This window comes from Limanda limanda, chromosome 18 (assembly GCF_963576545.1).
Source record: "Limanda limanda chromosome 18, fLimLim1.1, whole genome shotgun sequence".
Lineage (NCBI taxonomy): Eukaryota > Metazoa > Chordata > Actinopteri > Pleuronectiformes > Pleuronectidae > Limanda > Limanda limanda.
The window spans coordinates 13,984,003-14,056,091 of record NC_083653.1 but is presented as its reverse complement, the minus strand read 5'-3'; the positions used below and the strand labels follow the sequence as shown (position 1 = coordinate 14,056,091).

The window sequence follows — 72,089 nt, the reverse complement described above, 5'->3', positions numbered from 1 at the left end:
TGGGTTTCAATGAGGAGTGAGGAAGTGCTAAGTTGGGTTCAAAAGAGAAATCTTGGCTCTTGGTATGAAACAGGAAACAAGAAGCAGTCTTTTAAGTGAATCCATTCTATCACCCCCACCTCCTCCTGAGGACATTTTAATGTGATAATAATGACTTCACATTACTTCTAACTTTATTCCTGAAAGACTAAATCTAAATATAGGCCTTTTCGAATCTTGTTTTCAACCTGATCCCCATCGGCAGCAAGGCTTAGGCAAAGAAAGAGTTCTGCTAATAGCTGGGAAAAGATTGTGGTTTCATATAAATTTTAATGAACTAAACATGCAAAAAAAGGAAATCACAGGTACGTCGGATAACATCAACAAAGCTTTTGTTCAGTTCAAGTGTCCCAGTGTGACAGTATGACAATGAGCCATCCTGTTAAATACCAGTACCCTGAAACTGAACCATCTGAATGGAATTGAAACACTTTTTATTTTATCTTTAACACTGGTGCTGTTCCTGCTGCGACATGTCAGAGCGTCTGCACTGAAGAAGGCCCTTATTAAACCATAAAGTTACTTAGCGGTAATTTTGTTAGTGCTTGTTGCAGATTTGTATTTTTGTAGTCGTTTCGCATCTATTTGTGACAATGAACTACAACCGGGGAACTTTTTCCATGGGGCTTGGTGGCGTGTTAAACTGCCCACCCCACTTTGCCAAGAAACAAATAATTCACAATAGACAGACCAGTCTTTCAACCGAACCTCTAAAATGACAAAGCCATTGGCTGAAAGATAATGGCATTTGACCTAATTAGGGGATCTATGACAATCGAGTCTTTACAGTCTCCTCATCAAATTTAATGGAGCTTTCACAAATTGACTGTTGCTGTGGATCAGCCAGGAGTAATTGCCTGCTTTGCCTACCCTGTTGCAATGTCCCTGTGAATGTGTGTGTGTGGGTGTGTGTGTGTGTGTGTGAAAACCTTCAGAATTAAAAGTCTCACATAAAAAGAGGGTGTGAAAGCTTTATACAAAAACACATTTTTGGCTATTTTCACTTGCTCCCACGATGTCATTGCAAAGAAATCTGTCTTAAATATGGCAACTTGCGTTTTTTCGATCTTAGTCTCCTCCGTTCTGAATGCTGAAGTGACCTTGGGCAATATACTAAGCCCCACATGGGCCCTGAAAGCTATGTCGACAGTGTATAAGTGTATGTGTGTGTGGTAGAAAAGGTGCTGCACATAGATGCACTGTAAAGAGCTTTGAGTGGCCATCAGGTCTAGACTAGACAAGCTGCTGTATAAATACAGATAATTTTCCCTTTGAACACCTCTTGGGGACCATTTTGTGGCCGTTTGATTTACTTCCAAGGAGAACACTTGAGCAGTCACATGTACAGATAGGATATATATAGATATATATAGGTTCTGGAACAGGGGCTCCATAATACCGACTTGTTCCGTTATCCATCTGTGACAAAAAGAAATGCATTGCCAGAGAGTGTTTGGCTGAAACATTCAGCATCAACGTATTGTGACTTTGCAGATGTGTTCATCTCACATAGTCCCACATTATGTTCATAACAAAACGTGGTTATTATGTCTCAATTCATATTCGCTAATGCACATCTGTAGAATGTAAAGACGGGATCACAGTATTTGTTTAACATCCGTCTGGGCTTCACACTCTTAAAATTCAAATTGAAGTTTTTTATTAATTAGATGGAAATGGAAAAAAACATAATGTCTTCATTCTTTACATACTGTTTTCGTTTGCTCATTATGCATTTGTGTTTCTTAATGAGTCCCACATAACAAGACAGGAACCAGCTCTGTTATACTTTAAACTCCACCACACTGAGTTTGAAATGCTGATGCCAGAAGATGTAATAACTCCATCATCTTATAAAGTGTTTGTTTGCTTTTGAATGTCCCAACTAACTACGCTAAACATGGAATGTATTTACGGCCGCTTTCTGGTCTGAACACATGGTTTGAATAGTTTGGGTTTCCTTCCTCTTGGTCTTGCTTGCCAAAGTCGTCAGAGTCAAGAATCTCCTGACCCGACCTGGAGTGAACCCTTCAGCACAGCTGCCAGAGCGAGTGGGCGATCAGGGACACCTAAACCAAGGCTGCTTCTGTCGCTCGCCCCCGGCGCTGCGTGACGGGCTCCTTCCATTCACCTCTGTTACACTCTTATATCTGGTATTTCTGTTTCCCATATCACCCCCCCCCCCCCCCCCAATCTCCCCCAGTGTGTCCTTGCCTGCTGCTGTGTTTTTCTCTGTATGGGGGAACACAAATGAAATTGAGGCTACATTCGGTTTCAATGTGAATTTGAAGATATGTTCCTAAAGGTTTCTTTTTTATATAATTTACATAATACGGTCTTCCTAAAATACATATTTGGAATAAGTAGTAAAATCATTTGAAGCTGGAAGGGTTGAAATTCCATATTGATAGATAGACAGATAGATAGATAGATAGATAGATAGATAGATAGATAGATAGATAGATAGATAGATAGATAGATAGATAGATAGATAGATAGATAGATAGATAGATAGATAGATAGATAGATAGATAGATAGATAGATAGATAGATAGAAAGATAGACAGACAGACAGATAGATAGATATATAGATAGATAGATAGATACAGCTGTGGCCAAAAGTTTTGAGAATGGCGCAAATATTCATTTTCACAAAGTCTGCTGCCTCCGTTTTTAGGAGGGCAAATTGCATATACTCGAGAATGTTATGAAGAGTGATCAGATGAATTGAAATTAATTGCAAAGTCCCTCTTTGCCACAAAAATGAACTTAATACCCCCAAAACCATTTCCACTGCATTTCAGCCCTGCCAAATAGGGACCAGCTGACATCATGTCAGTGATTCTCTTGTAAACACGGGTGAGAGTGTCAACAAGGACAAGGCTGGAGATCACTCTGTCATCCTGATTGAGACAAAATAGCAGACTGGAAGCTTTAAAAGGAGGTGGGTGCTTGAAATCATTGTTCTTCCTCTGTTAACCATGGTTACCTGCAAAGAAACATGTGCAGTCATCATTGTTTTGCACAAAAAGGGCTTCAGAGGCCAGGATATTGCTGCTAGTAAAATTGCACCTAAATCTACCATTTATCTGATCATCAAGAACTTCAAGGAGAGAGATGCAATTGTTGGAAGAAGGCTTCAGGGCACCCAAGAAGGTCCAGCAAGCGCCAGGACCGTCTCCTAAAGTTGATTCAGCTGAAGGATTGGGGCACCACTAGTGCAGAGGTTGGTCAGGAATGGCAGCAGGCAGGTGTGAGTGCATCTGCACGCACAGTGAGGCGAAGACTTTTGGATAATGGCTTGGTGTCAAGAAGGGCAGCAAAGAAGCCACTTCTCTCCAGGAAAAGCATCAGGGACAGACTGATATTCTGCCAAAGGTACAGGGATTGGACTGCTGAGGACTGGGGTAAAGTCATTTTCTCTGACGAATCCCCTTACCGATTGTTTAGGGCATCTGGTAAAAAGCTTATCCGGAGAAGAATAGGTGAGCGCAACCATCAGTCCTGTGTCATGCAAACAGTAAAGCAACCTGAGACCAATTATCTGTGGGGTTGCTTCTCAGCCAAGGGGGTGGGCTCACTAACAATTTTGCCTAAGAACACAGCCATGAATAAAGAATGGTACAAAAACATCCTCCAAGAGCAACTTCTCCCAACCATCCAAGAACAGCTGGTGACGAAAAATGCCTTTTCCAGCATAAAGGAGCACCTTGCCATCAAGCGAAAGTGATAACTAAGTGGCTCGGGGAACAAAACATCGAAATTTTGGGTCCATAACCAAGAAATTCCCCAGACCTTAATCCCATTCAGAACTTGTGGTCAATCCTCAAGAGGCGGGTGGACAAACAAAAAACCACAAATTCTGACGAACTCCAAGCATTGATTATGCAAGAATGAGCTGCCATCAGTCAGGATGTGGAACAGAAGTTAATTGAAAGCATGCCAGAGCGAATTACAGAGGTCTTGAAAAAGAAGGGTCAACACTGCAAATATTGACTCTTTGCTGAAACTTAATGTAATTGTCAATAAAATCCTTTGACACTTATGAAATGCTTGTAATTATACTTCAGTATACCATAGTTACATCTGACAAAAATATCTAAAAACACTGAAGCAACACACTTTGTGAAAACCAATACTTGTGTCATTCTCAAAACTTTTGGCCACGGCTGTAGATAGACAGACAGACAGACAGACAGATAGATAGATAGATAGATAGATAGATAGATAGATAGATAGATAGATAGATAGATAGATAGATAGATAGATAGATAGATAGATAGATAGATAGATAGATAGATAGATAGATAGATAGATAGATAGATAGATAGATAGATAGATAGATAGATAGATAGATAGATAGATAGATAGATAGATAGATAGATAGATAGATAGATAGATAGATAGATAGATAGATAGATAGATAGATAGATAGACAGACAGATAGATAGATAGATAGCAAGGTAGAAAGATAAATAGATAGATAGATAGATAGATAGATAGATAGATAGATAGATAGATAGATAGATAGATAGATAGATAGATAGATAGATAGATAGATAGATAGATAGATAGATAGATAGATAGATAGATAGATAGATAGATAGATAGATAGATAGATAGATAGATAGATAGAGAGATAGATAGATAGACCGATAGATAGAAAGATAGACCGATAGATATATAGATAGAAAGATGGGTTAGGGTTCCATTCACCTCTCTTATACTCTTATATCTGGTATTTCTGTGTTTCTTATCCCGCCGTCTCTCCCCCAGTGTGTCCTTGCCTGCTGGTGTGTTTTTCTCTGTATGCCTGCTCATTATCTTCCCTTGCAAATGCTTCTTCTCTCTCTCCCTCATCTTCGTCACACACTCAGCCGACCCTCGCTCGGTTCAGTTCAGTTCATCGTCCTTTCAAACAACTTATCTCCCGTGCTTTTAAACACAGGCTGGCAGGTAATGACGTTGCGGCAGCTGCTTCTACTTAAACTTCGAATCAGTATTGCTGGTGTTCAAACACGTGTAAACACTAACATCAACAGTGGCTCCATTCCATTAAGTGTCAGCAGACAGTGTTCGGGAGTGAGCATGCTCAACACCAGCGCCCTGGAACTGGCCCACCTAAATTCTTAATGTTATAAAGTCCATGTGTGCTTTCGCTCCTTGACAGCTCAATATGTCTGCTGTGAACAACAGCTGTATTAGAGGTCTGGAGCAGCCCTCACCCTCTGCGTGCTGCGGTTGGTGGTCGGGCCTTCTGGTTCCGAAGCCAGTGCAGAGCCGATAAGAACAAAATGTAAATGCTGAAGTCTTTGGGGCCTCGAGCCAAATTAAGAAGCTTTCATTCCAGGCCTCCATTGCTCTCGATTCCCCCGATTAACGGACTGTATTGTTTCTAGCTGAACTCACCGTAATGATCGATTTAATTCTGAACCTTGATCCATGTGTGATATGTTCTTTTTGCCACTAATCAAGATTCCATTTGGCACCTTTTTCATGCTCACTCCAATTCAGTCTTCTTTTACTTTTTTTATTTGACTCTTGTTAACTAAAGCCTTATTGATCTGGAACCCCTGATTGGATATATTCACATTATGATGTTTCACCTAGTTTTGTAGCATCAAATGACGAGTTAAAACCTACCGTAATAAAAACATAAACATGAACATAGTTTGAAAAAAACTGCCTAAAATGACAGAAACCATCAAAAAAACGTTTTGACTTGTACTTTGACTTTTCTGTTTGATCCATGTCCCATCTACTAACATGGGAGAGACAGGGTTTGTGACCTATAAGAATACTTTGGCTTATCTTTTGGGGCGCTGACATACATCTTTATATACAATCTATGGATGCAACAATCCCAAAACCTTAAATAGAATTATATGTTTATGCTTCACACAGTCTTTAAATTCGAAGTGTTCCTTCACCAGTTCCCTGCAGATGTGACAGAATAAATTGTTGTTGCTGATTCTGCTGTTTGCTGGACTTTGCAGCATCTCAGCTGTGTGGACAGACCCTTCAATTCCTACCGTTCACAGCATTGTACAACTGCCCCGGCACTTTTACTGTACATAGGCTGACAACTCATTAATCTCATTCCGACATCAGAGAGGTGCGAGCGAGGAGGGTATCAGATGTCATGCGTTGATCCAAGAAGCACTTTGTCTCTGCTTTGGGTTAAACATGATAATGTAAGCATATCCTGTCATATGCTCAAGATTACAATCTTCTCCCAAACTTTACCATGTGCTCTGAGTGTCTAAACATAACATATACATAAAATAAAATATCGATTGTTTTTCAGCTGTTACACAAGAGGGAACACTGAAGAAACAAAAATGAAATATGAACATTTTGAGGATACATTCTGTGTCAATGTGAATTTGCAGATGTGTTCCTAAATGTTATAATTCACATAATACGAAGCTAGCAGGGTCGAAATTCCATATAGATAGAGTGACTTTTAGTCTTCTGACAAGACGGGAAAGAGAGAGGAGGAAGTGGTCGGCTGTTTTCATTACTAAACTCGCTGGCACATCACTTCTCATGGGTGTTTACTGCCTGACGTCTGCAATTAAGGAAGCTCTGGAGAAGATTAGAAATTTATGGTCAACTCATGGATCCTCTGAGCTGCTTATTATGGGTGAACTTAACCTCATCCGGTGATTCCGGCCACTGAGAAGAGCAATGCAATTAACAATTTCGCAGTTTTGATGGATGTCATTCGAAGAAACAAACCCCCCTGGAGTTTTTGTGCTGGATTTCAGAGCCCCCGCAGTTTGTGTGTCAAACTAAAGTAATAGGCAACACTGCCACATGCATTATGAATATGGATCAACTATTAATAACAGCAATGTAGTCTTATTCAGCTTCTCAAAACTATGTGTTACCTATTCGTCACCTTCACCTCGAATCCACTCGGGCCTGTTGCATGAGAACTTTTTCAAATCACCTCAGATCTGTGATTGTTCTCTGAACAAGCTTCTACCAGTGATTTCACCGGGTCCTTTGTGTGGTTTTTCCTGTGTCACCCAATAAGTATCGAGGCTGAATAACATATCTAACTTACTTTCTTTCTTTATTATAATACTTTTGTAATTGTCAACATTTCCCACATTGACAAACAGAAACCCACAACCATGCATTCAACAGAATATGAGGACAAAACAAAGCAAGAATGTCGCCGCCGAGGCCCAAAAGTCCCCTTATAAAAAGCATTGGGTCTGCACCAAATTGCAGACTCGTAAATATCACTCCCCTTAACTTGTCTGATATTTCATCAAGGTCCATAAATTATTTTAAGAGAAATACACAAAACTGCCCTATCTCAGTTAGTGAAAAGCACAACAACAACAAATAAGCACAGTTACCCCACCCATTCAACAAACGAGCTCAACCTCACATCTGATTAAGTTAAATAAAATCTGTTGAATAGAAAATTAAAACAACACCCCTCCCTCTATAGGAATAAGTTTCTACATTTGTGTAAGTTTGTGTTGAGCTGTATCTGAGCCGGTGACTAAATAGCCTTTTCCTCTTGTTCACAGTTGATTTAATTTTAGTCTAATTTACTCATTGACATTTATTTCTCAACAAGTCTCTCCTGCCTGACGTGATAAAATGGATTCACTCACCACTGGTGGCATAACTCCATGTAACCTGACCCCCTATGTCCTACTAATATTTATTAAAATCAGTAAAGAAAAGTATAATGTCTGGTTGTTGATTGACAGAATATGTATTTCCCTAAACCTTGGCCTCAGTTTGACAGTAGTCACGTCTCTTAAAATAGGAATGAATCTTAAGTCTTTTACCACTCAAATCATCTGAACGGTTTCTTTTCTATATGACTCATCATATGTCTATTGAAATGGCCCCTATGGATAAATGTTTTACCACACTCAGAGCAACTAAAGGGTTTATCTCCTGTATGAATCCTCATATGTGTATTTAGACTGCCCTTTTGGGTAAATCTTTTACCACACTCAGAGCAGCTAAATGGTTTCTCTCCTGTATGAATCCTCATATGTTTATTTAGACTGCCCTTTTGGGTAAATCTTTTACCACACTCAGAGCAACTAAACGGTTTCTCTCCTGTATGAATCCTCATATGTGAAGTTAGGCTTTGGCTATGGCTAAATCTTTGACCACACTCAGAGCAACTAAACGGTTTCTCTCCTGTATGAATCCTCATATGTGTATTTAGACAGTGCATACGGATAAATGTTTTCTCAGAGCTACTAAACGATTTTTTTTCTGTCTTACATCCCATATCACTTCGAGGCTGTTTGTTATTTCTTGTATTTGAACCAGTCTGAAGTTCCCTTGTCTCCATCCAATCATCCTTACTGTCTTCAGTCTCAGAAGAGTCTTCAATCTTGTCCTCAGGACCTGGTTGTGAACGTTCATCAGGACCTGAGTTCCTGGCAGGTTCTGGTTCTCCACAGTCTGCTCTGTTCTCCTTCATCTCACTCAGATGAAGCTTTGACAAATTAGGTTTCTCTTCATCTTCTTCACTCTTCTCAGCGACAGGAGTCAATGTGAACTTGATATCAGCCTCCTCCAGTCCTTGAAGCTGCTGTCCATCCCGATTGGTCCACGAATCCTCCTGTTCCTCTTTAATGTGGGGGGGCTCTGGGTCCTTCTGGTACACAAGGGGGCTCCACTGCTGCTGCTCAGGGGGAACCTCTTCTTTAATCACCATCAGTTGCTGGACGTCTGCAGGACACACTGAAACACAAATACACACAAGTGTTTTGAAAAACTGTTGTTTAATGTCGACTGTTGTGATTTTTTAACGATCACATTCAGGAAGAAGAGATGTTGGGATGTTTACAGTTGGTGTAACGACACAGCTCGTCAAGGAAGCAGCATAAAACAAAAGGGTTTCTGGTAAATAACGTTTTTATTTTAAGGCCAAATTAACCAATTAGGTCATTACCTTTTTATTAGACCTTTATTCTTGGAAACACATTCAATGCATGAAGGAGAACACACACTGTCATTGAATCTCACGAACCAAGAAATCATTGTTTTAAAACAAACATATTTAATCATACGAACTAGTTAACACACATTCGTACTGTGCAAGGAACACACTTTAACCCTAAAATGACATGAAGGACATTATGAAAAATAGATCAATTATGTAGAAATAAGTAGAAACAAGATATAAACAAATCTTTCGTTTTGTTCAATGAGTTACATTTTCTTGGGACATACAACTGTTAGTCTATTGAAAACAGTGAACTATGAATATGTATAATATGAATATCTACTAATAAATCCTAATAAATCTTTTTGTGCAAATGATTGATTTCTCTCCTTTATGAATCCTCACGTCTCATTAAATAGGAATGAATCTTAAATCTAGTGCCACACTCAAATCAACTGAACGGATTCTCTCCTGTATGAATCCTTATATGTGTTTTGAGATTGCTCCCATGGATACATGTTTTACCACACTCAGAGCAACTAAATGATTTTTTTCTGTCTTACGTCCCATATCACTTCGAGGCTGTTTGTTATTTCTTGTATTTGAAACAGTCTGAGGTTCCCTGGTCTCCATCCAATCATCCTCACTGTCTTCAGTCTCAGAAGAGTATTCAATCTTGTCCTCAGGACCTGGTTGTGAACGTCCATCAGGACCTGAGTTCCTGGCAGGTTCTGGTTCTCCACAGTCCGCTCTGTTCTCCTTCGTCTCACTCAGATGAAGCTTTGACGAATTAGGTTTCTCTTCATCTTCTTCACGCTTCACAACGACAGGAGTCAATGTGAACTTGATATCAGCCTCCTCCAGTCCTTAAAGCTGCTGTCCATCCCGATTGGTCCACGAATCCCCCTGTTCCTCTTTAATGTGGGGAGGCTCTGGATCCTCCAGGTCCACAAGGGGGCTTTACTGCACTTCTCTGAAGTGTTTTGAATAACATGTGTTGTGTCGTTTAATGTTGACTGTTGTGATTTTTTAACGATCACATTCAGGAAGTAGAGATGTTGATAAACCAATTAGGTCACTCACAGAGGATAACAGGCCAGGGGCAGTTAGTTAGTTGGTTAAGCTACTTTCAGACAAGACCTGTGGGTCAAACTTAGTGTCCAGACTTTCTGTTTCACACATGAGCAACACAGCAGCAGGTTTTCTGCACAGACTTGTTCACAACAGCATCAAATCCTCTTCATTAGGGGGGCGCTAGTGAGCAGGAAATGGAGTGAGACGCTAATTTCATTGCTCCTGCAGAAGCTACACTATTTTCATAAAAAAACAGCTACAATTCCAAAACCATCAGCCACAAAGCTCACTGAGGACAACACAAGCTCATCGTGGCCTACAAGAATCACGAGACAGAGACCACCAGGTGATCCGGACCAACCTTCCCCCACCCGAAGTGAAAGCCCAGGTATGACCACTGAAAGAATGAAAGCGGATATCTTATCTTCCCTAAAAGGAGAGATTTACAAAATTATAAGAGAGGAAATTAAAAGTGCGTTAGCGGAAGATTTCCGTGCCCTGAAGTCCGAGCTACAAGCGGTGCGGTCCGAAATCGCTAGCAACACGACCGCCATCCAGGCAGAAGTTGACCACATGAAAACCGAAATAAAAGACATTAAGGGCGGCTTATCAACATGGTCCGACGAGGTGGCGACACAACAAACTACGGTAACCAGCCTCCAAAGACAGGTGACAACTCTAACAGACCGATGCGAGGACATGGAGGGGAGAATGAGACGCTGCAACATTCGTATAGCTGGCATTAAAGAGCAACCGGACTCCAGCTCCACCAAAACAGTTGCTAAAGTTATCAGAGAAGTCCTGCAGATGGACCGGGATATAAAGATTGACCGATCGCACCGCACATTCGCCTCCAGGAAACCGGGAGACCGGGACAAACCACGAGTGATCATCGCTAAACTACACAATGACGGGGATGCTGTAGAGGTCCTGAGGAGAGCCCGCGACAGAGCGCCGCTGGAGTACAACGGGAACCGGATCGCTATCTTTCCAGACTACACACCCAGCGTCGCCAAAGCCAGAGCCGCATTCACAGACATACGGAAGGCCCTACGAGGAAGGAAGGGAGTCCGCTACGGTCTACTGTATCCAGCCAGGCTCCGGATTTCACACAACAATGAAGACGAGGAGTTTCTGGATTCCAGCAGAGCCATGGAGTATGTCCAGAAGAAAGTTATTCCATCTACTGAGGCTGCTGACTAGATTTACCCCCACCAACACTGTTAATTACAGTAAGGACTGCCCAGTGAGTTTTGCACATATTGGCACATCATATCTATTTTGTATTTAAATATATATTTGTTCTAATATTACTCAAAGCCCACTTGAAAACACAATTCCTTATAGTCTATATTGTGCCTATTATTTCTATTAATATTATTTGTATCATTCCTTTACTTGCTCACAGTCAGCTACCTTAAGAGGTTGTTTTTTTGTTTTTTTTAGCTCTACACGCAACTCAGTTACTATTTTACCATAAGGAGCTGTTTGATTTTACAGACCTATATCAGGTACTGCAGGGGCCTGAATGGCCATTACTCGACACTGTCCCCTTTCTGTGTCTACTTTACTTTCTCTTTATTCTTTCTTTATTCCTTATCTTAGCACACCTTAAGCATAGTTGATTTTATCTCAACTGTGCACCGTTGCTGCTTGCCCTAAGTGGCTAGGGACTAGGTCCCACTGGACTGTTGTTGATTTTACTTAACAACAGTCACAACTGTTGTGCTCCCCTTGTTCTGATCCCACTGTTCCCATGGGATCCTATGTTGGATATAAGTGCAACAAGGTCATTATCTACTTTTCTTAAATATCCCTGTTTAACCCACCCCTGTTGTTTTCATTATGTAGTCCAAGTCCCCACACTCCACATAACAGGATACATAGCCCAGGTGCTCACTGCTTACTTCCGCTTCCCATTTCCCTACACAAACTCTCAAAATATCCAAATTAAATATAATACGTTATGTACCCGCTAAAAGTGATAAGTTATAATGTCAAAGGTCTCCATATTCCTGTTAAGAGAAAGAAAATTCTGCATCAGATGAAACAAGCAAACTGTCACATTGCATTCCTACAGGAAACCCATTTATCTGATGCGGAACATGAAAAGTTGAAAAGATCCTGGGCAGATATAGTATATTATTCTTCGTACCAGTCAGGGAGAAAAAAGGGAGTATCCATACTGATACACAGACAAATTAATTTCACACAAACACTGGTACATAAAGATACAGAAGGGAGATATATTATAGTTAATGGTTTAATTGATGGCATAGAAGTGTCCCTCATAAATGTGTATGCACCTAATGAAGACGAGCCCGGCTTTATCAGGACATTGTTCAATAAGATTTTAAAATATAGTTCAGGACTGCTACTGATGGGAGGAGACCTGAATTGCGTAATGTCAAAATCAATCGACCGACAACCTGCCTCTAAAGCTCCACTCTCCAGAATGAGCAGAATGCTCAAATACCAATCCTTTGAGGCAGGCCTAGTAGATGTATGGAGAAGCAGGTTTCCGAGAAACAGGGATTTCACCTTCTATTCAAGCAGACATGCATCCTACTCAAGGATTGATTACTTCTTTACCACTAAAGCAGAGCTACATAGGATAGTAGACATTGAGATCCTTCCAATAACTATATCTGATCACGCACCTGTGGCATTAAAATGGGACATAGGCAAAAGACAAACATCTAAACAATGGAGACTTAATGCATCTCTCCTTAATGATAAAGAATTCACCTCCTTTGTCACAGCAGAACTCAAGGAATACTCAGATAATAATATCTCGGCTGAAACGAATCCTCTTATATTGTGGGACTGTGCCAAAGCATACATCAGAGGCCGTATTATTTCATTTACATGTGCGAGGAGAAGAGGTAAGGAGGCTAAACAGAGAGAATTGGAAGATAAAATAAAAGATTTGGAGAATAAACATAAACAATCAGCATCGAGCAGTCTCCTAAATGACCTAAACGCAACGATAAAATAGCAGAATCCTTTGCTGAGTTCTATGAATCTTTATACAAAAATACAGATACCTGCTCTGATGATGCAAAACTTACAGAGTTCCTAAACCCTATAAAATTAACTGTACTTACAGAACCAGCAGCCAAAGAATTAGATGAGCCTATTGAGGAATGGGAGATCAAGCAAGTGATCTCAACGCTCAAAAATAATAAAAGCCCAGGACCAGACAGATATATTAATGAATTTTATAAATCCTTTAAAGATATTTTATCACCACTGTTGCTAAAAGCATACCACCATGCATTAGAATCTAAAACTATGGCACCATCTTGGAAAGAGGTCACTAAAGTGGTAATTCATAAAGAAGGCAAGAATCCCACAGAGTGCCAATCCTATAGACCGATATCGCTGCTGAATGGGGACCTGCACATCCTAACAGCAATCCTAGCAAGAAGAGTCAATCATATAATCACTGAAATTATCCACCCAGATCAGACGGGATTCATCACTGGAAGATGCTATGGCGATAACTTAAGACGCTTATTAAACATTATATCCCATCAAAAAGACGAGCAATCAGAATCAATGATTTTGTCCGTAGATGCTCAAAAAGCATTTGATAGAGAATCATGGCAATATTTATTCCAAACACTAAAACGATTAAAATTTGGCCCCAACTTTCTAAATTGGATACATACATTATATTCATCACCACAGGCAGCTGTTAAAGTTAATGGATATAGATCACAAAGATTCACTCTGGAAACGCGGCTTCAAAAGACAGTATAAAATACCTTGGCATACACATCCCCCCATCCTTACAGAATTTGTACGAGGCCAATTATAGTAAAATAATTCGATGCATTAATAGTGACCTGGAACGATGGTCTGCGCTCCCTTTATCCCTACTCGGTCGTGTTGAAAGTATTCGCATGAATTTTTTGCCCAGAATTCTCTACTTATTTCAGATGCTACCTATAGAAATTCCAAAATCGGTAATATGATAATCTAGATAAAATCATTTCCAAATTTATCTGGCAAAAAAGCGCCCTAGAATTAGACTTAAAACCTTACAACTATCTAAGGTAAACGAGGGCCTTAAACTTCCAAACTTAAAATATTACTTCTGGGCAGCACAAATGAAACCCTTGATAGCGTGGATTCAGAATAGCACGTACACTCGCTGGCTTAATATTGAGAAAAACCTATGCCCAGAGCCCTCACAAAACTTGCCATTTTTAGATACACCCATAACAGAACTAGCAGAGTGGACTAAGATCACTCTTAAAATCTGGAACAAAATACAGACTGTTTTTGGGCTTCCAAAGTTAATTTCACCACTCACAAGTATTGGATCTATGAAGACCTTCACACCTAGCAATCTAGACACTGGCTTTAGAAAGTGGTCAGATACGGGATTGGTCTACCTGCATCAACTTTTTAATGAGGACAACCTCAAGACATTTGAGCAGCTGAAAAGGGATTTTGATCTCCCCAAAACAGATTTCTTCAGATATCTACAATTGAGAACTTTTCTAACATCACACAAAGAGTGGGGAAAGCTTTTAAAACGAACCCCTCTAGAGGAGTATTTAATAGAAATACAGATGGGGAACGAAGATAAGAAGATCTATGGACCTACATAATTCCCTACAGATAAAGCAGAGATGGGAAGCGGAAATGAACGTGGTCATACCACAGAATACCTGGGAGGGGATGTGCACAGAGGCACACCTAGCTACAAATTCAAACACCTGGAGGGAATTTAAATGGAAAATAATTACCAGATTCTTCAGAACACCAGAAATATTAGCCAAGATAGGCCCGACTCATTCCAACTTGTGCTGGCGGAACTGTGGAACACTTTCTGCCAATCACACACATATATTCTGGCTCTGCCCTAAGTTAAACACATATTGGAGAGAAGTCTTTGATGCCCTCAAAGAGATATTCCGACAGGACATCCCGCAAGACCCCACAGTAGCACTACTGGGAGCAATGCCTGAAGGCCTGAATGGGAGGGCCAAAGAATACCTGCTAAACATACTACTCACAGCAGCATTGAAATGTATAACCATCAAATGGTTAAAACCAGACCCACCCACATATAATATAACAAAAAGTATGGGACATCTACCAAATGGTGCAAATCACATATTCATTAAGGCTCCAAAAGTCTATCTTTACTAAATGATGGGGTCCTGTCTCTGCGTTTTTAGTACAATGAGGGTAACTAATTAATATCGCTCTGGGCCTCTGATTGTGCGGCTATCTGTCAACTCTCCCTACTTACGTACACCATACACCATCCTCTCGGAAAAGCATATATAGCACCTATGATACTACATTCTGGAGTGGACAATAACTATTTCTTTATCCCTGGTTTTGTTTTCATTTACTTGTTTTGCTTTTTTCTTTCCTCGTTTAATTTAATATATTATGTATGCAATCAATCATCTATTTGTATTCTTATCCCCCCTCTTTTTTTCTTGGAGTGATCACTGTTTGATGTTTGTTGTTTCTTCTATGCATTGCACGCTATACTTGAATGCCATGTATAACAATATTGTATACAATTGAAAAAGGGACAAAGAAAGTAACTGTCTGGACATGCATATTGTTTTGTTGAAAACCAAATAAAACATAAGTAAAAAAAAAAAAAATCCTCTTCATTATTCAGGTGAGCGGTGTAGCCATAGATATCTATAAAGGCCAGATGTCTCGTCCGCGTTGCTGGCCAACGGAGTCGAATGTCCGCACATGGCGGCCACCTTGCCACAGGCGGCTCCCTCACCCATAACATTGTTTTGGTAGTGGTACGTACTTTTTAAATAATCATAACTTGCTCAATTTTCAGGTAAAATCAAATCAAATAATTCTTAAAGTATATTTGTAAAGGGAAATATTGTACCTATTTTAAAACATAATTCTATTTTTTAGAAAACACAATTATTCATAAGTATGCAGTATCATAACTACATCTCTGAAGTTTATAACAAACCAAACCGTTTAAAAATCGGTTGAAAATTGAGCAAGTTATGGTTATTTAAAAAGTAGGAACCACCATCAACACTGTGTTATGGGTGAGCGAGCTGCCTCTAGCAAGATGGCCGCCATGTGCGGACGTTGGTCTCCGTTGGCCGGCAACGCAGACGAGACATCTAGTCTTTATAGTTCAGTAAAGTTGGCATGACATTCACAGATTCGGACTTCCCGGATCAATAAGTCATAAGCGAAACGTTGTTAAAGCACAAACACTGCATAATCAGTGTTGGGGAGTAACGGAATACATGTAACGGCGTTACGTATTTAGAATACAAATTATGAGTAACTGTATTCCGTTACAGTTACAAATTAAATAGATGGTATTCAGAATACAGTTACATTGTTGAAATCAGTGGATTACATGACGGTACTTCTCTGTTTCACGAGTTTAATCACTGTCTCGTAAATCCACCGGAGGCAAAGCCCCCAGGAAGCAGCTGGAGACCAGGGCTGCCGTAAGATCGCCCGGGCCCCCGGCGGCGTGAAGGAGCCTCACCGCGACCGGCTCGGGACCGTTACAGGCCCGGGACCGTGGCTCTGAGAGAGTTCCGTCGCTACCAGAAATCTACGGAGCTGCTGATCCGCAAGCTGCCCTTCCAGCGCCTGGTGAGAGAAGACCGACCTGCGCTTCCAGAGCTCCGCTGTCATGGCTCTGCAGGAGACCAGCGAGGCACGCAGGGTTCACACCGGACGCTGAAGCGACGCTAAAATAATATCACCCGTTGACCCAGTAGTATAAAAGCATATGGTCACTTGTTGCTCCAACATTAACTGCAACAGCGTCCCAATTTAATGTCATCTATCTTCAAGAACTTCTCCGCTGTTTGCTCCGTTCAATGTCGGGTGTCGAGGGTAAATGACGTATTCTCCGCCCCCCCCCCCCTCTCTTTTTATCTTTATGACTGCTTGTGTGTCTGTATGGAGGGGGGCATTTAATAATGTGATCGGTCAAATTGGTAAATTTAAAACTCCAGGACAACAGAAGGGGAATACAAACTATGGGATGCATGCTTTATCATTTATATCATATAAAATATGTCATCAATATCGTTCATTTTTCAGTGTGTTTCCTGGAGCGATACGCTCGCGTCAAGCGCAAAAAATAGACTCGACGCCGAAACGATCGCTGCACGGCGCGAGGCAGCCTTGGCGCAGGGCGGGGCTTCAGCCTCCGGTGGGACCGGCACAGAGGTGGGAGTGGATGGGAGCCGGACATCCAGCTGGCCCGACGCATCGGCGGAGAGAGATTTTAAACTGCTGCTGCTCCACTGACTATAACAACGCCGCAATCATACACTTAAAAAATGCAATACAAACCGGAAGTATTCCAAGTATTCAGAATACGTTACTCAGATTAGTTAATGTAATGGAATACGTTACAGATTACATTTTTGTGCATGTATTCTGTATTCTGTAACGGAATACGTTTTGAAAGTATCCTTCCCAACACTGTGCATAATTCCCACCATAGTAATGTGGACAACGGGCTACAGGTGAGTTTTCATCAATATGAGTCGTCCTCCGTGATGGACACATAACATGGGTGTCTACGTACAGCTTGCCTAGAAACGAGTGCGCAGTGACAGTCTACAAAGTGCACTGAAAATTCATATTTAATACTTCACAATTTTACAAAACACAATTTTTCCAAACTTATTACTGTAGAATAGCCATCAGGAGACGCTGGAGCTGTGTCGTGATTTTGGTGAGAATATACAGTATTACAGTGAAGTTATTGAAAAGTTTTCATGAGAAATATTCTCCAAAATTATACAAAATAACTTTTCCCCGAACTAAGTACTGTAGCATAGCCAGCAGGAGACTCTGGATCTATGACATGAGTATGGTGAAAAAATACAGTATTAGACTGAAGTTATTGGATAATATTTATTATAAATATTTCCTAAAATTTTACAAAATACAATTTTTCCAAACTTAGTGCTGAAGCATAGCCAACAGGACTCACTGAACCTGTAAAGTGATTTTGGTGAAAATGTACAGTATTACAGTGAAGCTATTGAATAATCTTCATTAAAATATTTCGAAAAATTATGATAAATGACATTTTTTTAAACTTTGTAGTGTACTATAGTCAGCAGGACTCGCTGGACCTGTGACATGATTTTGGTGAGAATATACAGTATTACAATGAGGTTATTGAATATTTTTGTAATATCCCTTTTCGGTGTTGCACTTTGTAGACGGTCCCTGCGCATTCGTTTCTCAGCAAGCTGTAAGTAGACACCCATGTTATGTGTCCATCACGGAGGACGACTCATATTGATGAAAACTCGCCTGTAGCCCGTTGTGCACATTGCTATTGTGGGAATTATGCAGCGTTTGTGCTTTAACAACGTTTCGCTTAAGACTTATTGATCCGGGAAGTCCGAATCTGTTGCCAACTTTACTGAACTAGTCTTTATATATATCAATGGGTGTAGCAGCCGGGTGCAGCAGACAGAGACAGGAAGTGGCGTATTAACTCCGCTGCTCGAGCTGATCTTAGCTAACGTTAGCCTGTTAGCGGTTCCTCTGGGGACTGACCTGCTCTGTGCAGCCGGACTACGGGCTGCATCACGGCATCAAGAAGCCTCCTCTGGCGGCAGATCTCCCGCTCGGACTGCTCCACTCGGTCTTCGTACTCCGCCAAGGTTTCCTCAAGCCCCGCGAGGATCTCCCCCACCGCCGCCATTAGCCGCTCGGTGAGCATCGCTCTCAGCTCCGGGACTCGAGCCTTTCCTCCTCCGTTCTCCACCTGCAGCAGGAAGTCTTCAGCGGCAGCGCTGATCCGCTCATGAACCGACACCCGCAGCAGCTGCACGGCGGCCATGTTCCTCCTCTCTGCGCACATCGAGTCTCTGAGAGGACAATTTAAGGAGCCAGCGGCAGGAAACAGAGACTCCGAGCTCCGAGCCAGCAGCGACCCCTGTTGGACTGGAGGATGAAGAGGAAACGGAGGTACCAATACTGCACAGTAGAAATACTCTGTTACAAGTACTAAAGTATAAGCAACAAAATAAACTGAACCAGTGGTGGAAGAAAAATTCGGATCATTCACTGAGGTAAAAGTACCAAGACAGTAACTTTATATTCCATTACAAGTAAAAGTACTAAGACAGTGAAGTAGAAATACTCAATAATTAAATTAAACAAACTCCAACAGTTAAACCAAAAACAACGATTTCTAGGACTAAAAAGCAGCACTGAACGGGCCCCAGCACATGCAATTTGAAGCGTTACATGCGTTGTGCGCACTGCGGAGAGGATAAAAGCTGCCCTGCGTCCGTCATGTGATGTCGACTCTTGCCTGCTCATTGCTCATTACGGTCAACACTATCAATTGCGCATCACACTGTGAAAACTTTATGTAAATTGAATGATAGTTGGAAAACAAAGCTCATTTCCTGTTGCCAGTAGGTGGCGCAGTCAGTTACATTCCATAGAGACTAATAGATCTGTTGAAGTAGGGGCTCTAATGTAGCGTGAGCAATTTTGTGTCAATTGGACAATGTTACAACAACTTCATTTTCACACTAATCAGTAGGTGGCGCTATGACACTGAGGAAATATTGACACATAGAGCTGTTCTGGCTTGGAGTCTGATCATGAGACTGAAAAAAAAAGAACCCTTACATTTCAATAGGGCCTTCCTGTCTCCCACTTTTTGGTGCTCGGGCTCTAATAACTCAAGGACTTAATCAATAGTTTTTTTCCTGTATTAATGCCAATTTCTTATATTACAGTCAATTGCTTATTTAAAAAAAATGATTTATCACAATTTCTGTGACATTAGTTCCTTCCTAAGAGAGAGTGACAGACAGCAATATTTCTTTTTCTTTTTTTGTATTTAAATAGTGAAATAATTCCCACTGAAAGCCTCTTTTGCTGCATCAATACACAGCAAACATAACAAGCGTTCACAGCATTCTACAACTGCCCGGCACCTTTACTGTACATAGGCTGACAACTCATTCATCTAATTCCGACATCAATGAGGTGCGAGCGAGGAGGGTATCGGATGCCATGCGTTGATCCAAGAAGCACTTTGTCTCTGCTTTGGGTTAAACATGATCATGTAAGCATATCCTGTCATATGCTCATGATTACAATCTTCTCCCAAACTTTACCATGTGCTCTGAATGTCTAAACATAACATATACATAAAATAAAACATCCATTGTTCTTCAGCTGTTACACAAGAGGGAACACAGAAGAAACAAAAATGAAAAATGAAGCTCAGACAGGCGGGCATCAAGTATGGCATGTTCCACCCAACCCAGATTGTGAGACGGCGTCTCACACTCCTTCAAGATACCCGCAGAGGTGGAAGTTTTTCTCGCCAAACGGAACCATCCCTCCTCGGAGACATAGGTAAACTTTACCGGTGCCTCGTGCTATAAGCGGATCTCTACTACCGGTACTGTAAACTTTCTTCATGTATATTTTTGCTTCCTTGAGCTGATTTAAGTTGATCCTAGGTTCAGCTAAGGTACAGTACCGGTAATATGCTAATTTGTTTACATTTTGATATACAGCTCATAAACTCATAATATCCTCATTTCCAGGAGACCACAATATTTTATTTGGGTAGCTTATTAAGTCCCCTTTATTATGATGAGTGGTTCTGTATGTTTATACCTGGATATTTAAGGCAGGGATTTTTGTTTTTCCTTAGCTGTGACTACTGAAACATATAACACTCTAAGGAGCAGTGTGTTTTTTTTGTTGTTATTTCTCTGCGTATGAAAGCGCAATGGAAGAGTACCAAGTGTGTATGGGGCTTCCTACCTCTCGTTTGGAGAGATGTAATTTGGGGAAGGGGACATAACGTTTTTTCTATCTGTATGTATAACTTATTATTTTGTATTAATGGATGTGTGGCAGTGTCAGCGATATCCTGTGGATGCTTTAAAAGCAGTCAAATTCTTGTCTCTACCTCTGATTATGGTTAATTCAGTGCTGACCAGGAGTAATGATGATATTACTGTGAACTGTATTAGTTGGAACACCAAGGGAGTTAATCAAATTATCAAACGTAATAGAGTTTTATCCCATTTGAGAAGTCTTGATGTTAATATCGCTTTCCTTCAAGAAACCCATCTCACGTCCTCTGATCATAACAGATTATGTAAAGGGTGGGTGGGGCAATTATATCACTCCAATTATCAAAGCAAGTATAGGGGAGCTGCAATTCTTGTTAATAAGAATACTCCTTTTATTGTGCAGACTGTCACTGCAGACCACAGAGGGAGATATGTTGTGGTCACAGGCACCCTGTATAATATACCTATAATTTTGGCTAATATATATGCACCAAATGGAGATGATGCACAATTCCTGAAGACTTTTTTATCCTCATTACCCAATTTAAACACACACAGGCTTATTCTAGGGGGTGACTTCAATTGTATATTACATCCAGTCTTAGACCGCTCCTCTAGCTCTCCCTACAATATAACAAGAACAGCGAAGATTATTACTTCCTTCCTTCAAGTATACAATATGATTGACCCCTGGCGTTTCCTGTACCCTGATCTAAGATGTTATTCATTTTTCTCACCTGTGCATCACTCTTACTCTCGCATTGATTATTTTTTAATTGATAGCCAGCTGCTGACCTCAGTCAGAGATTGCAGATATGAAAGTATCGTGGTTTCTGATCATGGGCCTGTAGTTTTGCAAATATCCTTCCCTAAGAAAGTAACTCGGCGCCCATGGCGCTTCAGCAATACTTCACTCACTAATGAAGAGTTTGTTAACCATATAAACTCACAAATAGATTTTTTCTTATCCATGAATGATACACCAGATGTTAGCAAGTGCACTCTTTGGGAATCGCTTAAAGCTTTTTTGAGAGGAGAGATTATTTCATACACCACCTGGGAGGGCAGGAATAGAAAACAGCGCCTTAAAGATCTTACAGATCAAATTCATCAGCTGGACTGTAAATATTCAACTGCTCCCACCCCTGAACTTTTTAAGGAGAGATCAGCTCTGCAGACAGAGTTTGACTTGATGACCACCCATTATATAGAGCAACTACTGCTTCAATCTCGCTCTAATGTGTATGAACACTCAGATAAGGCAGGCAAGACTCTTGCTCAACAGATTAGGCAGTTCACAGCCTCTACCCTGATCACAAATATTCGTAAACATGACGGTCAGATCTCTAATGACGAGCAGGAGATAAATAATGAGTTCAAAGCATTTTATTCCTCCCTTTACACATCTGAGGTGATCCACAACCCTTCTAGGCTAGAGTCGTTTTTTCAGAGCATGGATTTGCCTCAAATAAATGAATAATTTATGGAGCAATTGGAAGAACCTCTGTCTTTGGAGGAAACTAGATCAGCTCTTTAAAGTATGCAGAATGCTAAAGCTCCAGGACCTGATGGTTTCACAGTCGAATTCTTTAAAAAATTTGGAGATAAACTGCTGCCAATTTTACTCACTCTTTTTGAGGAATCCTTTGTCGAGGGCCAACTTCCACCCACACTCTCTCAGGCTTCTATCTCAGTTATATTGAAAAAAGGTAAGGATCCCCTTAGTTGTGGGTCTTATCGTCCAATATCACTCCTGAACGTGGACTGCAAATTGTTAGCCAAGGTCTTGGCCCACCGCCTAGAAGCTACCCTACCTTTGATTATCTCTCCGGATCAAACTGGTTTTATAAAAAACCGCCTCTCTTTTTTTAATATTCGTCGCCTTTTAAATATCATGCAGAACGCAGATCCCAATCAGCCATTACCCGAAGTAATTATCTCTCTGGATGCTGAAAAAGCGTTCGATAGGATCGAATGGGGCTACCTTTTTCAGTGTCTAGAGAGATTTAAATATGGTCCAAAATTCATATTATGGTTAAAATTGTTATACAAATCCCCAATGTCGTCAGTACGCACCAATAATATGAACTCCCAATATTTTCCGTTGCAACGTGGCACGAGACAAGGATGCCCATTGTCCCCCCTCCTATTCGCGATAACTATCGAACCTCTCGCGGCATCGCTACGCTCCTCGCCTGAAATTCGCGGCATATTAAGGAATGGAAAAGAACATAAGTTATCATTATATGCTGATGATTTATTATTATATATTAGCGATCCCCAGAATACTTTATCGCACATTATGACTACACTGGATCGTTTTACCGAGCTTTCTGGGTATAAGATTAATGCTTCAAAAAGTGAGCTTTTTCCTGTCAACTCTGCTGCACAATCATTTTCTTTTAATTCCTATCATTTTAAGGTGACTACTGATAAATTCACATACTTGGGTATAGTTGCACCTCGGAAAATCTCAGATCTCTTTAAACTTAATTTTACTCCTCTTTTAGAACGCACCAAGATGACCCTCGACAAATGGTCTTCTCTTCCTGTCTCATTAGCTGGCAGAATTAACCTAATAAAAATGAACATATTACCCAAATTCTTATACCTGTTCCAAACTATACCAATCTTTATCAACAAATCTTTTTTTTCCCATCTCAATAAGATCATCTCTGATTTAATTTGGAATAAGAAACCACCTCGTATCCGTAAGGAATTTTTACAAAGACCCAAATCGGTGGGGGGGATGGCTTTACCTCATTTCCAACTATACTATTGGGCAAGTAACCTAAGAGCCTTGGCTTACTGGCTTCAAACCTATGCTAACAACGAAGCCCCTGTCTGGGTCCAAATGGAGGCTGATGCGAGCCTCCCATTATCCCTCCCAGCCTTGTTGTATTCAGCAATGCCTATCACACCACGCCGTGTCTCTAGTGCCCCCCTTGTCTATCATTCTCTGCGTATATGGGCTCAGGTGCGAAAACACTTCGGTTGGCAGACTAGCTCGCTTTGTGCCCCAATTGTGGCAAATCATCAGTTTCCCCCCTCACTTGAGCATGACTCTTTCATAGTCTGGCGTGAGAAAGGTATTGTCTCATTTAAAGATCTGTACATAGCAGGTATTTTTGCTTCATTTGACCAGCTCAGAGCTAAATTTGATTTACCAAAATCACATTTTTTAAGATTTCTACAGGTCCGAGACTGGACTCGTAAACAAACTAGATCATTTCCTGCAATCCCTGAACAACAGCCCATGGATACTCTGTTCCCAACAGCTCCATCTAATAAAGGCATAATATCCATCATTTATATGAAACTCTCATCTTTACAGACGACATCTCTTGATGCACTGAGAGAAGCATGGCAGGCTGATCTGAATTTACAAATCACAGATACTGAATGGTCAAATATATTTACAAGGATACACTCCTCATCAATTTGTGCCAGACATGGCCTACTCCAATTCAAAGTAGCACACAGACTGCACTTGTCTAGGGCTAGAGTCGCGAAGATGTATCCGACAATTGATGATTCGTGTAATAGATGCAATTTTTCACCTGCAACATTAGCACATACGTTCTGGTCTTGTCCGAGACTCTCGGGCTACTGGTCCTCTATATTTGATGCCCTATCCAAGATAGTTAAAAGGCCAATAGAGCTGAACCCGCTCACGGCTATATTTGGTATCCAATGTGAGGATGACCACCTTCCTAGGGCACAATCTGATCGCATTGCTTTTGTCACCCTCCTAGCGAGAAGAATAATTTTACTTAATTGGAAACAGGCTGCCCCGCCCTCCTATAAACATTGGGTTTGAGATACGCTGCAACTCTTGAAGCTAGAAAAGATCAGACTTGCTCTGCGACGTCCTACTGATAACTTTAGCAGGATATGGCAACCTTTTATTACATACCTGCTTGAACAAGTGTGAAGTTTTGTCCTATATGTCATGTACAGTATATATTGTCATTTATCATTACTGAAAACCACATGAATGATCTCTCACACACACCTTATGTTTTGTCTGTGTTTTTTTTTTTTTTTTGTTTTTGTTTTTGTTCTGTTTTGTTTTATTGACGACAATGATGGGTATATATATATATATATATTTTTTTTTTTTTCTTTTTAAATTATTATTATTTAATTCTTTGTCCCCTGGGGTGAGGGGGGGGGGAATGTTTTCATATACGTCCGTATGTATGAGATTTCATCTTCAATTGTGAAAACCAATAAAAAAAAAAAAAAAAAAATGAAATATGAACATTTTGAGGATACATTGTGTCAATGTGAATTTGCAGATGTGTTTCTAAATGTTATAATTCACATAATACGAAGCTAGCAGGGTCGAAATTCCGCATAGATAGATAGATAGATAGATAGATAGATAGATAGATAGATAGATAGATAGATAGATAGATAGATAGATAGATAGATAGATAGATAGATAGATAGATAGATAGATAGATAGATAGATAGATAGATAGATAGACTTTTAGTCTTCTGACAAGACGGAAAAGAGAGAGGAGGAAGTGGTGTGCTGTTTTCATTACTAAACTCGCTCGCACATCACTTCTCATGGGTGTTTAGTGCCTGACGACTGCAATCAAGGAAACTCTGGAGAAGATTAGGTATTTATGGTCAACTCATGGATCCTCTGAGCTGCTTATTATGGGTGATCTTAACCTCATCCGGTGATTCCGGCCACTCAGAAGAGCAATGCAATTAACAATTTCGCAGTTTTGATGGATGTCATTCGAAGAAACAAACCCCCCTGGAGTTTTTATGCTGGATTTCAGAGCCCCAGAAGTTTGTGTCTCAAACTAAAGTAAAAGGCAACACTGCCACATGCATTTAATTATGAATATGGATCAACTATTAATAACAGCAATGTAGTCTTATTCAGCTTCTCAAAACTATGTGTTACCTATTCGTCACCTTCACCTCGAATCCACTCGGGCCTGTTGCATGAGAACTTTTTCAAATATTCCCTTTGAACAAGCTTCTACCAGTATTTCACCAGGTCCTTTGTGTTATTTTTCCTGTATCACCCAATAAGTATTGAAGCTGAATAATATACCTTACGTACTTTCTTTCTTTATTATAATACTTTTGTAATTGTCAACATTTCCCACATTGACAAACAGAAAAATAAGAATATAACCTTTTCTTATAGCTTGTAGCAGAACATTTTTAATATTTTCATATAACATCTCGAAAATGCAGTAGAAGGTGCAGAAATGTGAAATCACCCATAGTTAATCTAGTCTCCAATTATGAGCTCTTCAATCTCCAGTCTGAAATTGGATTGGTACAAAATATACCACAAACATTACGAGTTGTCACACATGCCCACAGGATGAATGATGCATTGTTGTTACCTGCATTCGTTTTCTGAATTATTTTTTAATCAGAAATATTTAATTTCACAGTTTAGTAAGTGCACCTCATTATCGGAACAACGAGATCGAAGTGAAAGAAACGTATATTTTGTGATCATGTGCTTGTGTGTGTGTTGATCTCACTTATCAAATACACAAAGCCGCGTTGGATGAATATAGAGAGCTGAGGACTGACCATGCAAACCACAAGTTTCAACGAAACAGTAATAAAAAAAAACATTGTTAATTATACATTTATTTACGAATTAATTAATCTTTACACAATTAGACTAAAAAGTAATCAATCAATAAATTCTTCAAATTAAAAAGGGATTTACAAAAACTACAAAATCGTCTCAGGTTTTGAATGACATTATACGATTATCCCAAACCCCGGTTATCTGAGAGCTTCTTAGATTTCGTGGCTAATTTGCTTTGTTTTACCTTGTTTTACCAGCACAAGGCCCAAAGTGTCACGGAATGGAGAGGTTGAATGGCGAAGCGAAATGACTCAGCAGGTTGAATAGCAAATAGGAAAAAGGGAAAGGGATTCATTAATACATTCAGTTACTTATTTCTCTTATTAAGATGCATTTTCAAATGAATTTTTAGATCACTCACTAGACGGCACCAAGTTAATACTTATTTCAAACTTTTGTGAACAAAAATCAAATACAACGAGACCCCTGGAACGCGTTCACATAGACCGATCTATAATGACCAGAAAAACAAAGAAGTCTCAAGGGGCATTATGAAAAACGCAACAGGAAGCCCGCCATTTTGCATTTAGTGACCATTTTGGCCATATTCCACATTTTTACTTTGAGGTACTTGTACCAGGGCTTACATCAGATCAACTTCAAATTGAGATGAAAACATAAACAATTAAACATTAAAATTACAATTTCTAGGACTGCAAAGCAGCACTGAAAGGGCCTGAGCACTAGCATTTTGAAGCACGGGATGCGTTTTGCGCACTGCGGCAAGGCTAAACGCTTCCCTTCCTGCGTCCGTCACGTGATGTTGACCCTTGCCTGCTAATTGCTCATTAGATTAAATATGTTTGTTTTGAATCATTGCCCTATGATCTATGTTGTTTTATATAGATCTGTGATCTACTGAGTCCAGTGTCATACAGATTGACCGACAGAACCGAACCATCACAGTACAAACACAAGCATATACAAATAATTATAATTAAATTTGATAGATTGGGGACATCACTGCTGTCTCTAAATTTAACAATCCTGCTGTTTGACATTTACCGTCTTTCACCTCAACGAGGGCTCCTCCTTCATCGCTGCTTCACTGTTCGTGTGTGTGAGTGTAATGCTGCGTTCCAAAAAGACTTGTATGTCAGATATTCTGACCTGAAATTGCTCAGCTCCGACTTCACGTCAAACGTAAACAAACATGTCTGACTGTGAGAAGCTGATTACTTTGTCTCTTGATGAGACAATTCAACTGTAGCCAGCGCAGCCTCCGTTCATACAGAAACAAAGAGGAGGGCGACGACACCATTACCTTTTCATTAGACTTTTATTCTTGGAAATAATGCATAAAGGAGAACACACACTGTCATTGAATCTCACGAACCAGGAAACAGTTGTCTTAAAACAAACATATTTAATCATATGAACTAGTTAAGAATTCATACTTATTCATACTGTGCAAGGTATGAATGTGTGTTCTAATCCTAAAATGACATGGACATTATGAAAAATAGATAAATTATGTAGAAATCAGTAGAAACAAGATCTATAAACAAATCTTTCATTTCATTCAATGAGTTATATTTTCTAGGGACATAAAACTGTGAATAGTCTATTTAAAACAGTGAACTATGAATATGTATAATCTCCTTTATGAATCCTCACGTCTCGTAAAATAGGAATGAATCTTAAAGGGCACTTATTATGAAAATTCCACTTTTGTATTGCTTCAACACGTTAATTTGGGTATCTGGCATGTCTACCGTCCCAAAAACTCTGGAAAAAACCACTCCTGTGATTTTTTGTGGTTCCTCTATGTCAGAAACGATACGCTAGAGTGCGTCAAATGGGATTACGACCGGAATAAACGTCTCCGGGGTGAGCTCCGTCACCCAGGAGCTTGTGAGCTAACGCTAGCTCCGGGGGGAGCGCCCGTGAGCTGATGCTAGCTCCGGGGCTCCGGCGTTAGCTCGCGAGCCGGTGAGATGATGGTGATGATGGCGATCAGTATGTTTATCGGCCACTTAGATGTCTGACGGGTCGCGAGCTAGCGTTAGCTCGCGAGCTAACTGCGCCAGCTCCAGCTCCCACTGCTCCCACTGCGGGGCTGAGCTAGGGCTCTTGCAGCCAGGCTTCGGCCCACCTGACTCTGGTTCAAAACGATATGGTTGCAAGATTGTATCTTCATCTCCAGTAGCCCTATTTCTACAGAGGTAATGGATAGCTAAATATCTGGGCGCTTGTATCTCGTGAAGGAGGGAGGAGGGGGGTGAGGGGGCACTCAAAACGGGTCAATCAGTGGAGGGCTGTTTTAGACAGAGTAAAAAGGGTGCTGTTTTAAATGATCCTTGTGGTATTTTGACCAAAATATGTTACAGACATTTCATTAGGACCCCAAGGAACCATATCAACTGTGGTAAAATGGGCATACGATGGGATCTTTAAATCTTTTACCACACTCAAATCAACTAAACGGTTTCTCTCCTGTATGAATCCTCATATGTGTATTTAGATTGCTCCTTTGGTTAAATCTTTTACCACACTCAGAGCAACTCAACGGTTTCTGTCCTGTATGAAGCCTCATATGTGTCTTTAGACCCTCCTTTCCGGTAAATCTTTGAACACACTCAGAGCAACTAAATGGTTTCTCTCCGGTATGACGCCTCATATGTGTATTTAGACGGCTCCTACTGTTAAATCTTTTACCACACTCAGGACAACTAAACAGCTTCTCTCCTGTATGAAGCCTCATATGTTTATTAAGACCCTCCTTTCGGGTAAATATTTGAACACACTCAGAGCAACTAAATGGTTTCTCTCCTGTATGACTCCTCATATGTGTATTTAGATTGCTCCTTTGGTTAAATCTTTTACCACACTCAGAGCAACTGAATGGTTTATCTCCTGTATGATGCCTCATATGTGTATTTAGATTGCTCCTTTGGTTAAATCTTTTACCACACTCAGAGCAACTGAATGGTTTATCTCCTGTATGACGCCTCATATGTGTATTTAGATTGCTCCTTAGGTGAAATCTTTTACCACACTCAGAGCAACTAAACAGCTTCTCTTCTGTATGAAGCCTCATATGTTTATTTAAACCCTCCTTTCGGGTAAATCTTTGAACACACTCAGAGCAACTAAATGGTTTCTCTCCTGTATGACTCCTCATATGTATGTTTAGATTGCCCTTTTGGGTAAATCTTTTACCACACTCAGAGCAACTAAGCGATTTTTTTTCTGTCTTACGTCCCATATCACTTCGAGGCTGTTTGTTATTTCTAGTATTTAAACCAGTCTGAGGTTCCCTGGTCTCCATCCAATCATCCTTACTGTCTTCAGTCTCAGAAGAGTCTTCAATCTTGTCCTGAGGACCTGGTTGTGAACGTGCATCAGGACCTGAGTTCCTGGCAGGTTCTGGTTCTCCACAGCCCACTCTGTTCTCCTTCGTCTCACTCGGATGAAGCTTTGACGATTTAAGTTTCTCTTCATCTTCTTCACTCTTCACAGCGACAGGAGTCAATGTGAACTTGATATCAGCCTCCTCCTGTCCTTGAAGCTGCTGTCCATCCCGATTGGTCCACCAATCCTCCTGTTCCTCTTTAATGTGGGGGGGCTCTGGGTCCTCCTGGTACACAAGGGGGCTCCACTGCTGCTGCTCAGGGGGAACCTCTTCTTTAATCACCATCAGTTGCTGGACGTCTGCAGGACACACTGAAACACAAATACACACAACATAATTTCAGAGTTTCCAGAAGTGTTTTGAAAAACTGTCGTTTAATGTCGACTGTTGTGATTTTTGAACGGTCACATTCAGGAAGTAGAGATGTTGAGGTCGTTTACAGTTGGTGTAACAACGCAGCTCGTAAAGGAAGCAGCATAAAACAAAAGGGTTTCTGGTAAATAACGTTTTTCATTTTGGACCAAATAAACCAATTAGGTCATTACCTTTTTATTAGACCTTTATTCTTGGAAACACATTCAATGCATAAAGGAGAACACACACTGTCATTGAATCTCACGAACCAAGAAACCACTGTCTTAATACAAACATATTTAATCATATGAACTAGTTAAGAACAGAAATTCGTACTGTGCAAGGAAAAAACTTTAACCCTAAAATGACAAGAAGGACATTATGAATAATAGATATATTATGTAGAAATAAGTAGAAACAAGATATATAAACAAATCTTTAGTTTTGGCCAATGAGTTAAATTTTCTAGGGACATAAAACTGTTAGTCTATTTAAAACAGTTAACTATGAATATGTATAATATGAATATCTACTGATAAATCCTAATAAAACTTTTTGAGCAAACAATTCATTTCTCTCCTTTATGAATTGTCACGTCTCATAAAATAGGAATGAATCTTAAATCTTTTACCACACTCAAATCAACTGAACAGTTTATTTCCTATATGACTCCTCATATGTCTATTTAGATTGCCCCTATGGTTAAATGTTTTACCACACTCAGAGCAACTAAACGCTTTCTCTCCAGTATGAATCCTCATATGTGTACTTAGATCGCGCCTATGGGTAAATGTTTTACCACACTCAGAGCAACTAAACAGTTTCTCTCCTGTATGAATCCTCATATGTGTAAGTAGGTGGCTCTTATGGCTAAATATGTAACCACACTCAGAGCAACTAAACGGTTTCTCTCCAGGATGACGCCTCATATGTTTAAGTAGATGGCTCTTATGGCTAAATATGTAACCACACTCAGAGCAACTAAACGATTTTTTTCCTGTCTTACATCCCATATCACTTTGAGGCTGTTTGTTATTTCTTGTATTTGAACCAGTCTGAGGTTCCCTGGTCTCCATCCAATCATCCTTACTTTCTTCAGTCTCAGAAGAGTCTTCAATCTTGTCCTGAGGACCTGGTTGTGAACGTGCATCAGGACCTGAGTTCCTGGTTGGTTCTGGTCCTCCACAGTCTGCTCTGTTCTCCTTCATCTCACTCAGATGAAGCTTTGACGATTTAAGTTTCTCTTCATCTTCTTCACTCTTCACAGCGACAGGAGTCAATGTGAACTTGATATCAGCCTCCTCCAGTCCTTGAAGCTGCTGTCCATCCCGATTGGTCCACCAATCCTCCTGTTCCTCTTTAATGTGGGGGGGCTCTGGGTCCTCCTGGTACACAAGGGGGCTCCACTGCTGCTGCTCAGGGGGAACCTCTTCTTTAATCACCATCAGTTGCTGGACGTCTGCAGGACACACTGAAACACAAATACACATGTTTATCATTTCAGAGTTTCCTGAAGTGTTTTGAAAAACTGTTGTTTAATGTCGACTGTTATGATTTTTGAACGATCACATTCAGGAAGTAGAGATGTTGAGGTTGTTTACAGTTGGTGTAACGACGCAGCTCGTAAAGGAAGCAGCATAAAACAAAGGGTTTCGGGTAAATAAAGGTTTTCATTTGAGGCCAAAAAAAAGTCCCATATCACTTCGAGGCTGTTTGTTATTTCTTGTATTTAAACCAGTCTGAGGTTCCCTGTTCTCCAAATAAACGAATTAGGGCACTAACAGAGGATAACAGGGGGGGGGCAGTTAATTAGTTGGTTAAGCTACTTTCAGACAAGACCTGTGGGTCAAACTTAGTGTCCAGACTTTCTGTTTCACACATGAGCAACACAGCAGCAGGTTTTCTGCACAGACTTGTTGACAACAGCATCAAATCCTCTTCATTATTCAGGTGAGCGGTGAAATAGATATATATAAAGGCTAGATGTCTCGTCCGCGTTGCCGGCCAAGAGAGTCGAACGTCCGCACATGGCGGCCATCTTGCCACAGGCGACTCCCTCAGCCATTACATTGTGTTGGTAGTGGTACATACTTTTTAAAATAATCATAACATGCTAAATTTTCAGATAAAATCAAATCAAATAATTCCTGATGTATATTTGTAAAGGGAAATATTGTACCTATTTTAGAACATTATTCTATTTTTTAGAAAATAACATAATTATTCATAAGTATGCAGTATCATAACTATATCTCTGACGTTTATAACAAACCAAACCGTTTAAAAATCGGTTGAAAATTTAGCAAGTGATAGTTATTTAAAAAGTACGTACCACCACCAACACAATGTTTTGGGTGAGCGAGCTGACCGTGGCAAGATGGCCGCAATGTGTGGACGTTCGACTCCGTTGGCCGCGACATCGAGCCATATATCTATGGGTGTAGCCATAGATACATATAAAGACTAGATGTCGCGTTTGACGGAGCCGGATGTCTGCACATGGCGGCCATCTTGCTAGAGTCAGCTCACTCACCCATAATATTGTGTTGTAGAGGTACGTACTTTTTAAATAACTATCACTTGCTAAATTTTCAACAATTTTTAAACGGTTTGGTTTGTTATAAACGTCAAAAATGTAGTTATGACAATGTATAAATTATTAAATTTTTTTGAAAATAACATAATTATTCACAAGTATGCAGTGTCATATCTACATCTCTGACGTTTTTAACAAACCAAACTGTTGAAAAATCGGTTGAAAATTGAGCAAGTTATGGTTATTTACCACTACCATCACAATGTTATGGGTGAGCGAGCTGCCTCTAGCAAGATGGCCGCCATGTGCGGACGTTCATCTCCGCTTGCCGGCAACGCAGATGAGACATCTAGTCTTTATAGTTCAGTAAAGTTGGCAAGACATTCACAGATTCGGACTTCCCGGATCAATAAGTCATAAGCGAAACGTTGTTAAAGCACAAACGCTGCATAATTCCCACCATAGTAATGTGGACAACGGGCTACAGGCGAGTTTTCATCAAAAGGAGTCGTCCTCCGTGATGGACACACAACATGGGTGTCTACGTACAGCTTGCTGTGAAACAAGTGCACAGGGACCATCTAAAAGTGCACAGAAAATTCATATTTAATATTTCCCAAAATTATACAAAACATAATTTTTCCAAACGTATTGCTGTAGCATAGCCAACAGGAGACCCTGGATCTATGACGTGATTTTGGTGAAAACATACAGTAGTAGAACGAAGTTATTGAATAATATTCATATCTAATATTTCCCAAAATTAAACAAAAACACTTTTTCAAAAACGTATTGCTGTAGCATAGCCAACAGGAGACCTTGAATCTGTGACGTGATTTTGGTGACAATATACAGTATGAGACCGAAGTTATTGAATAATATTCATAATTAATATTTCCCAAAATTATACAAAACTCAATTTTTCAAAACTTATTGCTGTAGCATAGCCAGCAGGAGACCCTGGATCTGTGACATGATTTTGGTGACAATATACAGTATGAGACCAAAGTTGTTGAATAATATTCATATTTAATATTTCCCAAAATTATACAAAACACAATTTTTCCAAACTTAGTGCTGTATCATTGCCATCAGGAGACGCTGGACCGGTGTCGTGATTTTGGTGAGAATAGACAGTATTAGCCCGAAGTTATTGAATATTTTATATAAAAAATATTTCCCAAAATTATGCGAAATCACTTTTTCCCAAAATTAGTACTGTAGCATAGCCAACCAGACTCACTGAACCTGTGAAGTGATTTTGGTGAAAATGTACAGTATTACAGTGAAGCTATTGAATAATCTTCATTAAAATATTTCCAAAAATTATGATAAATTACATTTTTTAAAACTTTGTAGTGTACTATAGTCAGCAGGACTCGCTGGACCTGTGACATGATTTTAGTGAGAATATACACTATTACAATGAGGTTATTGAATATTTATGTAATATCCCTTTTCGGTGTTGCACTTTGTAGACGGTCCCTGCGCACTCGTTTCTCAGCAGGCTGTACGTAGACACCCATGTTATGTGTCCATCACGGAGGACGACTCATATTGATGAAAACTCGCCTGTAGCCCGTTGTCCACATTACTACGGTGGGAATTATGCAACGTTTCGCTTAAGACTTATTGATCCGGGAAGTCCGAATCTGTTGCCAACTTTACTTAACTAGTCTTTATATATATCAATGGGCGTAGCAGCCGGGTGCAGCAGACAGAGACAGGAAGTGGCGTATTAACTCCGCTGCTCGAGCTGATGCTAGCTAACGTTAGCCTGTTAGCGGTTCCTCTGGGGACTGACCTGCTCTGTGCAGCCGGACTACGGGCTGCATCGCGGCATCAAGCAGCCTCCTCTGGCGGCAGATCTCCCGCTCGGACTGCTCCACTCGGTCTTCGTACTCCGCCAAGGTTTCCTCAAGCCCCGCGAGGATCTCCCCCACCGCCGCCATTAGCCTCTCGGTGAGCATCGCTCTCAGCTCCGGGACTTGAGCCTTTCCTCCTCCGTTCTCCACCTGCAGCAGGAAGTCTTCAGCGGCAGCGCTGATCCGCTCATGAACCGACTACCGCAGCAGCTGCACGGCGGCCATGTTCCTCCTCTCTGTGCACATCGAGTCTCTGAGGGGACAAAAGGAGCCAGCGGCAGGAAACAGATACTCCGGGCTCCGAGCCAGCAGCGACCCCTGTTGGACTGGAGGATGAAGAGGAAACGGAAGTACCAATACTGCACAGTAGAAATACTCTGTAACAAGTACTTGTTAAACAAGTACTAAAGTTTAAGCAACAAAATAAACTGAACCAGTGCTGGAAGAAGAATTCAGTTCATTCAATGAGGTAAAAGTACCAAGACAGAAACGTAATATTCCATTACAAGTAAAAGTACTAAGACAGTCAAGTATAAATACTCAATAATTAAATTAAACAAACTCCGACAGTAAAACCAAAAATAAACAACGATTTCTAGGACTGAAAAGCAGCACTGAACGGGCCCCAGCACATGCATTTTGAAGCGTTGCATGCGTGTTGCTCACTGCGGAGAGGATAAACGCTGCCCTGCGTCCGTCATCTGATGTCGACTCTTGCCTGCTCTTTGCTCATTACGGTCAACACTATCAATTGCGCATCACACTGTGAAAACTTTATGTAAATTGAATGATAGTTGGAAAACAAAGCTAATTTCCTTTAGCCAGTAGGTGGCGCCATCAGTATTATTCCATACAGACTAATAGATCTGTTCAAGCAGGGGCTCTGATGTAGCGTGAGCAATTTTGTGTCAATTGGACAATGTTACAGCAACATCATTAATTCATTTTCACACCAATCAGTAGGTGGCGCTATGACCCTGAGGAAATATTGACACATAGAGCTGTTCAGGCTTAGACTCTGATCATGAGACTGAAAAAAAAATAATCCTTACAATTTCAATAGGGCTTCACTGTCTCCCACTGTTCGGTGCTCGGGCCCTAATAACTCAATGAATAAATCAATAGTTTTTTTTATGTATTAATGCCAATTTCTTATATTAGAGTCAATTGCTTATTTAAAAAAAATGCTTTATCACGATTTCTGTGACATTAGTTCCTTCATAAGAGCGAGTGACAGACAGTAATATTTCTTTTCTTTGTCTGTATTATAATATTGAAATAATTCCCACTGAAAGCCTCTTTTGCTGCATCACTACACAGCAAACACAACAAGTGTTACATAGACACACAACCAAGCACAACATGAATTTACACTCAGCGTCAAACACATTTCCTCTGTGTCCTCTCTTTGGCCACCGTCAGCTCGAGGTGAGGTAGTGCAATAGCGCCCCCACTCTTCCACCTCCATCATCACTCATCACTCCAGGACTTTGTTTTTCCTCATGAACACATTCTTTATCTATCTCATTACATGCAAGCACGTTTTCTTCATCATGAATGATTCAGATTCTTCTGTCAAAGACTTGTATTCCAGTTATGCCATTCAGCTTAGTTTCTCATATTAAATAGTTTACATTTTTTTCCAGCAGCACCACTTCCTATTCAGACCCCCCACGTCCTTGTGTCATCTTTCAATACTTGAATTTTTAATGTTTCGCGACCAGCTCCCTCCTCCCCTCCCATCCATCCATTTTTTTTCTCCCGATTGATGCAATCTGAGGTTGCAGGCCCAGGCCGCCGGAGCTGCAAATTTACCCAGCAGCACACGTCACTAACAGGGGAGCGCAGGGATCCCAAAATAGCCCAAACAGCAATTTGTGAAAGGGGGCCCAAGTGGTAGTTACCAAGGACCGATTCTGACAACAAAATGAAGCAGACATTATGTGAACGCCCATCATTTGATGAGGCACTCATGCGAGCCCTGCTGTCTGATGTGCCTCAGCGATGCTAGGGTCTTAACTAGAGGCTGTTTAGAAACAAGTCAACTGGAAGATTTTGTTGTTTGACATGACATGTGCCTCTTGACAATTAGGAACTCTTTTAAATGAGGGCAACCCGGGCTTCAGTGCGAGCCCTGGATAAACAGATACTTTGACACGGTTGAGCGACATTAAAAGCTCCTCTAATGGTGCTTGAACGCAACGAAAGTGATTTGCTTATTCAAGTACACACGTTTCAAAACTGGGAGGACAATCTGTTGCATGATCTGCCTTGTGAGGCGGAAGGGCCGCCGTCCTGTCGCCAAACCTGTTAGAACCGTCTTTAGGTTGTCTGAATAATCCCGTTAGGAAGCTGACCTTTAGGGTAACGTGTTTCTGTTACGTCTGCAAAAACAGGTTGGAGATAATAAAATGCTCTAAAGGTGTCACTGGACTGGGGTTGTGTCACAGCCTGCAACTTTATCAAGCGATCCTTAGATGCTTGCATAATTGTGTGCTGCTGTTGCATAAGTGAGAAGAAATGCAGGGTTTAATTAAAAGCAGCTAACAAAGGCAACATTCAGGGGTTTTGTCGTTGCACAGCACACACTGCAATTCCTAGAATTTCTGCAAGCATCCCACAGTGGAGAAGCCTGATTTATGAAGACCGGCTCTGGCTCGGAACTGAAATAAAGGCATTCAGACTCAGTTTTCCAAAGAGCCCCCAAAAAAACTTGCAGATCAAAGAGTGCGAACTACACAGAACTTCTCATAATTGTTTTTGTCGGGTCGCTATTAACTAATTGACGCCAAGTAATAAACTGTCTCAGATATGAATCGTGTTTAACATCGGTTTTGCAGTTGCTGTCTGCGGGAGAGTTGTTGATGTGTACCAGTGCAGGAGCAGAGACACAATAACGAGCTGTAAATATGGGAACTGACACTCTTGTTTTTGAGTTTGTGCTTGTTTACAGCTCGTAACACAAAGGCCCGCCACACAACTGACTGACATGAAAAAAAAACCAGACCTCCTGGGGTCTCACCCGGTGTAACCCTACTTTAACCATCGAGTAAATCTCATAAAGCAATTAAATCATTACAGTTGAGTTGTTTATAAAAGCCCTGCATCGCACCCGTGGTGGGATAAACACGAGCCAATTACACATGTAAAACAGTTGAAAACATTCGTTTAGCACGTACAGTATCTCGAGTGGAGTTCCTAACTGTCATTTCTCACCACAAATACAAAGACAGTGAGATGGAACAAGTGTGGTAATAATGTGCGTGTGCCAGAATGACACTCAATCCGCTCTGACAGTGTTCTCACCTCTTTATATACAGTACAGTGTTTTCACTTGATATTTCCTGTGCGAGAATCTGATTCAGTTCATTATTTCATTGTTTGTTCACCTAATGCTGAGTTCAGAAGTGGCTGGGTAAGATTTTTGTGAAGTCTTTCCTTTATTTAAGCTCACTTTTATACCTTCATTCACTGTTATTATATCTGATCTTTCATTCTCCACGTGTGCTTAGAAGGATATCATTCATTAAAACCAAAACATCAGGTATAACGATCGAAGCTCTGTCAGTAGTTCTTTATTGGGGGAATAAATCAGGTTTGAAGCCTCATTGAAAAAACATGGCCATCGAAAATATATATGGTTCACATCAATAAAAACTGTGTGAATGTATTTTGAGGTCTAAAGTTTCCCACAATGTGTAAAACTCAAAGTTTGTGGATGCTACAGCTATCAATTTGTGCCTTTATTCAACACACTGCAGAGATGATTCTGCCACATGCCACTATATCTTGCATTGCATTAATGTGATCAAAATTATAAGTGTAATCCACATTCAAACTCAATTATGGAAACAAATGGAAGTGAGTCCACCGAGGAAGGACTCTCTCTCTTTTAAACTGCACATCTAAAATATTGGAAGGATTCAAGGCGTCTACAGAGATATAATTTGTTACACTATCTATTTTTTCATATCTAAAATATCACTCTACATTGATTTTTACACCTCAAAACAAATCAAAGTTAAATTATACACACATCCCATTAAAGTTCACTGAATAGTTATAGGTTAAATATTTTTCAAATAAATATCCGAGCAGCCATAACCTTGTAGATACTGTATCCCACACAACAAATAAATAAAAAGACAGAACCAAGGGTGTGCATGTTGCAGAAATAATAAAACAATATAATTTCCAGTTACCTAACCTTAACAAAAACATTATCAGGATGGTCTAAGTTGGAGCACAACTAGTGTGATTATTTTGAAAGATTAGCAGACACCGATCTGAATGATGTTACAAGGACGACTCACACACTAGGTGGCGGTACCGCGACGAAACAACATGGCACAAATAAACAACATGTGACGTGTCTAATAATCATACAGAAAACAACAGCAAATGAAAAAACAGTTGATGCTTAGGCTTGATAAGAAGACGTGAATAAGTTAGTTTGTGTTTGTTGTTATTATCTTATTGCTAAAGCATCGTTCACTTGAAGTTATGAAAGATTAAAAAGAAATATTAAAAATATCAAAAACTCAGATTTGTGAACATAAATCCTAAAATATAGAAGGCCATAATTATACAGTGGTCTACATTTCATATTCTAAGTGTAGTTAGAATTGCCACTTACGCACATTTTGAATTGCAGTTGTTATTATAATAATCTCAGAAAAGAAGTAGGAACTGAAATTTGGAGACTTAATATTCCAGTCTCTGTTTGCTTAGAGAACATTAGGAATCAATTCACCGTTTAGTGTTTTCTTGAACTGCTTTTGTTCAAGAGAGTATAATTAATATTTCCATCATAATTATACAAGTAATATTGATTGAATGTGTCCTTTTATGAAGAAGTCTGATTTCATGTGCCTCATTCCCCTGAAAATAAACCTACACATTTGAAATGTGTTTTATAAGTTGGGAGTATTGTATAAACATATATGAAGAAGGAGGTAAAAAGAAAGTACATGTACTTTTGTCTTTATGGGGGCATACAATGATGGCCAGTGTATTTCTGTATGTAATAACCACCGCCAAGTTTGTTTGTTATTTAGCAGGACTTCACAAACATGCCAAAAAACTATTTCCAACAATTTCTTTGAGGGTTACAAGCCTGACCCAGGGAAAACCTTTTAAATATTGGTTTGGATACAGATCAGGGGGCAGATCCTGGTTTTTTTTCCCACATAAGGGTGTTTATATAACATTTTTCCTTAATCCTCAGAGAACAATTCATGGATCTCCATGAAAAGAAAAATCTGACATGTTTAGAGGACTGATGTCTATGCATTTGGCAGATAATTTGACTTGATCCACTGCATCACAGGTTTAAATATTATGAACCATCAAGTATGTTGCTGCTGAGCTGGAAATAAGCAGAGGACGTAAATAATGTACAAAAACGTACCTTGGACCTTGGTTTCATGCTTTCCTAACTGTGCGTATTGTAGCTCATTGATAAATTCTACATTCAAGGTCTTACATGGTCTTGAGGTGCCAACCGTTGCTTAAATTAAATAAGTATTGCAGTTTCTCGGTGTGCTGCACTTCTGGTGAGAAAAGGCACCAGTCATGCAGATCACTTTCTAGTCATATTGAGAAAATAAAAACAGATATGGTTAAAAACTGGCCAGGGAGGACATCTAGTGGTTAGCTGCTGCATGGTCCACTATCTGGTAACAGCAGTTCCTTAACACGTTTGCCCTGAGCATATTAGGATATGTTGCCCTCACTGGGTATACTGTATGTAACAGGAAGCTCACATGATAGCTGTGCAAACCATCCTCATCAGTCTCTGCAGCTGTGGATGTAATTGTAAAAACAAACATTAAATACAGAGAGAGGAGCAGGATACACAGAGGATGGCGGTAGTTGATACTATTTCAGCCTCCAAGGCAGTTCCATGCTGTCTGGTCCAGGTCGGAGGAAACCGCTGACAACCTCGTACGTAGCGAACACGGCAACCCCAACAGGGAACGCACGCAAAACACTGATGCCCAAGCTTCTGTAGAAAACGCCGACTCCTTCCATCCGCACCGTGTCAGTCAGGCAGTGGATAAGACCTCTGTATTTTCTCGGGCCCTTAATGCCGTCCATCTGCAGACGGGATTTGATCACATCCATGGGTGTGCCTACAGTCCAACCCACCATTCCTGCCAGTCCACCGGCCAGCATTACAGCGCTCCAATCTGGGTGAAATCGGAAGATGCTGATGTTAAAAAGGGAGACATCCTAATTCTCAGGGAATCCCAAACCTAGTGGCTTCTGCATGTTTGCCTTGGCTGAGTTTGGAAGCCATGGTTATGCTAACCTCCGCTCATGCAAACAATTTTGATTTACTGTCATGCAAAGGAGCAAATAACCCACAGATATGAAATAATAATAATAAATGTGTTTTTTTTTAAGAATTAATCAGAAGACTCAAGGTTGTAATTCAAAACATTAGAACATGCATTAAGCTCGGTTTTGCCAAAGAGTCGTGCAGGGGAAATGTTAACCACTCAAGCAACTTCCCCAAAAGCAAGAAAATGCAGAATGTGGTGGCAAGGTGACGTAGGCGGTGTTCCTCCCTGGTATTAACATGCTTCTGGTGTACTTCGACAAGTGGACAAGACTCTGAGTTCACACCTGGTATCAGAACGCGTCTAGACATATGTCTCAAGTGGGCACTTGTGATCAAATCCCACTAAGCCAGTACTATATGCAAATGAAAACGTACAGAGTGTTGTTGTTTCAAGCCAGTCTGCCTCTATTCTCAGTGTGTGTGTGTGTTAGAGCCCGACCAATATGTAATTTCCGGTTGCCGACGGCGATGTAAGGGGGTAATCAGTCATTCTCAGTGATTCTTAAGATGTCATTATCAAACCTTCATGACAAAGAAATGTAATTGAGACGTGATATTTAACAATTTAACCATAAAGTTATAAATAAATAAGAGGAAAACACATTTGTAACCAAATATTTTCAACTTGAATTTACGAGACCAACATTTGTATGTAAAATGTTGACATAAATACTCTATTCTAAGTGGTTTATTCTGAAAAATAAAAGTGGATTTGGATAAATATAAACACATATGTTAATATAGATCCCGGCTTTTTTTTGCTTCGCAGGTACTGCAGACATCACCACCTTTTGAGAAGTAGCCTTGTACTTTACTGCCTGTTCAAAATTATATATCTGTTCGAAGTAATACTTTGAAATGAATGTATATAACTCTGAGAGGCGAATATCGGCAAACCAATTAATTTGTCAGGCTCTTGTGTGTGTGAGAGAGAGAATTACAAAATAAATCGATGTACTGTATGTTATGTTTGTTTTCGGCCATTATCAATGCATTCTCATTGTGTAACTCACGCCTGTAATCAGAGCTGGCCACTTGTGATCAGATCACCCAAGACGCATGTTCACGCCAGGTGGGAACGGGGACGTACACTTAACTCACCTGGACTTTTCTTGCCACTGCGTGTGAGTAATTCGCAGCACACGGAATAGGTCCAGAAGTACATGGCAAACGATGGCGCGTCTCGTAGTATGAGCGGTAGTATTCCTCTGTAAAGGCCTCGGACACCCTCTTCTCTAATAATGCTCAGCAGGCAGTGAATTGGACCACGGTACTTAGGTTTGGGCATGTTGGCTCCTCCTCGCATGGACTCGGTCTGACACTGCAGTCGTACTTTCACGATGTCACCTGGAGCCAGCACCGAAGTCTGTTGGACAAAGGGGATAAGGGAACTCAATCAGATTTCTCAAAACATGGACACATAAAAGCTTCAAATGTATGAAAGGCTACATGCATGTGGGATTTAAGGGTAAGGTTTATTTTTGTGTTTTTTATCTGTGATGCAGTCCCTTGATTTTTCATGGCTAAAACACATCGGGACTTTGCGTTGTACACAACATGGAAGATGAAATGATTAAATATCTTTCAGGCAGTTCATGAAATTGTCTTCATTACCTGAACTGTACCCGCCACCAAACCAGACAGGAAGACATCTAGTTTCCTGTTTGGAGCCGTACAATCAGCTCCTCGTGCCTGGTTCAGACGCCGCAGGCAGTCCCTGTATGTGGCGAATACTACGGCGGAGGTCACAGAGATCGTGCTGATGGGTATGGTCATGCCTTTGAAGAAGCCGTGCGCCTTGTGACACAAAAGGAAAAGAGGGACACCAGTGAGAAATAGTAAACAAAGCAAATCGAGCAAAAAAGGGCATCACATCCTTGAACTCTCACTAACAGTCTTTTAGCAACTCAGTTGGCTTTAAGTGCCCGTTGGTGAAAATCACGTTTTTAAACATGATGACTTGTGCATTTTATGTGATAAACACTTTAACACCGCGATAAATAAATGCAAGTCTAAATAATAAAAAAGATTCAAACAGCCAGGGTTTGTGACTTCACAAGGAGGGGCGGGGCTGTGCTAGCATATTTGTATACTCGAAATGAGTGAGGAAGGTGTATGGTTAGATTTTAAAAATTTTAAGGCCATTAGGGGATTTTTCTTCCAAGACAAACCTTTTCCACCTTTAATTTTGAGGAACTAAGAAGAGTTTCAGGGGCTGGTAGAGTGGAGATTTAACTCAAAGGTTAACTAGCATTTAAGTCCAAATTAAGCGGGAGTGAATTTCAAATATGCTGAATCACTTTTAGCTTTGAAAGTATTTAGATGTGTTTAGCTGTCATGAGTTGTTTCTGTCCACCGCCAAGGAGTCTATAATTTCACTGTTGTTCGTTTGTTTATTGGTTGGTTTGTATATTTGTGTGTTTGTAAGTAAGATTTGGCCAAAATATTCAGGACAAAATACCATGAAACTGGACCGGGTCAAGGAACCTTTAAATTTTGGTGCACATCCAGATCAGAGGTTGGATTCCACGTATTTTGTTGTTGATAGAAAGGATGTTTTTTTTTATTTGACATTTTCACTGATATAAATTAAATTCATGGATTCTGATGTAAAAAAATCTGGCACATTTAGGTAACTGATTTCTATAAGTGCATGCAATTTGGTGCAGCTTGATTGGGCCTTGGCAGAGGTATGTTTCCAAACCTCAAGTGACACATTCAGAAACAACTGTGAATGTTTTTATGAGGCTGAGAAAAAAAAGCACCACTTACCCCTTCCTTTGAAAATGTTGCAACAGCACACTGCCATATTCCAGTAAACTGTTTCTGGGTCTGGATCCGGACCTAGAAAGATTAAGACGACAGTGTAAACTATGTTTATTTGTTAAACAGCTATTTTGTGTTTCAAATATTTGCTACTTACCCGCACTGTCTCTAGAGGGTAGCCCAGAGCAACTCCACATGCTCCTGTGTGATTACATAAGACAACACAAACTGTGACAATTACATAGCACTGGGATCAGTAACTGAAGTGACACCCCTGAAGGCATTTTAAGACACTTTTAACATGCTGACAGCGCACATGATGGATTAGTTGTACATTCAATATATGGGCAATAAAACAATGTCAATATTTGTTGCAATATACCTCCCGTCAATAGCAATTATACACAAGTTAAATAAATATCCATACATTACTTATGCATTGTGCAAGCACAGTGAGGAGGAATAACACGTTATTGGTTTTTAATGTTTGACCACAGATTTGAACCACAATCTTCACTGAGGAGAAATATTACAACTTAAAAAGTTATGAGATATAAATATCAAATTTTATTGGTATGAATCTTGATTCATGTGAAAAGGTTTATCTTTACAACAGTTTTGGTCATATTGACCACCTCAGTTACACATTTGAAATAATTGATCAGTGTAGAGCTTACAGGACTCACATATCAGGTTAGCTTACCGCTGCTTCCAAGAACTAGGACTGGGTGATAACTCTGATCAAAATCATATCCTCATAAAAAATTCACATCAGTCGATAATGATAATTATCAAGATAAATGTCACATTATTATTTTAAAGACTGATTTTGTTTCTGAGTAAATATTGTAATTTTTTAAGCATATTTATATAGATATTTAAAACATGTTTATCCTATTTCAGTGTGTCTTTTCAATATCAGCTTTTACTGTTAAGTACATGTATTTTTTAAATGTATAGTATTAATTCGTGTGTTACCAATAAGGCATCTTACAGGCTCCACATGTAATGTCATTGTTCTTATAACTCTTGACACTAAATAAACAGCAAACACAAATCGGAGGTACACCATGCATGTGTTCATACACCATGCATAAACATCACACTGCATCGATATGTTTATTACTGTATTATATCGCTATTGATGATAATTATTGCTATTGTTGTATTGCCCGGCCCTACAAGAAACGACACACTACCTATAGTTAAAGTAGATCAGATACACACATATATCATGTATGAATATAAGTAGTTTTAATGTGATCCCCCCATGTGCTATCCTACAGTCACATAACCATACAGAAGCTAAGTTAGCCATGTAGCAAACACTGCAGCCGCCCTACCGGTGACGTTCAATACACAACTAGCTAAAGCAGCCTTGTATCTTTCACCTGCCAGGGATCCGGAGACGAAATCCACGATGTGCATGTTGTCAGATGGTGACAGGTCCGCCGGTACGTCTCAGATGAGAGTTCATTCTTCCCTCCGCTTCATACAAACCCACGATAACCTTCAGCGTGCTGCTGTTACGTGACGTAAGGAAGGAGGAGTCACGCTGCGAGCCATACAGCAGCGCTTCCGGGGTTTAGGGATCCGCTGTGACTGCATGGTGGGATGACTTGAGATATTAGCGTTTGAACTCCATCAAATCAAACGGGAGTCACAGATTACTATTGTATTAAATGCTCTATAGAATCTTAAGTCCCTTTTTAAAGCTTATTGCATCGTTTCAAAAAATTACATAATTTCTTAAAGCTGCACATTTATAAATAGACTGTCAAAGAGGTCGTCGGGTACCATGTTAAACCAGAGAACGGTGCCCTTGAATATCCAATCAGCTGTATTATTCTACATGCGAAGTTTAGTTCAGTATCCTCCTGCATCATCCTGTGCCTATGAACTCTTCTCTGCATATTTCCACAGGTGATGAAAGGTGTTTATCGTGTACATATTCTTTGCATATTTATTTGATTGGATTGATCTTCTGCTGTAACCTATGAAACGGTTTATCTTATATTATTTTATCTTATCTTATCAAGTAAACCTGTTTATTATACTAAACATATTTACCCCTGCTTCTTTATCTATTGCGTTCACCCATTTATTTGCTTAATTTTGTTTATTTATCATTTATATATAGATAAAATATAGATATCGGCTTTGTATTGTTATTAATAATAATGATAAATTATGAATATATAAATATATTATATTTAATTCTTTATGAGGCACTTTTTAACCGATTTATTGAAAGGTGTTCTTTAAATAGTTATTATAATGGTATTATCATATGTAAACACAGTATGACATTGCTCTCCTGTTTTGCATTTTGCATTTTACTTTTTACTTTACTTTTTATATCTTTTATCTTTTATATCTTTTTATTTTACATTTTTTTTAATGTGTGAAGTATTTATTTTGTTTTTATGTTTTTATGTTCTTGTATGCACCAACAACCAGAGCAAATTCCAGGTAGGTGTAAACCTACTTGGCAATAAATACATTGTGATTCTGATTTCTTTCTTAAAACGTTTTTTTCAAAAAAAGTTGTTAAAAAACAAATAAATTGAGACAAACTGTTTATAATCTTTTTTTTTAAAATAACATTCATTGTTGACATAACTGCCTCCATGTACGCACGAGGATCTCTGGACCGTCCATTCAAAAGCAAAACATCACACGGCCCCGATGACGCACCTCGACATTGGGAGTCCTTTCATGCCCTCAGCCAATGAGCGGCGAGGATTAGCTTTGGCCAGCGGGGTGTCGGCGTTAGCTCTCCCCTCTGATTGGACAGAAACTCGAGCCGACGCCGGTAGCCCCCGCCCCCCTCTCCTAGCTCGCTGCTACAGCTGCACAGATAGAGGAGCGGCAGCTTGTCAGCGCCACCACGGTTAATGGAGGTCGTGTAGGTGAACAGCAGAGTCTCAGTCGGTTAAACAGAGGACGAGTTCCACACAACGCTCAGAGAGAAGCGAACTGCACCGACCTGGAGTCAGGTGTAAGAGGGAGATTAAAGATACCAGCTAGCCGGTGCTAGCTAACACAGGGGCTAGGCTTAACTGTCAGGTGCTCCAGGAAGTGAACGGTGTCTTAAAACAAGGTTATCAAAGAGCTCATCTTCATTCAGACCACGGTCACAGCATCTCCCTCAGCCGAGAAGAGACGCTGACGAGCGGGGATGGACTTCCTGGCAGGATGCGTCGGAGGTAAGCTCTTGTTTCACCCACTTCTCTCATCGCTAGCTAAGATGTGCACACCGCCTTGATCCGACACCTCACAGGTGGTTCACCTTCTCCACCCGGGCGGAGGTGCTCCTCTTCGTTCCCAGCGATCCACGCCTAATCCACAGACACACCCAGCACCACCCAGCACCACCCCCATTCCGATGTGATGCAACTCCCTCTCATCATTTCCACTGCATTTTCCAAATTCCACCGCAGGTCGGGCACACCACAGCGATCACTGTCACCTGCCTGCATCTGACCTGCTGCTGGGGGACTCTGACTGGGAATGAGTGGGTTATCACTGGGCTCTTGTGTTGTCAGCTGCAGGGTGAAGTTACAGTGGTTACAGGAAGTTTGTTATTGTTGTTATCCCTGTAATGGGTTCTTGATTGCCAAATATGTTCAAGGAAGGAATGAATGAAAGCAAGCACCAGGCTTGTTCTTGGTAATAAGGAAGCTCCAACCTTCTTCATTTCCTGCTCCCTGGTGTCACTTGCACAGTCTGCGGAGAGAACTGAAAGTATGCAAACGCCACACAAGTGCAACCCGAGCTGTCGAGCCAGGGTGGCAGAGCTGTTTTAGGTTTCCACACACGCAACAATCAGATAGCATGAATCAGTGCACACCCCTCCACAGACCAATCCCCAGCTCCCTTCACTCTGCTGTGACGGACATCCCACACCATGTGGTTTTCCACCCTCTCACATTGTCGTTGATCTAAAGACAACCGTCTCACATGTCAAAACAGGGTGAGCCAAGTGCCATGGTGCTTGGGACAGGAGAAGTTGGCATGAAGGTTAAAAGCTCATTTGCTGAGGTTTGTTATTACTACCATGATGCAGCACACTCCTGCTGTTTATGTTTTCTTCTGGCTTCAGGTCATAGCAGTATATTAAGGTCAATGACAACTCATTGTATCGAACACACGCCGGCTTACAGCTAGAACTCACTCCTGATAGGTTCTCTTTTTACAAATGAGTCATGTGACAGAGCAGGTGCTTATAGGATTAGCTCACTGTGGTTTGTTTACCGAGGTGACCCAGGTGGGTCAGAGACTTCAGCCCTGTTCTTAATTTACCTTTAAGAATATTTTGCATCATATTATTGTTTTAAACAGTTTGATTCTTTACCCGACCGAGAAATACAACTAACATCAACTGAAAATATGACCGTGACAATCAGCCACTTATTTGTAAACATTTGACGAGCTTCATATAATGCTACATTTAATTGGGATAATCATTCAGACAATGTTATTCAGCTTAGTATGACACATCATATACATTACAAACATGACAAAATATATAGAAATCATATAACAATTTATTGCGTCAGGAAAGCCAACCAACTCAATGATTAGCAACACTGCCCATATCATTAAAATCTATGATATTTTATGGCTTGAGGGGCTACGTTAGAGGGCAGGTCTAAAATCTGCAGGATCTCTTTCAAGTGTTAGTTTCCTGAGATCACCTCTGGTTAATTATTAACCACTAGTTATGTAGTTTTCTACCCCCAGGGGTCTCTTAATCCAAACAATAACAAAAGACCATTTCTGGTCGACAGTATGGTCTCATGCAATGTGATGCCATTGACGTGACCAAATATAAAATACCATTACTGTGATTACAATTACAGATTTGAGAATATTTAATGTTGGAAAAGTTACTTCCACCTTCCACCTTTCATTGTTGTGTGTGTTCGGGCTAGGAGCCGTTATGAGGTTTCAGGTGAGACGCCCCAACTGGCATCACATAAAGGGCATGTGCTGCCTTAACTCAAATTATGTAACGATCAAGGACGTGCTAAGAACGTTTTAGAGGGTGATGATGCCCCGTGAGCTGGCTGCGGCTCAATATGGCAGCGTTACCATGGGGGAGATGGCAGCAGACTCTAAAATTACACAACAGAGCCAGAAGAAGAGCCAAAAGGTTCCGGGCACATGGGCCAGACGGACAGGCCTGTGCAATGTAAGGGTAATGAAAAGTCATCAGAGGTTTAGAGTGTCTCACACCTTTTGATTTAATTATGTACAGAACCTTCGATACGATTTCAGAGAACCCCTGTATGAGATCAGTGTGGATATGAAGCAGCAGAAAAGGGAGTGGTGGGGTGTGAAACCAGGAAGTAGAAGGAGAGTTGTTGGAAGGTGAACAGATACAGTAGTTAAAGACCCACACAGATATCTAATTAGGCTATGCCTCTTACCATAGGCTGTCTGAACATCCAGTACTTTTTCCACGTTTAAATGCTGCAAATCCGGTCATGCAGGTTTTCCATGATAATAAGACATGCTTGCAAACTAGTTCTTCTTATGTAATTCATGCCCTGATGTTAAGCAGCTAGGTCTATAACCAGTGCAGAGAGAGACGGCAAGTATCAGCAGAAGGCTGCAAGACCTCAGTTACATGAAAGTCATTGGGATTAGAAATGTGGAGTATGGCTGTTATTTAGCCATTTAGCTCTTTATTCTACAGATATAGTTTGGACTTTTGCTAGTTTATGTTTTTTGAACATTGGAATAATGGCAAATGTGGCAAATTGACCAGTGACATTGGGTTTGTGAAAGAGAAACTAGGCACTAAAGGCTCTTATATACTTCTACGTATCCGTTTCTCGGAGAGGTCTCAGCGGGGGACAAAGAGTCTTTTTGATTTTTACTTCTCCGACGACTATCCGTCTAAAAACAATTCCCCGCCAAACCCATAGGTGGCGCAACGGAAGACGAGCTCAGAGAAGCCTTCCCCATTTGGGAAGAAGAAGTCCACGTGTGTCTGTTTATATCTATCGGCTCGTCCCCACACACTGAACCATGGCAACTAACAGAACTAAATAAAGTGACACCCAGCGGGTCAAGATGCTGATGTAATCGTTTCTTAGCGCAGCGGTTCCCCGGTCTTGTTTCCGAACTGTGTTGCTGATTCCACAGCTTGAATCTGCTTGAGGCTACATGTAGCTAGAAGCTACACGGACCTAGCTCCCCCCAGCTTCCACACACAGTCAGCAGGGACTCCCGACACTAACTACTACTATCCAGTGTTTGCTTCTAACCTGACGGTATTATAGAAACAGTGTCATGATAGAAGTGGAATTAAAGTCGTGACGGCGGGTTCTTGCACTGTTACCACCGCAGTTAGCATGGTGGCTAGCCTAGCCCGCTAGCCTAGCCTGCTAGCGCCGTTTTGAAAGCTCGTTATAACCGTCTGTGACCGTGCACACATGCCCTCAGTGCTCGAACGAGCCACCGTCAGCCGGACAACTCCGCTGGCTTAACACACACGTCACATTAATCGTAGAATCATAGTTGTGTTCATATCTGTGGTTGTGTTCGTGTTTGTGGCTACAAGTAAACAGGAAGTTTGAGGTCCGGAAATACGGAAATGACGTCATACGGAAATGATGTCGTTCGCGGACCAATCACAGCCAAGAGCGGTCCGTCGGGTCTCCAACATGAAGACGGATAGTTAGAAAAATCAGACGTGTACGAAAAGCTGTCCGAAGCACTCGGAGAGGGCGTTTCACGACGGATAGGGTGGTCTTATCTGTCCGTAATAGAAAAAACGGAGAGGCATAAATTGGCCTTAAGAGAAGACATTATGGATTTTTTTGTTCCTGGTTTAATCGTAGTTGGTGTCAAACTCTGTGAAAGTGAATAAAAACCCAATTCCTGCATTGAACCTCTAAGTGCAGGAACAAAACATTACTGTCCTGTAATATATCGATCATTACAAAATTGCTGTATTGTGATCATCGTGGGCCATGCGTTTGGTATCGTGTCTGTAAGTAGGTTAATAATAAGTTGAGGTGAAGTGGCATGAAATTGAAGGTGCCCAAATACTAGGAATAAGTTGTGGGAAATAGGTGAAAATACAGATAATTCTATTATATATAATATACAAAATAGTTTAATATGTTTCACTCTCTCAGGCCTCTTCTGTTTACGGTGTTAATTTGAGGACACATTTTTATTTTCCATTATGTCTTCTGCCTTTGTCTTCAGGTGCTGCTGGAGTCTTGGTTGGACACCCATTCGACACAGTTAAGGTAGGAGAAGTACAAAAAATTGAATGCACATTGAAATATCTCACATTTATAAAAAAAGTTTAAACGTTATTCTGTATTTTACCATGTATTACTGTTAAAAACAAACAATCAACCCTTTATTAACTTCATCATACATTTGTTTCATTAATGTTCCTTTTCCCTGAAACATATTTATCTAATGCTTAGATGAAGTTTGTTCTGTTTCATCGCAACTCAATGTATGCAGCAGCACAGTAAGATGTTCAGTAGTTGTCGAGGGGTTTAACATGAAGAGTGTCTTCTGATGCAGGTGAGACTGCAGGTCCAGAGTATTGATAGGCCACTGTACCGCGGGACCTACCACTGTTTCCAGTCCATTATCCGGCAGGAGTCGGTAAGTGCATTTATTTTCCTTTCAAATCTAATGCTGAAGTCTGTATGTAGTCATATCACTGTGTATGAGGTTAGTCTCTCCCTCTTTGGACCGTGAAGCTCTCAACTTGATAGGAAACTGAAGAAAAAACAGTCATGGCTGGACATAAATAGATGTTCACTCTGTCAGTCAGACTGGTCAGAGCGATGGTCGAGTTACAGTTCGTCAAATACACGTGGCCAAAGTGGGGAACATTCCTGGTGGAGAGAAGTAAAGTGCTGTAGAATCCTGTTTGGTTTGTTTATTTTCAAGCTCAAAGTTTCAGTTTGCTAGAATTCAAATTATGTTAAAAAAGTTTAGAATTAATTTTGTCAAAAAACATGGTAAGATGGTGTCCTTTACACTATCAGCATTTATTTTTTTATTTTTGAAGAAGCGTGCTAGACAGTGCATTGCTTTTCTGGCCTACTTAGTCACACATAGAGGAGGCTGGTGTGTTTGTGTGTACAGTGACAAAATATACAGTAATGACAAGAAGATTGTAAATGTATTTGTGGTTTGAATCATTAGAGATAATTAAAGGGATTTAAGTTGTCCTTCACTTTGATGGATTCTTGTCAAATGGATATCAGACAGGCCATGTTTGTTATCAGTGATCTGATGGGAGAAACCCTGTGAACCTTTATTGCGTTAATTCCACAATTAATTAAATAAAAAATAGATGACACAGTTTAAGACCGACATTTTTTTAAACACATCTTATGTGTTAAAACAGCTTGTCTAACGTGACATTCCTCTCTTTCTCCACAGCTGTTGGGATTGTACAAAGGCATTGGCTCCCCCATGATGGGCCTGACGTTCATCAACGCTATAGTGTTTGGTGTTCAGGGAAACACCATGCGTCGCCTGGGACACGACACCCCGATGAACCAGTTCCTTGCTGGTGCAGCGGCAGGTGCCATCCAGAGCGTCATCTGCTGCCCCATGGAGCTGGCTAAGACACGCATGCAAATGCAGGGAACCGGAGAGAAGAAACCATCCAGGAAGTTGTACAAGAACTCCCTGGACTGCTTGGTACGCATCTACAAGCGTGAGGGTTTCAGGGGGGTGAACAGAGGCATGGTGACCACGCTCGTCCGAGAAACACCCGGCTTCGGAGTGTATTTCCTGGCCTACGATGTGCTGACGCGTCGCCTCGGCTGTGAGCCCAACGACCGCTTCATGATCCCCAAGCTGCTGTTTTGCGGGGGCATGGCTGGCATCGCCTCCTGGCTCTCCACTTATCCCGTGGATGTGATCAAGTCGCGGCTCCAGGCCGATGGGGTGGGTGGAGTAAACCAGTACAGCGGCATCGCTGACTGTGTGCGACAGAGTGTGAGGAGAGAGGGCTACATGGTGTTCACGCGGGGCCTCACCTCCACGCTGCTGAGAGCCTTCCCTGTGAACGCGGCCACCTTTGCTACGGTCACCCTCATTCTCATGTACGCTCGGGGGGAGGAAGCACGACCACAGGACTGTGAGCTAGCTCAGCCAAGCCACCACGGACAGATACAGCCGCAGGCCCAACCCACCAGCCTGTGAGCGCACACAGATCCTCAACCTGGGCACTTTACAGGAGCATGGAAAGACAAAACGATACCTTTGCCAGCCATTCATTCCCACAAGTCATTTATATAAAACGCTTGTTTTTACTCCATGACACAAAGGAAACAAAGGAAATAAACATATTTATTTTTAGGTATAATTTAAGTTTAGGTTTGCCAAGGAAATTGCAAACTTGTAAAGGGGACGGTGTTGCCTCTATTAACATGAGGATAATTGAGATATGTAACATGAGATTTGTAAAAAGCTTTCAACAGCAGCTGCTCTTTCCACTGACTTTGACTTGTTACTGGCTGGGTAGTGTGTACAGTGTAGACACTGGCAGTCTATATCTTGATTGAATATATATTCTAATGAGCAGTGTTTAACTGCACCTGTATATAATGCTGATTTGAATTTGTTTCTTTTTTTTTTAAATATAAACTGGAAACAAATTTTCCTGCCTTATAATATCAAAACTTTTATTTTGTGCAAAGGCGCAGAAGCACCTGTTTGCATCAGAGCTTTTTCCTCTCAAGAGCCGAGCAAGAAAGATGGAATGTAGCATGCGACGTGAGGAGCAGACCTCACCGCTTCTGTCGGCTTTCAAACCAAAAAGCAATACTGCAGCTAACGCACTGTAAGTCCGCACAGCACATGAATGCCCCTTGTGGACAAAGATCAACTGGTCTGAAGGGCTGTTCAAGGGCAAAGTGTCTGCGTGGGAATCAGACCTGTGGGTGGCGGTACGTTTGTGTCTCGTTTGGCATGTTGTGTTATTTTTCTCCAAATAATGTGAGGTTTTATCTTTGTAACTTAACTGCTGTATTAAAGACCTATTCCAGAAGTAGAACATGACGCGTCACGTGGCACCGCACTTCACATTATTTTTTTATTTTACTTGTTTGTTGTAAATCTTACAACGAAAAAAGAGCTTTGAGTATGTTTTAAAGCAGCACGTGATGCGTTTTTTCAAGGTCATGCTAGGAGTTTTGTTGTTTTGAATTATTTAAAAGGTTTAAGGGGCTAACAAATGTTCCAGTATTTATTATGACCCTCATTTATTTAACTCGTGGGGCTTAGGGCTGGGGTTAAAGTTACTGTGTCATTTCGGTTTATTATTAACCCCAGCATGAGAACATCTATATCTCTCAAATGGTGCAGGAAACATTTTTAATTATCGTTATTTATCTGAGACAAAATGCCTAAATTACAGTTTGTGTCCCTGTGGAAGATTATTATTTTAATTGACATGATTACTTTGTGTACCAATCATTGATATACTGTATGAAACCTGTCTTGATTGGGGCTTTAATGAGAGTATTTATTTGTTGAAGTTACAATATTAGCTATATACAGCTATTATTTATGAGTGGGAATTGTCTGCTTTCTGCATGTGCGTGGTCAGTACCTGATCTGTATTTTTCCGCCTGAATGTTTCCTGTTGTAAAGCAATCAAGAGTCATAGGTAATTTCCCATCAGGGCAGTGAATCATCAGCTTATCTGATAACCTGCTCCCTCGGAAGTTGCAAAAATGGAGTATACGACTTGACAGATCAGGAAGTCACACCAGCCTTCAGTGTGTGGAATGTAAAGCCGGTTTTACCTCCGTGGTGCTCTGAATGAAACTCCATGCAGTCGGAGGAGAAAGCGTTTTCTATGAATCCCGTCGTTTGAATTTAAACATTACTGGATTGAATTGTTCAGTGCTGCTCAGACACATGAAATACTCCGTGGGATGAGGGTGGAGAAAAATGCAAAGGGATGTTGTTTAAGTAAAAGTCGATTGTCATTATTTCCACCTCATGAAAAGTGACTGTCAGACGGGGTTTGAATATCCATTTCTGTAAATGCAATTCAACGGCTAATATGAAATCCAGCTCATGTGAAAGATGCAATATGTACAGGATGTAACTGTAATCATGTGAGATTGTTTTGAAGTGACTGGTAATGTAAATATATATATATATAAATATATATATATATATATAGACATATATAACATATTTTTTTTAAATTAGTTGTGTGGTCCCTGGATGTCTGAGTTTGAACAGGTTTTTCAAGTCTCTATTTGATCAGTTTGAGTTTGCTGCTACGCTTAAGGCGTTTTGACAGAAGAGCTGCGACATGATATTTTTGTAACATAGATATATACATAACCTGCTTGTCTCGATTTGTCACTGAGGATCTGTACAAATGGGTAAATAAAAAGGATTCTGCAGATGTTTGTGTCTTTTTAATGGAATCTTGCTCTGGAAAAAATACATCTCCCCATGATGTAATATATAGGCCATAACGAATTGCATCAAAACATGAAGGCTGTATAACATTAAATGCAAACAAATTTCATATTTGCACAGTCATACAAACACAATGCAATTGAACACAGACATGATTTCCTGTTTTTGCTTTTTCCTCATCCTGTCAGAGACAACCACTCTTTCCTGTGCCCTGATTTTAGCTCAGATTCATATCACACATCTCATAAAGCCTTATCTTGGATCTAAACATACAGTACACGTGAGAGAGCTTGACTAATAACTGATTTATAATACACTCGTTTTCCGAAGAAAGGAGGTCTCTTCTCACTGTACTCACTATTCTGAGTTGAGCTGTAAACCTGTTGACTGAACTGCAGACAAAATAAATCATGATAAGATAGTGGTTATTGAATGATTTGTTAAATTATTGAGGACTCTTTAGTTGAATAAAGTCAGGACACAGATTTAGAAAAACAACGCAAATATCTCAAATTGTTCCCTTTTTACTCTTTGCATGCTCTTTACAGTTATAGTCTGATACTACCTTTACAACCCATCTTCTTTAGTTCCCTTTTAAATTCTATATACTGAAATAAAGCAATCATGTATGTTGAATAACTTGTTTTGATATTTGTGTGCTGCCCAGGAGTCAGAGGTGTCAGCTGTTGAATACTCAGCTTGACATGAGTGCGGTTACCTAAAATGTCTCACTAGCACTGAGAGGCCACTCGGTTCTCTGAATTAAAGATATAAATAAATGGGTTGGCTTCATCAGTGTGGCCTGGCTTTCTGTGCACTTCCAGGAACAGCTCTTAAGAAGCAGTGTGGAAGAGTGAAATTAAACTTTTAACTTCGGTGAGATAGACATACTATCATGAAATGCAAAAGAAGACTTACAAACGTCCCCAATGAGATCATAAAAAGTCACATTGTAATTTTGAAGGACTCTACTTTAGCGCCATCTGCTGTTATCAATAGATAACAGCAACAACATTGTAAGTGGGCAGTTTAAACCAAATTCGATTGCCTCACTTCTGTTGGGTTCAGTCATGGAAACCTATATTTCAAAAGAAATTATGATGATCTTGAGTATAAGAATAATAAACATAAATATATTTATTACTACAACACATTTTAAAAATCCCTGATTTAGCTTTTTCATGATCAAATACAAAATATAAGTTGCTCTTAAAGAGGTATCAGCAATTGCCATTCAAGTTGCTAGGTGAACTCAGTTTGAAGGTCACAATGTCTTTTGTATTCTGCTATTTTGTGAAATCCTTAAATATACACATAGCTAGTTCAAGAGAAAACTGAGTTACATTAAACTTACCATTCATTTTTAAATCAAAAGCGTTTTGTCATGTCAGGTCAAACAAAGTGTTGGGTGAAATTTTGCATCAGCAGATCCTGCTTTATTTTAAATAACCCCTTAAATATTCATATATAAACTGCTTTGTACATGTTGTGATTACAGTTGGCTGTCGGACTCTATGACAGAATACAGATCAGCACCACTGCAGGTCAAAAAACTTTTGATTTTTTAAATCCAGACATCATTTAATCATTCCATAAAGCCAAGCACAACATATTTAAAATTTCTGTATTGACAGAGCAATGTGCTGTTTACAAAGAGAAATATTAAAATCAACCTTTATGCGGTTTCATCAATTTCCCCCTTGACTGTAGAAGCCGTTCTTGTATTTACAGTTACACATTACAATATATTTCCTGGGAAAATACAGGTTTAGATCATCTTGCATGACTTTATTGTATTTGTGAAAAATGCATCATTCCCAGGTTGTTTGTTTGAACCTTTTCTGAGGGATTTCACATCCAGACCAACAGTTGGTAAGACTTTCCAGCAGGTTGAGAAAGTTGACCAACGCAGGAAGCCACATTACAGTTTACTCATGTAAAACAGACCTGAGGACAGAGAGTACCTGCTCACTGTGAACAGATCTGCACACAGGATGGTGGGAACCGCTCACATCGTGGGGACGCTGATCCTGCTTTCCTTTATCAGAACAGGTAATAGAAACAGTAACGCAATCTTACTTTGTGGTTTCTCTTGTATGTTCGTATTTTTAACGGCAGAAAAAAAAATTCTTTGTCCTCTGTATACAGGTGTAGATGGAGACGATCTGATATTTAAACAGGAGGGTTACGATATCACATTTCCCTGTGAAGAGGACATAGTCTGCTTTCATATGTGGAAGATCAGAAGAAGCCAAAGTCCCATCGCCATCATCAGTAATGGAAAGATCCAGAGATTCAAATCAGAGGAGAGGTGCACTCCACCAATGGAACATCTCACAACAGAGGATGTCGGATGCCATCGCTGCCATGAAAGGTCTAACGGCTTCTCTACTAAGAGTGAGTGCTATCATGATAAAAAAAACCTTATGATTGCACATCTTGATGCAGAATCTATTTCATCTGATAGGAGGAAAAACTGAGGAATCAAATTTTCTCTTTCTTTCAGCCTTGAACTCTGCCCCGGAGTTAAAACTCCTGCCCGGCAAACCAGTGTCACTGCAGTGTGTTTTACTCTCTTTCGTGGAGAACTCACATTGCCTCAGCAGTCGTGATCAGTGGATCCGCCTGACTTGGGTGGACGAAGCCGGCACTGAGATACAAAATGACGCCCAGCATCACATAACTGGATCCCTTTGTAATGTAACTCTGACTGTCACCTTTCAAAGTCCGGAGCGCTTGAAGTTCAGGTGTCGGGCGACTGTGAATGGACAGGTCCAGACTTCAGTGGAGCTGTTGGTCATAGCTCCAGGTCTGTTTGTGACTGATTCTAACCAGTAGACACCAATTTGATAGATGCAGAAGAATTAATGAAAAATGTTTTATTCTTTATAGCTCTGAAAGGGAAGGGAAGAGGCCTGGTCATAGAACTGGAACCTGAAACTCAAGGTGCGCTTCAGAGAGCAGTATCCGAGCTTATAATAGAAATCCTACCGATACAGCAAAAGTTAGACATGGTGATAATATTTCAGTGCTTATTTCCTCACCCTTGTGTAGGTCGTAACCAGGACACGATCGGGGCGGCCGTGGGGGGGGCAGGCTGTGTGGTTTTGGCCGCGGCGGTTGCAGTGTTTGTTCTGAACAGAAGAAGAACAAGTAAGTTCTCCAAACATCTCTGCTGAAATCACTCTGCGGTTCATAGTTGTGTGCGTGCAGTCACTTTGCGTATATGTCCTCACATGATGCATTTCCAAAGCCCAGTTGTGCAACTTACCTGAGATGTGCCAATGTCCTACAAGTTCTGTTTTTCCCACAGTGAGTGTAATATTTTGCAATGTTTCACAGGCTCCCTTATATCACCTGTGTATCTAATACTATTAAAGGTCATATATGATATTCATTGCCACTAGATGTCGCACCAGCAACAAAAGTTCTAATGGGGTTGGATCCTTCCTGAGCCAACCCATCATAAATTGTTTGCAAAACTATTTTTAAAGAGATAATGGCAGCAGCAAGCAACGAGTACCAGGCTTCAACAGTTAATGGTGTACATGTTAAAAAAAATCCTCTATTGATTTACTTTTGGTCTTCACAGTCTATGAGGCCCTTGAACGAGGCAACACCCCCTGTGTGTGTGTGTGTTTCCAATCCCTCAGATTGGATATAGATCGGATCACACCAGACCACATCCGGAGGTGGTCTGGGCCACATGAGTCCACATTCTGTAAGCAGTTAGAACGCGAATGCTTCCTGGGCCACTAACTGAACCCGTTTTTACTCACATCAGTGCCCATATGCTGATTTGTTTTGGGCCAAAATACCAACACTGACCACAACATTATTACCGATACATTTCTTAAACGGGTGAAATCTTTCTTCACCGCAGCTGCAAGAGATTCATTCAGAGACTCCTGTCTAACACGTCTCCCAAATCATGACATGTAAACTTAATCAAATTAATCTGTGCATTTATATATTTCTTCATTTTAGACATCCAGCTGCCCGACGAGCCCTGTTCAGACGAGTACAGTACAATCAATGTAAGTCAAATGTTAAGAATCATACACCAATCAGCAAACCTCTTTTACACATGGGACCATTTTGAAATGAGAATGTACATGTGTGTATGTCTTCAGGTCGTGGATACAGACGATGTCATCTACGCGGACATTATTCTCCCCGGCGGCTCTGACAGAGTGTGGGTCGCTGAAGTGGAGTCCACTGAATACTCCTGTGTCCAATACAAATAGTCCTCTGTTCAATACATATATATAAACGTTACAGTGTAATTTTTCTTTGTTTGTGAGCTCCACTTGTGCCACTGCCGTACATCCCAATACTTTGAAACACTCCACATCAGATCAATGTTCTGTTACTGTAGCTAACACATAAGTCGATGAGGTATTTTGCTATAAACTTTGAGGATTTAGTGGTGAGATTTGAAAAGATGTAAGAGGTATTTAAACAATCTACCTCAATTCATTTACTTATGTTTTTTAGAAATGACCGGCTTTTAAACAGCAGGTTAACAGTGTGTCTACAATTACGTGTAAATCTGTAAATCAAGAGATCATATTGTGTATTTTCATTTATGTCTCATTCATGTTCAGGTATATAATAAGAATGTCACTCTTGTAAAAATAAAACTTTATGAAGTTACTCATATATCGACTCCTGTTGTATTTAAAGTATGTGCTCCTTTGTGATCCCCATTTGTTGATGTTATTTTCCTACATTATTTGAGTACTTTTGTACTTCATAATGTACAAAACAATGAAATTACACTGGTACAGAATGCAAACTAATTATACTTTTACGTGATATCAAACCAGGAGGAGGAACTTGCAGGATGTGGTTGTGACCAAAGAACAGATTTTCAATGGTACTGTTCAGTCCTGCAGCCGATGGAACATTGACATTCGGCAGCTTTCAGCTTCACAGCCAATCGCGCTTCATTTTGAGGACAAACCTGCAATTTTCCTTGTGCAAACACGCTTAATCAAACTGTATTGGTAATACATTGCAGGCCTCAGTCTACAGCTCCTTCTGCTTTCCCCCGCCAGTACACACACACACACACGCACACACACAGTGTACCAACAGCCACAGCAGGTGAGAGACTGCCGGAGCCGGTCCCAGTGTTGCCCTATTTGCATTTTAAATACTTGCAGCCAGCCCACTACTGTGTTCACAGTGCAGTGCAGCACAGCTAATCTACACACCTAAGGTGTGTGATTGGCTACAGCCAAGAATCTGAGGGGGTTGAAGAGATGGTAAGAAGACACATTGACACGAAAGTGGAGGGTGAATACAGAGAAGAAGCCCTCGTTACTTATCACATAAAACGAGAGCGGATTTGCTGAACATGTTCGTTTTCTTGAATTGATCTAGACGGAGAATTTTCCTCTGCAAAATGTTTAATGCATTAAAGCAAATGGAAGATGAAGGTGAGAAGGGAATGTTGGAGAGGTAAAGGCATGGGTAAGATTTTAAGTGGTACAGAGGATATCAAAATACAGTTTATGTCCCCCTACTCATACTCAAAGCTGAAGATCGAGGCTAATGGAGCATATTTAGAGTATTTGTGGAGCACTGAGAGCATTTTTCACCTATTAGGCTCTTTGACAACATCAATGTAAAGGCATTATATTCCATCATCCCTGAGTTCATAATAAATATGGTGCTGAATGTTTCTTGAATTTTTTTTCACATTCCAATGAAATCATGTCCTTTTAAAATGAAATATGTGGAGGAGAGAGGTCGGTGTGACCTCTTCCTCACTCTCCGCTCCACTGATGCAATACACTCAACACTTTGTTTGACCTGACATGACAAACGCGTCATTCAATTTCAAAATGAATGGTGAGTTACATGCAACAGTGTCTTAAACTAGCTGTGTGTATTTCTAATATTTCTTCAGACTCTTAACACATTCAGACTGAGAAGAACATTGTGTGCGTGTTGAGGAGATGGGGGGGCTGGCTCTTCCTCAAACACACAGCCACACACTCATTGTCCACATAGCTGATAAGCTTTAGGTCAAAGCCTTGAACCCCAGTGAACCAAGGCACCAGCTTGTCTGCCAAGTGCTTGGAGTGGACAGAGCAGTGGGGGCCAAATGCTGTTGTCCCCTGGTGTGTGAATGGAAGTGTGTGTGTGTATGTAGGGATAACAAGCTGTAGGGCTGGGATCCACACAGTGAGGGCCACGCGGGGGTTGGGTCGGGGACACATTCGATGGGATTGTTGTGCGTGTGTGGAACAAAAGGCTTTGATTACTGAAATCCTGCAAAAGGCCGGAGAGTAGGTGTGAAAAGTGATACAGTGGAGAAACAAATAGAGCTGGAGCCTTCCTCCTCTCTCATAAAGCTGCATGTCCACACCCTGTCTGGACATATCCACTCTAATCCACAAACTGGCCTTCAGACTGTCCACTACGTGTGAAGGGAAGAGCAAGTTCATGACTGCCAAAGTTGCATTATTTCTTTCTTTTTGCTTTGAGGAAGGATCCAAGTTTGAGAAGGAAAACGTTCAACAAAATGCTACAATTAATCAATCAGAGTTTATATTTATAGCCCATATTCAGAAATCACGACGCCCTTAACCCTCCACTAAACTACCAATGAAAACGTTTTCTCAACGGCAAAAACACATAGAAACCCCAGTGAGAGCCCCTGAGGGACCTCTCTCCCGGGATAGTCACACAGATGTAACAAAGCACATTTAATAAAAATAGCAAAACTGTTTCTGGGCAGCCTCGTGAGAAAGAGGAGATTTCTATTTACGGGTCAAACTAACCACTTCTGTCTTTTGACACCGCGAGCACTTGACAAATAACCTTGAAATTGAGCTGGTGACATGTGGAAAAGCAAAAAACAAAACCTGAAAGCAAACCAGAACCTGTTGACACTGCAGGGCCCCTGTGTTCCTGTGGCCCTTGACACATTGGCTTTTGTTAACACTTCACATTGAAATTGACCCTGGTCTGCAGTCTACTTCAGGAGGAGGAGGGATGGGGGAGGAGGAGGAGGAGGAGGAGGAGGAGGAGGAGGAGGAGGAGGAGGAGGAGGAGGGAGGTGTTATCTCGAGGCAGAAAACAAAAAAGGCGAATCGACGATTGACAATTTCCTGATGGGAGGTGCTCCTTATCACTCCCCCAAATCGCCGCTGCTCCGCCGCAGAGAACAGGACAGGACGAGCCCGGAGCCACACGCACACAATGGACTGAAAACCTCCCGGGGAGAGATCGATGTGACTTACCTGCAGCGAAACCTCCGAAATTACTGGAGAACACACTGAGAAGTTAAATCCTCTGAGACACGTTTCACTCTCTGGACGCTCAGGTAAGAACAGCGTGGTTTCACGGCGTGATAAGATTGACTGAGACTATTTTATTCTTCTTATTCTAACTTAAAGACACGAGGCCTCGGCGTCGAAACACCAATTATGTGTTCGAAATATTGAAGAAACGAGCTAATTCATTTGTAAGAGTTGTAAGAGCCTTAAAACAATAAATTAAAGACGTAAATTGGACCATAGTGTTGTAGGTAATGACTTTGAATTTGATCTGAATGAGTTTAATTTAGTTTCGGTTATATTGTCCCGTTTCTAGCCATTTTTAACGTGTAAAAGTCTAAATCAAATCACTTGCACATTATTTTGTATTGATGATATTTACCTGTATGAAACACAACCTATTTATTCTTATTTGGCATTCAACAACATAAAGGCCCGACTGAGGTGAGTTGACTGTCTGCTTTCTTGAACTTAAACTCAAGAGAAAAAAAATCCCTTTTAAACCTGAGAGAGGAAATAACAATTTATTAACATTCATCCTTCTAATTATCCTGATATAGATTGATCTAACAAACATACATACAGTTGTCATCCCCCAGAAGATCATTTCTTTGTAGTAGCCCACCTCACATCAGCAGAACTGTGCAGGGAGTAGACCAGAGAACATTTGAACTGAGTCCAAAGCCCCATAATCTAGTCTACTGCTAACAGAGATAAGAGCAAATATCTGAGGCTTTTCCCCTTGTGTTAAGATCTCTAAACTCTAACTGTTAGACTGTGTTAATTGTGTTGTTTTACTGTTTTCTGATTCCACTCTTTTCCTATGTTTTCTTTTTCCTCTCCCCTGTCCAGGCCTCATCACAGGTATGATTCAGAGGAACGAGGTTGTGCTGTCCGTGCTGCGAGAGCTCCAGGAGGCCACAGAGAGCTCCGGTCTGGATGCTCTCACCCGAGTGGCCCTCGGGGTGGACAGGGTCCTCGCTCCCTTCCAGCTCCCCAGGACCCCCTGCCAGGACTTCCCAGAGTGGGCCGGCGTGGACGACTCGGCCCGTGACCTGTACCCGGGTGATGCACCCAGAGACCTCCTGCCTCTGAACTGCGACGGAAAAGGCAACTTGCTGTTTGATGCAGTCAGCACCCTGCTAGTGGGGAACCCTGCACTTAGCTTGGAGCTACAGGTGAGCAGTGGTGTTTATATTTGTCTCAGAATCAGAATGTATTTATTGCCAAGTAGGTTTACATCTACCTGGAGTTTGCTTTGGTTGAAGGTGCATACAACGACCAGAAAACATAAAAACACTACACAGTACTACACATAAGAATAAAACAATATATAAATAGTCTAAATGTATATTGTGGCACTTGTTAATGTATATAAACATTGTGATTACATTATATTCATATTGTTCCTCCACAGGTGCGGACTGTCATGGAAATGGTGCTGTGGAAGCGATACTACCTCTCAGGGATGATCGATTCGAAAATGATGCTTCAGGCCGTTCGCTTCAGTCTCTCTGCTGAAGAGTCCGAGGACATGCTCAACTTGCCCGTCACAGTCCTGGAGGCCATCTTTGACGCAGACGTCAAAGCTTCCTGCTTCCCCGGCGCCTACGCCAACATGTGGCACGTTTACGCCCTGGCGTCAGTCCTCGAGTCTAACATCTACTCCATCTATCCCATGTTCAACCTCAAGATCAGACCCTATTTCAACCGTGTCATACGTCCGAGGACCTGGCCCAAAGACTCTCAGCCGTTAACCCTGCACATCATGTGGTCCGGCGAGCTGCAGTCCGAGGTCTTGTTCAGGCCAAATAATTTTGTCGCACTAGCCAATACCAGAGACCTCACATTTGGGAATACCGACAGCGAGCAGAGGGAGTCTCCGATCAAGAGCGAGGAGCTGCAGAACCCGGACTCGCAGTTTTCCTACCCGAGCCTGAAGGACAAGTACAACATTACCAAGAGGACATTCTACCGCTGGAAAAGGCAGACGCAGGAGCACTGCAAAAAGTCTGCTGCTAGGTACGAGGCAAAGTATTTCCTGCAGGCGTGCTACTTGGAGGGAAGGCTTATCCCTCTGCACCAGTTTAAGGAGTTTTTCCCCGAGATCTCAAGGTCGTCGTACTACAACTGGAAGCACGAGCTTCTGAAAACTGGAGGAACCTTCTCCACCTCGTCTTCAACTGGAGAGATTAGTCCTGGAGAGAGCACGGAGCAGGAGGCCTGGTCTTCACCTGAAACAAAACAGGAGGAGCCTGACCACAATGACAGCGTGGCCAGTATGTTTGGACTCGGCCTCGGCAAGCTGGATGTAGAGCGGGCCCAGAGTTTGGCACATATGCAGGAAGCAAAGCGCTGTCTACAGAATTGCATCGCCATGAATGCCTCCCTCCCCTTCAGGGTCTTCAAAAGACATTTCCCCGGGATCTCCAGATCAACCTACTACAACTGGAGGAGAGAGGCCATGCTGTTCAACAGAGGTTACAAAGGCAGCGTGGCCAGCAGCGAGGACAGCTCCGATGCTGACAAGAGCCAGAGTCCAAAGAGTCTGTCCCCGGTCCTGTCTAACGTCACCCAGCCTATCGTACCCAGGATGAGGATCTACAGGAGACAGCACATAAGTTTCAGGCTGGCATACATGAGTAAAAAGCAGCTCAGAGATGCTGCCAAACTGCACGTCCAGAATTCAAAGTGGTCCCTGACCAAGTTCAAGCTCAAGTTCCCGTCCATGTCCCCTTGTTTTTACTGGCTTTGGCGTAGCAGGCAGAACCAGAAGGAGAAAATGGCTGCCCAGCGTACCGAGGTCCTCCCAGTTAGCGTGGAGAACACTGCAACAGAGGACAAGATCATAGAGACGAGGATAGAGACTCCGCCCATGCTCCCGTTTGTCGAGAGGCCGAGATATTTAGAAAGCTCCACTGTTCCCTCTTTTGATGTCTCTCGTTCAAAACCCGTGCTTCACAGCCAGGAACCAACAGACAAGCAGATGTTTGCGATGGATGTTGTGGCTCTGGCCAACTTCAAGGCCAAGGCCAAGCTGTTCCTGCAGCAACGCTTTGAAGAGAAGTCCTTCCCTACGTTCAAAGAATTCAGGTCTTACTTCCCCTTCACACCACGCTCCACGTACTACATGTGGAAGCGAGCTCTGCATCACGGGGTGTCGCTGATTCACGGTTAAATGAAAAGTGGTCACGTCCTGTATGAAAACAGGCTTCAGAAGCAGCATAATTGCTTTGTTGAAGAATTTCTTGGCCCTACAAACAAGTTTTATATTGTAAAAATACTACCTACACTGTTGTTTTGGTGTTTTCATGCTCTGAAAAGACTTGCACACACTTGCTTAGCATCTAAATGTCTTGTGTCCCTGCTCTCCCCACCACTGCAGCTCATTCCTCCCTCCTGGACATTTGCACGTGTGTGAAAAGAAACGGCTCTGTTTAAACCCTGCATGTTGCCCTGCAGGCAAAAGGCAGTTCAAAGCTGTTGTTTAGCTGCGTTTTGTTTGAAGCTGCTTCTTCTCCGGTGTCTTTTAGTCCCTGCCCAACATTGGACTCGGGGAATCTTCTATTTCTTCGTTGTTATTTGATTGTTGATGCTTTTTTTGATGCATGTATTGAACTGGGTTCTTGGCAGATCATTTTTTTCTTCTTTTTTTTAAATGTAAAGAGCTGCCAGTTGGTTTTAAGGATTTCTTGTTCAGACATCCCCTGTAAACATGGGTCTTGTCCTTTTTCATATTTCTCCTTTTTTTTACTATGAAATGTTTCACCTCAGGGTTTCACTCGGTGCACTGAAGGTTTCAGTGGCTGTATTAAGGTGTTTGGCGTTTTGAAAATGCCTCATTTTCTGCAAATTAGAAATACAAACTTTAGTCACACTATATTTGCACTAAAATGGTTCTCGTTACACTGAATGTATTTTCTTATCCGGTGTGCACACTCTGGTTAAATACCTACAAGTCTTTTTTTCTCCTGTTTTTTTATGTAACTTGAAAAATGAATATAAATGAAGATATTTTATTTTTTGTACACTCCATTCCAAGACTACCTATTTCCCTGAGATACTGTGGCAATAATTTTGCATGTATAAGCTATTTTCTCACACTTCTCTCTGCACATGCAGATGGGTTGTGGGGAGCAAGACCTGAATAATAGATTTCAACTTACATTTGTACTTTATGTATTTATTTTTTCTTATTCACTACATGTCTGATATTGGCACCGCTGATGCCAGCAGTTTGCAATTTGTTCAGTCAGTAGGTGAGACAGTCTGCACGGCTGTGAATCAATAAACCATCGATCAGCATCAACCTCTTGCCTCATTTTTCGCTTGATCAGTCACACACACACACAGTTTAATGTATTGCTGTATCTCTATCTCTCTATCTCAGGTTATTTAATGCTGCTATATTTTGTATATGACCTTAGGACGTGCCTCATTATGTCGCTCATTATCACACACCACCCCTGACCAACTGCTACACCCACCAGAGTATCTACAAGCAGGGATAAGAGCAGGATATTTTGAGATGTCTGTAATATCTTTAACCAGTTGTTGTTTTTCCCTGTTAGTGAGTAATTGCTCCTGCTCAAGTGGTATCAATGGCCTCTTTTCTAATTTCATGCCCCATCAGTTGTGTGTTGATTCCTCTCTGTAGTGGGACAAACTGGACATTTGAAGTTATGTTACATAATGGCTCAATAGCTATGTCTGACCTTTGCTGAAGTAAATCATGTCAACAAACAGTGTGCCGCACATAAGATGAAGCAAAAAGAGAACAGGGAGCTTAATCACTTTGTGTAACTGCAGAAAAACAGGTCTGACCAAACTAGTGTCCAAAGAATAGTAATGAGCTTGGAGACTAGTTTTGTGTCTTTTGCTCACTTTGCTCTGTTTGGCTATTGTGCTCATGCTAATGAAGGTAATGGTCAAGACTGGGAGGGCGAGAGGGGGGAGGGTTAATTGTATGCATGGGGATGGAGGTGTTTGTGATAAGGCCAAGAACATCCAAGAGTTTGGGGGAAGGCTGGAGGTGCAGAGTAAAAGGAGGAGGGGGGAGATCCATGACTGTTTTCTCTTTGAAAAAACAACAGGATTGAAACCTTTCTTTTGTGTGATAGAGAGTCTATCATTGAAACTTTTGATGTAAGAGGTTTGAATCATGTCTAAAAGCTTCACAACCATTGATGAGAAAATGTTTGGAACAAAATCTTTTCCCTAGTTAAAAGGTTTTTCTGCCATGGAGATCCACTATTCAGTATTTTCTACTGTTCCTAGTGGACTCCGGTTCAATTTGACCTTATTTATCTATATGCTTGCATTACTATACGGTGAATTTGGGTACTTTATAAATATTTCATATAAAAGTACCCATGATGAGTATCATTATATTATTGAAGAATATCTCCATGGTGTTTCTATTTATGTCTCTAGTGCAAATATGTGAAGTGGCTTGAAACCTTTTGCCCCCCCCCCCCTTCTTTTATTACATCTCTGATATTCCTTTAAAATTCATGTAGATTTTTGATAGAATCATGCAGTTGAAATTATCCTGTGTAGAGAGACTGAATTGGACTGACTTTGTGTGGCATTTTTATTTATAGCCACCTTTACTCTTTTCCACCATAAACACAAGTAAAAAAGCTAGTAACATTTCATGGCTTGATTTTCATAATCTTTCCAGAAATTCCCAAATTATAAATAAGCTAATTCTGAATTTGTGGATGGGGCCCATCTCTGACTTTGACATAAAGACGCTGACCATGAGTCACAACATTCCCACTTTGAGTCTGGAATCTTTTGTTATCTCTTCACCTTCTGTAATAAAAGGATAAATAAAAACAGGGTTTAGATGAGATAGATTCCAATTGTCTAATCTGATAACATCATTTGGGCAGAAACACAGTTTTAGTTGAGCTTGATGCTTGACCTTGAAAACAGTTGAAAGTGCTGCTTTCTTACCGGTTCCTGAACATTTTACCTAATCACATGCCCTACATCAGTTAATCCGCAGTCTTTCCTTTATTCTACATAACATGGATATTTTCCCAGAGGCTAATTTAACTTGCCTGCTTGGATCAGTGTAACATATTGAAAAAAGTTTACATAATTAAAAAGTCCCATCTGAGTTTAAGACCCTCTAAAGAGACTGACCTTGGAATAAGCAAATATTTGATGAAGTCTTAGTTGTTCGTGGGTCTGTTTCCATCCTCATGATGGAAGGAGGGCTCACTGGCACTGAGCTACTCTACATAGTTTGTATCAAAAATAGCATGAAAATAATGAGGGTTGGCAGGTGGGAGCCTGAATCTTCAAGGATTAGCATACTGCAGAAGACAGAGCGGCATTTCAAGGATGCCAGATTCTTCTCAGTAAACAATGCAGACCTGTGGGACTTTTTACGCCTGCGGTCTGATGCCAATTACCCCCAGATAGGAGCAGCGATACCAACTCAGACGAACTCTGAGGTTTGACCCTGGTTTTTTTGGTGGAAAAGCAAAACTCTATCTGTCTGAAGATGAAGAAATTACACGACAGATACACTCATTGCAAACCTGGAAAATAAAGCCATGTATAGAGTATGACCACTAGATGGCAGTGGTTTACTTCACAAGGCAGTTGTTATGGTTTGCTGGCTTGGAGAAAAGACTCACATCAGACACAAACACACAAACACACAGACTTTGGTTTGGACACAAAATCAAACAGGACTCAGTTTTGTGTGTAGAGCAGATTTCTCTTGTGATAGTTCCATTAATAAACATAATCCAACATTGCATCCAGTAATACCAGATCAGGGAAACAAATTGTTTAATGACAGAATAAACAGTACGGGAAGATGAGAGCACCTATGCGCCTCAACCAGGGATTAGTCAGTGCCAGGACATTATTTACAGCTTAAATGTGTTGTTCGTATATATTATAGGAATTACACAGACTCCAACCTGTGCGCCTATGATGAGCACAATCCCTCCATGTCACAAAGAGGACTATTCCTTGGCAGTAAAACTCACTTCATCATGTGCATTGACATTGCTTTAGCTAGTGCAGCAGCTCTGCCACAATATGAGTTGCTTCAAGGGCAAATAAGAAAAGTGCTAAAATTAGTCGTAAAGCCTCGTAAATCTACGTTAATGACGTTTTCTGTTGTGACACACTCCACATTTCTGAAACCCTCAGGCTTTAATATTCACAAATGATATCCGCCATTGTGTTATTTCCAGCCTAATGTGATTCTGCATCACATCCCATCGTTGGTTGGCGGATGTTTTAAAGATTTTATGATGTACTGTTATGTTACAGGAGTTGTAACCAGGGCGGAGGTACAGCCTCAGTGTGTTGGCCTTCAAAAATGAGCCTGATGTGAATTGATTTCTCTTAAGGTCCGTGTCTGATCTGAAACGGGATTTCTGAATTGTTGATGTCAGTCGCCGAGACAAAAAGCTCTCTGTAAATTTTCCATGAGTAATGCGTAATTTTAACGCTTAATTATGCATAATGTTGTGCCTGAGAGCCGACTCAGACCTTGGAGGCATGGCAAGAAGGATTTTGTTAATGCAAACCAGCAGAGGAAAGCATTAGTTAATTCAATAAGAAAGTATTATTTACTTAGTGCTGCCTCATATGGCGCAGATCAATTTCCTCTCACATTTATTCTGAAGTGATTTATTGTTGGTTTGCTTCTGCTGCTGCTGTTGTTGTTGTGACCAATAACTCACATTTCATCTTGCGCTCTCTCACCTACACACACACACACACACACACACACACACACACACACACACACACACACACACACACACACACACACACACACACACACACACACACACACACACACACACACACACACACACACTGAATGGCTGCTGATCACAGACCTGCGCTGACATGTAAATCAATGAGTGACAACCCTTTACTTGTTTTTCCTTCGTCAAATGTTTCACTCTTTTCTTTGCAGTGGATCAATAATGTTGAGATGCTTTTTGCTGATGAAAGGCGAGAGGAACAGAGGTAGTGTGTGTCTGTGTCTGCATGCGTGTGTGTGCACGACACGTACGTGACAGAGTGAGAGAGGTCAGGTACACATGGGGCTTGATAAGGGATAATCCGTGTTTGCGGTCACTTCATCCTTTGTGTAAATTTGTCCTTTGGTCTTGTACAGTTCTACGATGTGTGACCTCACCTAGTCACACATCAGCCACAGTATGTTCAAACTATAAGACAGAGATTAGCTTAGCTCATCTCGGAGACGAGAGGGAGCAGGAAACAACTCGTCTGGCTGCCAGCTCCTCGTAAGCTTCACCAATAAACACATCAAGAAAAGGAAGTGACCTCTCCATGAGGTTACTAAGCAACAAGCAGGAAGGATGGAAGAAGGTCACTGTTCTTGACCAAAATAAAGTTGCTCACATAAAATCTGAAGTTATTGTAGGTTTGCACCATAGACTGTGAATGAAATGAATATCTATCCGACTAAACCTTGAATAAAAAAGAAAAAAAAGGTCTTGTGTATAAACACTGCTCAAAAAAATTAAAGGAACACTTTTTTATCAGGGTATGGCATGAATTCAATTGCACTTTTTTGATAATTATCTGGTCAGTTAAGTAGCAGAGGGGGTTGTTAATAACTTTCAGCTGCATTGGTGTTGATGGAATTAACAACAGGTGCACTAGAGGGGCAACAATGAGACAACCCCCAAAATAGGAGTTGTTTTGCATGTGGAGGCCATTTCAAGTTTCTCCCTCTTGATCACTTCGACTGGTTTTCCATTAGTGTTGGCTTTAGCTAGAGTCATTATCTCTACTGGGGGCATGAGGCGATTTCTTAACCCTAGAAGGTCCTCAACCCATCAGCAGGACCGATATCTGCTGCTTTGTGCATGGAGGAACAGGTTGAGCGCTGCCCGAGCCCTACAGAATGACCTCCAGCAGGCCACTGGTGTGAATGTCTCTGCCCAAACAGTCAGAAACAGACTTCATGAGGGTGGCCTCAGGGCGTGACGTCCTGTAGTGTGCCCTGTGCTCACTGCCCCGCACCGTGGAGCTCGATTGGCATTTGCTATAGTACACCAGAATTGGCATGTCCGCCACTGGCGCCTTGTACTTTTCACAGATGAGAGCAGGTTCACTCTGAGCACCTGTGATAGACGTGAAAGGGTCTGGAGAAGCCAAGGAGAACGCTATGCTGCCTGCAACATCGTTCAGCATGACCGGTTTGGTGGTGGGTCAGTGATGGTCCGGGGAGGCATATCCATGGAGGGACGCACAGACCTCTACAGGATAGAGAACGGCAGTCTTACTGCCATTAGGTATCGGGATGAAATCCTTGAACCCATGGTCAGACCCTACGCTGGTGCAGTAGGTCCTGGGTTCCTCCTGATGCACGATAATGCCCAAACTCATGTGACAAGGGTATGCAGGCAGTACCTGGAGGATGAAGAAATTGATGCAATTGAATGGCCCTCACGATCACTTGACCTAAACCTGATAGAACACCTCTGGGACATTATGTTTCGGTCCATCAGACGCCGCCAGGTCCTCCTCAGACTATACAGGAGCTCACTGATGCCCTTAGACAGATCTGGGAGGACA

At 41.0% G+C, this 72,089-nt stretch overlaps 4 protein-coding genes across 4 annotated transcripts; 2 read left to right on the top strand and 2 right to left on the bottom strand.

Annotated features, from left to right (window-relative positions):
• Positions 1 to 27,987: 27,987 nt before the first annotated feature.
• LOC133024960 (gastrula zinc finger protein XlCGF28.1-like) lies at positions 27,988 to 31,646 on the bottom strand. The gene is made up of 2 exons (XM_061092131.1): positions 31,336 to 31,646; positions 27,988 to 30,202 (listed from the first exon to the last, which is right to left on the bottom strand). Exons 1-2 carry the CDS (start codon positions 31,451 to 31,453, stop codon positions 28,953 to 28,955), a joined length of 1,368 nt encoding a protein of 455 aa, XP_060948114.1. The 5' UTR covers positions 31,454 to 31,646; the 3' UTR covers positions 27,988 to 28,952.
• Positions 31,647 to 38,201: 6,555 nt separating this feature from the next.
• Positions 38,202 to 45,264, bottom strand: slc25a47a (solute carrier family 25 member 47a). The gene is made up of 6 exons (XM_061091612.1): positions 45,150 to 45,264; positions 43,916 to 43,959; positions 43,765 to 43,836; positions 42,607 to 42,789; positions 42,094 to 42,358; positions 38,202 to 40,837 (listed from the first exon to the last, which is right to left on the bottom strand). The coding sequence occupies exons 1-6, from the start codon at positions 45,184 to 45,186 to the stop codon at positions 40,527 to 40,529; spliced, it is 912 nt and encodes a 303-aa protein (XP_060947595.1). The 5' UTR covers positions 45,187 to 45,264; the 3' UTR covers positions 38,202 to 40,526.
• A 1,381-nt stretch (positions 45,265 to 46,645) lies between these two features.
• On the top strand, positions 46,646 to 55,187 carry LOC133024373 (mitochondrial basic amino acids transporter-like). The gene is made up of 4 exons (XM_061091449.1): positions 46,646 to 46,967; positions 50,986 to 51,029; positions 51,319 to 51,402; positions 52,192 to 55,187. Exons 1-4 carry the CDS (start codon positions 46,940 to 46,942, stop codon positions 52,960 to 52,962), a joined length of 927 nt encoding a protein of 308 aa, XP_060947432.1. The 5' UTR covers positions 46,646 to 46,939; the 3' UTR covers positions 52,963 to 55,187.
• An 8,174-nt stretch (positions 55,188 to 63,361) lies between these two features.
• vrtn (vertebrae development associated) lies at positions 63,362 to 65,673 on the top strand. The gene is made up of 2 exons (XM_061090945.1): positions 63,362 to 63,673; positions 63,913 to 65,673. Exons 1-2 carry the CDS (start codon positions 63,362 to 63,364, stop codon positions 65,671 to 65,673), a joined length of 2,073 nt encoding a protein of 690 aa, XP_060946928.1.
• The last annotated feature ends 6,416 nt before the right edge of the window (positions 65,674 to 72,089 follow it).

What these genes read in the sequence shown, in the direction of transcription:
- LOC133024960 (XM_061092131.1), bottom strand. Translation starts at nt 31,453, where the DNA reads ATGAAGGAGAACAGAGCAGACTGTGGAGGACCAGAACCAACCAGGAAC. An exon ending in CTCTTCTGAGACTGAAGAAA is followed by an intron (nt 30,203 to 31,335) that starts GTAAGGATGATT and finishes TTTGTGTTTCAG; the next exon opens with TGTGTCCTGCAGACGTCCAG.
- slc25a47a (XM_061091612.1), bottom strand. Translation starts at nt 45,186, where the DNA reads ATGCACATCGTGGATTTCGTCTCCGGATCCCTGGCAG. An exon ending in ACCCTCTAGAGACAGTGCGG is followed by an intron (nt 43,837 to 43,915) that starts GTAAGTAGCAAA and finishes TAATCTTTCTAG; the next exon opens with GTCCGGATCCAGACCCAGAA. An exon ending in CAGTGGCAAGAAAAGTCCAG is followed by an intron (nt 40,838 to 42,093) that starts GTGAGTTAAGTG and finishes GATTTCACCCAG; the next exon opens with ATTGGAGCGCTGTAATGCTG.
- LOC133024373 (XM_061091449.1), top strand. Translation starts at nt 46,940, where the DNA reads ATGGACTTCCTGGCAGGATGCGTCGGAG. An exon ending in CCTGGCAGGATGCGTCGGAG is followed by an intron (nt 46,968 to 50,985) that starts GTAAGCTCTTGT and finishes CTTTGTCTTCAG; the next exon opens with GTGCTGCTGGAGTCTTGGTT. An exon ending in CCATTATCCGGCAGGAGTCG is followed by an intron (nt 51,403 to 52,191) that starts GTAAGTGCATTT and finishes CTTTCTCCACAG; the next exon opens with CTGTTGGGATTGTACAAAGG.
- vrtn (XM_061090945.1), top strand. Translation starts at nt 63,362, where the DNA reads ATGATTCAGAGGAACGAGGTTGTGCTGTCCGTGCTGCGAGAGCTCCAG. An exon ending in CACTTAGCTTGGAGCTACAG is followed by an intron (nt 63,674 to 63,912) that starts GTGAGCAGTGGT and finishes GTTCCTCCACAG; the next exon opens with GTGCGGACTGTCATGGAAAT.